The following is a 72,089-nucleotide window of genomic DNA, read 5'->3' as shown; positions in this document are numbered from 1 at the left end:
GGATGGACGAGAGCCAAATGTGATTAACAAAGGCGAAGATGATGTCGACGAATAATTTGAAGGTGAAGATGATGTCGACGAACACCAATTTGAAGGTTGTAAATAATCAGATGAAAGCAAATTTGATTTAAAGTGTAGAAATGGTTACATATTTAACAATTATGTCAAACATGCATAAAAGTGTAATATGTCACCATTTTAATGGTTGCAAAATTTATACCAATGTTGTTTAAATGACGACATACTGGACAACTATACATACATGTAATGATTGTATATATGTAATCATTTGTGGATTATATGTTACTTGAATGTATTTTAATCATTGTATTCCTTTAATGGTTACATATTGAACAATTCTTTCAACAAGTTCAAAAATGTAATTTCCTACCATTTTAATGAGTGTAAAATTGATAAAAATGTTGTTTAAACGGTAACATATTGGACAACTATACATACATTTAATGAATGTATATATGTAACTATTTGTGAATACAAGTTACTTGAGTGATGCTATTGATTATGTTGCTTAAATGGTTACATAGTGAACAGTTCTGTCAACAAGTACAAAAAAAGTAATATGTTACAAATTTATAACTATACATATTTACAAGTAAAAATCTTATAAACAGAGCAACTAAGATTGACAAAACTATGTAAAGATTACAATATGAAATGGTTACATATTAAGTATAACTTGCATATAATCAAAAAATCACTGTATTGCTAGAATAAGGGACGTGAAACTGATTCAAATAAGAGAAATATATTTACAAATTTATTCCCAACAAAATCAATCCTAGAACAAGTCATGCAAAATAAAATTAAAATATCAATCAAAAACTGTAAGTTATAAAGATAATAAAATATCCGATTATCCGATGAGAGCCCGCTTGAACAACGTCTTCAAGTTCATTCTCTACGGGGATAATCTCACCCAAATTATCTCCAGCGGCATTATGTGAGTTTGATCTCTTTTTTTTTTCAGTTATAAATTAAATTAATGGAAAAGGAAACTATGACGGTTTTTTGAAGACGGAGATCGTCATATATGAAGAACAAGAAAGTGGAACATGAACAATAAGAAGATGAAAAATTGAACTGAGTGTTAGAAGAATTGAGTGTTTGATGAAAATAAAATGGTGAAGTCAGCGTATGTAATAGAGAAAGAAATGAGTGTTTGATGTGAGTTTGTAAAGAAGCAATTAATGAGAGTGTACTAAGTATTATTATAATATTAGACAAAATGGCAAAGAAAATACGATTCATTAAATGCATTGTCTACCCCACTTGTCAAGTTGTTTGATTTGTTTGTAGTAATACGGGTTGGTTTGACCCGTCTTATTATTTCAGACGGATTGTAAGGTCTGAAATAAGAATTTGTGATGCCCAATCCATTATAAAACCCGAGGTTTAATCTCAAATCCGACATTAAATCTCGCCTGTGAGTCTGTGACGGTATTTTCTAAAAGACCTCTCACATCCTTTATTGTGAGTTGGGTAAGACATTGGGCCAGGTCAATGCGGGCTGGGCTAGGTTGGCTGTCGATTTGCGACTCAAGCCCGACATTAAAAAAGAGGGGTGTTAGGCTCCATATTGTCCGGCACGGACCCGAATTCGACCCATATAGTGTTTTTTTTTCTATTTTTAACGAACTGACTGGCTTAGCCCGGTTAGAAGGGCGTGTTGGGATGGGCTAGCCTACAAGCTGACCGGGTTAGAAAACACTAGCCCACGGGGCCAATGCGGCTCGCACCATTTAATAACTCTAATTGTGAACAATCTTTTTGAAAATACGGTCTATAATGAGAAATTGTATAATTCTAATTTTGTTTTTTTTTTTACACCGGTAAATAAAGGGTTTTTATACATATGACATTTGACTCGTTTGGTCAAATGGACTTATTTTAGTAGTACCATAATCTAAAGCAACTAAGTAACTACATCGGGTAATATAAGTGTGTTGATGGTGAACGAACGGCTCAATATGGGAATCAACTCCAACATTTTTGTTCTTGAAGTGTCGATCATAGGTGGCCAAGAGATCAAACCAATCATTACTCATCTTAATCAATTGAGCTTCGGATAAATACCGGCCTGCAATAACACACAAAGATATGCCTCGGAGATTCATCCCCTTGGCTATGATACAGATTATTTCGAAACCCACAAGATCCTTGACCCATCAATAGTGAACAAAGTGCACTTACGCCACAAGGACGTAGAAAAGAAAGACAAAATGTAGACCGTGAAAGCCCACCTCTAGGGGAGATACACTTTGGAAAACAATCCCTACAACAAGAAACTTGTAGCCAAGAAAAATGAGTATGAAGATAGGGATCAAAAGAAAAAGCCACATGATTAGCCCCCAAACCAAAACCAACTCAGTAGTAGGGAGCGAGATGGACACAACACACACCGAATGTAAAGTTACGAACTTTCTTATTGACACAACTAAAGCTAAGAAGATAAAACTAGGGAAATCTTTTATTTGGAAAAACATTAAACACTGTAAACAAAAACCAAACATCGACTAGAAGCGGAAATCAACGCATCCGACCCAACCAACGACACTACCAAATAACCGATTCCTCCCCTACCAGCTACATCTAAAAAAGGAAGACCCATCAACATGACCTCACAGCAACCTAAGAAAGCAACACTCAACAAACACATACAAAAAGTCGACACAGTCTAGCACGCACCAAGAAAACCAACAAGGACATCGATTTCTCCAAGCGAATCCTCTCAAGACCACCGCCTTACATGCAAAAACCAACCTACACAGACACAAGAGACACACAGGACAAATGACCGATATGTGGGGGAAATAGAGGGATCACCAATTGGTCCCAAAACTGACACGATGAGCAATGCTAAATTGCTAATTGACAAACACAGCAAGAACTAAGGACCGATAGGAAATGGGGGATCACCAATCAGTCCCTAACCGATCCGATGAGCTACGCTCATTGACAAACACGACTAGAAACAACCCGACACCAATGGTACCAAACTGACCACTAGACCGTTGGCAAAACAAGTGAGAAATAAAACCAGACAATGATTAAACACTTTAGCAGCCAATTGCATGTAAGGTCTTCAGCGACAGGATGGGAATCGGAGGGATATGAGCCCCATGGTTGTAGAGGCGACCACGAACAGCCCGCTAAACAGCGGAACCCGACATGAGAATCGACAGAAAGACAGATAACCAAAAGGGTGAGATCAAAAACGGGTCAAACGAGGGGAGAGATGTGGAGGATCGTCGGAGAGGGGCCATGGAATGGACCCATCGTCGACGATCGGGTAGGGAAAGAAGGGGGAGTGTGTGGTTAGTGGAGGCGGCGTATCAACAATAAGCTAGGGTTTTTTTTGTGTTTTTAGAGAGAGAGAGGGGGGAGAAAGACTTCTTGGGTTCCTTAAACTTAATTTTAATCTTAACATTAGCTGTAACACCCCGGCCCAAACTGAGTCAGGTGCGGTTACCTATGATAGCTCAATAGGTTGTGTACATGGCCCACAAATCAACAAGGGTCCTTTATAGCATATTTTATCCTCACTCATGTGCATCCTGCGAACCTTCACAGGAGGTCACCCATCCTAAGACTACTCACAGTCAAGCACGCTTAACCGTGGAGTTCTTTTGCTTGGATGACCATAAAAGAAAGTGCACTTTGTTGATATGAGTACTGAGTAGTACTTCGAATCCCTTTAAGCACTATTCATGAAAAATATACTAAGAAGAAACGATGCACAAGCGACATGGCCATGTCACAATATGCTTTATTTACTAACGATAAAGACAATCATATCCAACAAATTTCATGAGCTACGTGAGTTGTGTAGCGGATTATTATCATAAGCTTACAATCATTAAAGCTAAATTTTATTCTAACTGAGCAATAGGCCTTCTATATAAATTAAAAAATTGAAATTCAAACTTGCTCAAGAAAAGGAGGTAATAACAAAACCAGCACCAAGAACATAGATGATGGTTAAAAACTCAACAAAGTCTGTAAGCATTGCTAAAAGCAGACAACCATTAAAAGGAGAGTTAAGGAGAATTTTAACACTTAGAAGTGTATAACCAAATCACCAGCTGCGCATTACAACCCGAAACGAAAGATTGTTCCCAACAAATGCTATAGAGAATGGAGAGGGAATATCCAACAAATGAAAAACAATGGTGGGATTTGGTACAACAAAACTTTCTCCCCAAAAAAGATCCATATTTGAAAATTTCACCTGGACCCAACTTCTTGGATAAGAAACGACTCGTGGGACACAATCAATACAGTACATCTCTTCTATGCAAAAAAAAAAATCACAGTAGAAGAAATGAGGCCAACAAATAGAGTATAACTCCCTTGGGAAACCATATATTACAATCTGAAGAACTCCAAGTAAAGCAAATGCATTACCAGGATGCATCCTTACAAAACCAAATTATAAATAAAACGTAATACAAAAGATACTTCTCTCCCTTGATATAGCCCAGGCTACTCCCCAAATAAATAGCCAATAGGAAATAGATAAAAAAGAGAGGCAAAATGCTAGACGTTTACAGACGGTTACTCTAGAAATCAGGTTCTTGTCGTTCAACCACGCAAAATAGTATACTATCATTAATAAATTTGAAAGGGAGAGACGAAAAAGACCGAAGTCATCAGGCCCTTGGGCGTTTAGAAGAAGTTGAAGCCGAGTCAACTTCCTCCGTATCTTCCATTTTTCTCTTGGACGACCCCAAGTCTTTGGATGAAGTAGTGCACTTGGCATTGTTCACATCAAGGTAACATGTTTTCTTGATAAAAGAACTGGATGACTTAATAGAGTTGAAGGAGCATTCAGCCAATGCATCCTCGTCATCAAGTAACTCATCATCGTCATACATATAATCTTCCAGAATACCAACAGGGGATACCACATCTGTAGCCAAGGCCTCACCAAGAAGAGAGAATGGGTTGGAACAAACGATATCCTTAGAAAAAGAAGTTGTAGCAAGTACTTGACTAGTGGCTGGAATCACGGCTAACACGAGTGGATTAGGACTTTTTTCACACACAGCCAATTCTTCACACACAACCACTTCATTTCTCTTTTCTAAAATTGATTCACTATTCCCCTTGCTCAAGATAGAGTTCTCAGGAATAAAGGGTAGAACAGAAACATGGATTAAAGCCGACTCATTAGTACACTTAAAAACCATTGGTGCATCACCCATTTCTTTCACCATTTTTCTTCGATTTTTTCGCATGGTACCCTCGAACTTTGTCACATTATACAAGGTACCCCTCAAATTAACTTTCTACATATGGTACCCCTGTGTTTACCTTTTTATTTCCCAAAATACTTTTGGCTGACATTCCGTCATCACTCCATTACTTTACTCTGACTATTGACCCTTTTTTTTGTTATTTAATACTCTAATCATCATCTTCATCTCTCATTCCGCACTCCTCCTTTCACCCACCACCATACCAGCCACCATCATCATCTTCTTAACTACGGTTACCTGCCCCGTTCTCGTCAACCACCACCACGCCGACGCCACCATGCCGACGTCGCCAAACCAGTCCACAACCCACCACTACCGCCTCTCTCCTCTTTCCCTCCTCTCTTATTCCGCACTCCTATTTCACCCACCACCATTCGGTACTCCTCTCTTTCACCCACCACCGTACCGCCTCTCTCCTCTTTCCCTCCTCTCTCATTCCGTACTCCTTCGACAACACCATGACCACCAAAACCCAGAAAAACACAAAAACCCCACTAACCTAATTCATCATAAATCAACAATTACTCGAATTTGAAGCTGGAAATTTACAGCGAAATCACGACCCATAAACCCCAATTAACCTAATCTATCATAAGTGAATAAACCCAAGAATATTCATTAAATTTGAAGCTGAAAATTTGCAACAAATCATGAAACCAAACCCAGAAAACGCAACAAATTCAGACAGAGGTCGTTGCGGGTTTGGTTAAGGAGAAGACGAAGGTGCGAGAAATAGTTCGTTGTCGTCGCCGTTGCCACGTCATATTCCGTCGACGGAGGTTCGAGGTAGGTGGTTTTCAATTGATCGATTTGGAATTCGATGGTGGGTTTCTCTCTGACAGCGCTAATCCCGCCAACGTCGGAGGATGATGCAGATTGCGGCGGCGGGATCAAGGATTGTTTTGGGTGATTAATTTGCTAAACCATGATGATGGTGGTTCATATGGTGGTGGGTGAAGAAGGAGGTATTTTGGGTAATTTTGAAGAAGATGATTATAATGTGATTGGGAATTTAGATTTTAAAGTTAGTTTATTGTATAAAATTAGAATTAGTGTATTGGATATGAGGATTAGTGTATTAAATAACAAAAAAAGGCCATTAGTCAAAGTATTAACGGAGTTATGACGGAAGTCTGCTAAAGGATATTTTGGGAAAGAAAAAGGTAAACACAGGGGTACCTTATGTAGAAACTTAAAATGAGAGGTACCATGTATAATCTGACAAAGTTCGAGGGTACCATGGGAAAAAACCGTTTTTTCTTTGCCTTTTTCCCTGATTCTTAGTCTGAGAAGCAGGGAGTTTAGTAGGCACATCAGAGGGTTCTTGAATAACAATACCTTTATTAAAAACATTATCTATTTTTCGTTATTTTTAGAACCGACATTCTGCTTGTTTTTTTTTTTTCTGTGAATTTGACTGAGATAGAGGTACTTTCTTGGTTGTAACTTTAGCTTTAAATTTAGGCACCTCCTCATTGGGACATGGATCACATCAGTCGTCTCGGCCGTGATACCATGGGATGCTACTGGGCTCGTAGAACCACACATGCAAGCATCATAATAGAAATGGATTTTCCGAACTACACAGACGTATATAAAACATGTCAGTAGAGTCATTCATGTGGCCGCTATTTGTAGGATAAATGTGTAACACTCTGACCCAAACGTAGGGTCGGGAGCGATCACTCAAGATAGCTTGTCAGGCTGTATACATGGCCTACAGATCAACACGGGTCTTTTCCAGCGCATTTTTTCCTTACTCATGCGCATCCTAGGATGTCACCAATCCTAAGACTACTCTTAGCTAGTGCTTAGCTGTGCAGTTCTTTCGCATAGATAACCAGAAAATAAAGTGCATTTTGTTGATATCAGTAGTACTTTCAATCACTTTAAGCACTAGTCATATTTTAAGGCAATCAATGGACCTCTTCAAGAGGTTACCCACCCGAATAACTCACTCGGTTCAGTGGAGTATTACAAAATGTCCATGTTCGGTTGAACCGTGTAAACGGTAAAGAAAGGTGTATGAAACATTTATTGTACTTGGGAGTTGTTCCGATTACTGGTTTCGCTAAACTGGCCTACGACATTTACAGCGTAATCGCCTGTCTCATTCCATTCCATCTTGCTTGGCCTTAAAATGCATATGACATGCTTTAGGGCAAGTGGTGAGAACATACAATTTGGCTGTGTGGTTGTCACACATAAAACAATATGCATTGCTTGATAGCCTTGACAAAGGCAAGCTGATACAGTCTGGAAAAAAATTTTAAAGAAAAGTTTGAGAAGCGTATATGTCGCAGTGAGGCTAGTTATGATCTAAGTCCAGTAATTAGCTGCCTATTTTATCTACTATTCGCTTAACGTGCTACTACTTGGGAGCGCTATCCCTAGAGCGTTGCTTTCTTGTACTGGCAAACCTCCACCGGTACAAAATGTGACCAAAAGCGACCAGCTTGCCCGAAATTTAAATTTAGATAGGAGATATTTGTTTGAGTAGCCACTGTTATTCGGGTAGAGCAGTAACAATGAAAAGAGATCAGAAATACCGAACGATTTTAGTAGTGACGTGGAAGTGGACCACTGCCTTGAAAACTATTTTCGGTACAACCGTGGTGGCGATCAGCAAATGACCGGTAGTTCTCAAGGATTACACTACTGCTGCCTTCCAGAAACGCCCACTCGAGACTGGGTTAGCCTGGAACGATTTAATCTTTACCCAGAAATTTTGAGAGAAAAAGAGAACAGAGAACAGAGGAGAGTATAGAATTGTTGTGTGTTTTATGTGCTGAGGAGGCTGCTATTTCGAGTTAGTGGGAGTAAGACTCTCCCCACTAACAGTCAGTTTGCCTGACTTATTCAACTCAGCTAACAAAAAACACAGCCCAAAACGTAACTCGGATCCGGCCCATAAAGATAGGCACAGCCCGCCGCAGAAGATTGCCAAATCCCGAATCACGAATCCGGATCCGGGCCTGGCAGAGCACGCGCGCGCGCGTGTGCGGGCTGAATTAAGCACCTCACAAAGCTTCCACAAAAGCCTCCCATGACCCACTAGTGATGTGGTAAGGAGTGTGGTCATATATAAACACAACAAACACTCTTTTCCTCACCAATGTGGGACAATTGGAAAAATATACTTGGCATAAAAAGCCCCTATTTCCAACAATCCCCCACTAGGGGCGCCAGAGACAAAGAAACAGAATTCCTGGGTAAAGGAAGGATTGGATACTTAGGTATCAATATCTTTCGATTTGAATTGACACTTTAGTGAAATGAGAAAACAACTTACTTACAGCGAGAGAATATCTTGCGATTTGAATTCCTAGCTGACCTTCGGTCGATACCCCGCACAACACATATCATACCTTCAGAATTAAGATCATCCCGCGATTTCAAAGTGCAACGAGCTCTTTTAGAGCTATGCATTTACCTTGGTTCTAATAAATGTGTTTATAAGACTTCTCATAGTCTTATGATCATCACACCTACATAGGTGGCTCAAGTGCTTCTCAATTGCACTTCTTGCATAAGCCATTAAAGACATATGTCCAACCTTATGTATGATTCATCAAGTGCGTCTCAAAAGCACCACCATTTAAGGCTATGAATCATACAACGCCATAGGAATAAAAACTATAGGCCTAGTCACTCTTGACTTAAGGACTTAAGCCTCATTCCCCTCGACGTTTCAACGACTAGTCTCCTAGTCAATCCCTTAGTAAAGGGATCAGCCAGATTGCTTTCGGACTTCATATAGTCCAAAGCGATCACTCCGTTATCAAGGAGTTGTCTAACTGCAGCGTGCTTGATTCGAATGTGTCATTTCTTCGCATTATAGACACTATTCTTAGCAGCACCAATAGCTGCTTGTTAGTCACAATGTATGGAGACCGGTGTTTGCCGACCTCTCCACATTGGTACATCTGCTAAAAGGGTTTTCAACCAATCAGCCTCTTGACCTGCCAACTCAAGAGCTATGAACTCCGGCTCCATGGTAGAGTGTGAAATACAAGTCTGTTTAGTAGACTTCCACGATATAGCACCTCCACCCATGGTGAAGACATAACCACTAGTAGAACAGATCTCATCGTTACCTGAAACCCAATTTGCATCACAAGATCCTTCTAACACAGCAGGAAATTTACTATAATGCAAGCAAAGGTTAACTGTTCCTTTTAGGTATTTTAGTAAACGACGAAGAGCATTCCAATGTTCACTACTAGGGTTATGTGTATAACGACTCAATCTACTAACTGCATATGCAATATCTGGTCGGGTACAGTTCATAAGAAACATCACACTACCTAGGATTTTAGCATACTCTTCTTGGGATACACTCTTACCCAAGTTTTTACATAAATGTATACTAGCATCGTAGGGTGTCCTAGCAGGCACAACATCAAAGCAGTTAAACTTTTTCAACACTTTTTCCACATAATGAGATTGACTTAAAGAAATTTCTTTAGAGTTTCGAATAATCTTGACTCCTAGGATTACATCAGCTTCTTCTAAGTCCTTCATCTCAAATTGTGATGACAAAAATTCTTTGGTTTTAATTATTACCTCCAAATTATTACCAAGTATTAACATGTCATCAACATAAAGGCATATAAGCACACAATCAGATTCTATTACTTTTGAATAAACACAAACCATATAGCCGTTACTTACCAAAGTGTTGTTATATTTCTCATACCACTGTTTAGGTGCTTGTTTTAGACCATATAGTGATTTATTCAGTTTACACACCTTATTCTTTTGACCCTTTACCACAAACCCTTCAGGTTGCGACATATAAATCTCTTACCTTAGCTCACCATTCAGAAAAGCTGTTTTAACATCCATCTAATGTATAAAAAGGTTATGAATAGCAGCTAAGGCGACAAGAGTTTTAATTGTCGAAATTTTGGTCACAGGTGAATAATATCGAAATAATCAATATCTTTCTTTTGTGTAAAACCTCTAACCATAAGTCTAGCTTTAAACCTTTCTATTATACCGTTAGGTCTCATTTTCTTTTTAAAGATCCTTTTACTCGTAATGGGTTTACTATCTTTAGGTAAATCAGTCAACTCCCAAGTCTGATTAGACACAATAGAATCAAGTTCACTTTTAATAGCATCTTTCCAAAGTTAGCATCAATGGATTTCATTGCCTCACTATACGTTTTTGGGTCATCTTCTATTAAAAAAGCTGAAACAAAATCATCACTAACACAAACAGTGTATCCATGTTCAGACAGCAAAGTTGAAACAAAATCAGCTCCAATGTTCTTTTGACATCTAGGTCCCTTAGTCCTTCTAGGTTCAACAACATGATCAATAGAAGTGCTACTATTAGCATGTGAAGAGATATCAATAGATGTAACAGGTAAACTAGGAGGTGAGTCAACATTCTTCTGTAATGGAAAAACATGCTCAAAAAACCCAACATCTCTAGCCTCAGATATAGAACGATCACTCAAAGACATGAATCTATAAGCAGAACTATTTTGAGCATAACCTATAAAAACACAATCATAGGTCTTTGGTCCAACAGTAGGTCTCCTAAAGTCAGGTAAACCCACTTTAGCCAAACACCCCCATACTCTAACGTAACTCAGGTTAGGAGGATAGCCCTTCCATATCTCGTAGGGTGTCTTGTCAATTTTCTTATGAGGTACACGATTAAGAATGTGACAAGCAGAAAGTATTGCTTCCCCCCCCCCCCACATATCGTCAGACAGGCCAGAACTTAAAAGCATAGCATTCATTATCTCTTTTAAAGTTCTATTTTTTTGTTCAGCTACACCGTTAGACTGAGGTAAGTAAGGTGGACTAGTCTCATGTATTAAACCGTTAGCAGCACAAAAGTCGGCTAGATAAATAGACTTATACTCACCACCTCTGTTAGACCTTACCCTTTTAATTTTTCTGTCGAGTTGATTTTCGACTTCATTTTTAAAGTTTATAAACGATTGTTCTGCTTCATCTTTAGTCTTAAGCAAATATACTCGGGTGTACCTTGAACAGTCGTCTATAAAGGTGACATAATAATTCTTTCCACCTCTACTTGCAACATTTTTGAAGTCAGCTAGGTCTGTGTGAATTAACTCAAGAAGACTCGTATTCATAGTGTTAACTGGTCTACAAGGTTTCTTTGTGAATTTAGCTTTTACGCAGCTAGCACATTTAGAGAATTCTTTACTCGTCAAACTTGGAATTAGACTCATAGTTCTAAGTTTTTTAATATAGTCAACATTCACATGAGCTAATCTACCATGCCAAACATCAATATACTCAACGATATAAGCAGAAGTAGATACAATATTATTAAAAACTGAATCAGTGTTCAATACAAAAAGACCCCCAGAAAGATAACTCTTGCCCACAAATTCCCCATTACGCGACATTACAACCTTGCCAGCCTTAAAAAAAAGTTTCAAACCAGTTTTGTTCAATAAGGCACCAGACACGAGGTTTCGACGCAATGAGGGTACAAATAAAACATTAGTGAGAGCAAGTGTTTTCCCCGAGGTGAGTTTGAGAAAGATCTTGCCTTTGCCTGTGATCATTGGAGATGAAGAATTACCCATTAGACACATTCTCCATCAGCTACTTCCTCGAACTCAGCAAATAAACCCTTGTCAGCACAAAGATGTCTGGAAGCGCCAATATCCAAGACCCATTCAGCAGCATTACCCACCAGATTAGCTTCCACAACCACATCAGCAATGACATTATCAGTCACAGCAACATTAGCTTCAGCAGTTTTCTTTTCAGTGCACTGGTAGGCTTTGTGACCAGTTTTCCCACAGACGTAGCAAACAATGGGACCCTTTGGTTACTGCTCTACCCGAATAACAATTTGAAAACTCAGCATAAGACGGACCACCAGACTCAACCAGATTAGCATTAACAGCAACAATAGAAGTATTCACAGATTGACTAACAGGTTTGTCTTTAAGGCGATTTGCCTCTTCGGTCCTCATGTGTCCTACTAGTTCTTGGAGAGACATGTCTTTTTTCTTATGCTTAAGGTGGTTCCTATAGTCAGACCAGGAGGGAGGGAACTTTTCTAACAGAACATTAACCACGAAAATGTCATCTAATTTCATACCCTCGTTAACCACATCAGCACATAAATTTTCGTAGACATGTACTTGATCCATAATAGGTTTCCCGTCAACCATCTGAAATTGCAGCCATTTACCCACAACATATTTCTTTTTACCCGCATCATCAGCCCATACTTAGCCCTTAAGGACTCCCATATCAGTTTGGAGGACTTATGAACCATAAACAGGTCAAAAAGGGTGTCAGTCATGTTGTTTAAAAGTTGGCATCTAACAAGTTTATTGTCCTTATCAAATTTCTTAATATCCTCTTCATTTGACTTAACAACTGAAATAACAGGTGGGGTTTCCTCTACAGACGTAGCAGCAGCTGCCTCCTTGAATGGAGCAGGAGGGTCACTAAACAGCACGTAATCAATTTCCAGGTTTTCAAAGAACATCAACAGTTTCTGTGACCAACGCTTATAGTTATGACCGTCTAGTTTTTCCAGTTTAGTCAAATCAGGAAGAGTTTTGGACAGAACAGACGACATTGTTACAGCAAGACAAATAGTTTTCAAATTGTTATTCGGGTAGAGCAGTAACAAAGAAAAGAGATCAGAAATACCGAACGAGTTTAGTAGTGACGTGGAAGCGGACCACTGCCTTGAAAACTATTTCCGGTACGACCGTGGTGGCGATCAGCAAATGACCGGTAGTTTCCCAAGGATTACACTACTGCTGCCTTCCAGAAATGCCCACTCGAGACTGGAGAAGCCTGGAACGATTTAATCTTTACCCAAAATTTTTGAGAAAGAAGAGAAGAGAGAACGGAGAAGAGCATAGAATTATTGTGTGTTTTATGTGCTGAGGAGGCTGCTATCTATAGCAGAATAGACCGACTCCTGAAACCCTGCCACAATCCGAGTTAGTGGGAGTAAGACTCTCCCCAGGCCACTAACAGTCAGTTTGGCTGACTTATTCAACTCAGCTAACAAAAAACACAGCCCAAAACGTAACTTTTTACCCGCATCATCAGCCCCATACTTAGCCTCTAAGGACTCCCATATCAGTTTGGAGGACTTATGAACCATAAACAGGTCAAAAAGGGTGTCAGTCATGTTGTTTAAAAGCTGGCATCTAACAAGTTTATTGTCCTTATCAAATTTCTTAATATCCTCTTCATTTGACTTAACAACTGAAATAACATGCGGGGTTTCCTATACAGACGTAGCAGCAGCTGCCTCCTTGAATGAAGCAGGAGGGTCACTAAACAGCACGTAATCAATTTCCAGGTTTTCAAATAACATCAACAGTTTCTGTGACCAATGCTTATAGTTATGACCGTCTAGTTTTTCCAATTTAGTCAAATCAGGTAGAGTTTTGGACAGAACAGACGACATTGTTACAACACGACAAATAGTTTTCAAATTGTTATTCAGGTAGAGCAGTAACAAAGAAAAGAGATCAGAAACCGAACGAGTTTAATTAGTAGTGACGTGGAAGGGGACCACTGCCTTGAAAACTATTTCCGATACGACCGTGGTGACGATCAACAAATCACCGGTAGTTCCTCAAGGATTACACTACTGATGCCTTCCAGAAACGCCCACTCGAGACTGGAGAAGTCTGGAACGATTTAATCTTTACCCAGAAATTTTGAGAGAAGAAGAGAAGAGAGAAGAAGAGAAGAGAGAACGGAGGAGAGTATAGAATTGTTGTGTATTTTATGTGCTGAGGAGGCTGCTATTTATAGCAGAATAGACCGACTCCTGAAACCTTGCCACAATCCGAGTTAGTGGGAGTAAGACTCTCCCCACTAACAGTACTTATTCAACTCAGCTAACAAAAAACACAGCCCAAAACGTAACTCGGATCCGGCCCAAAAAGATGGGCACAACCCGCCGCAAGCGATTGCCTAACCCGAATTCGGGCCAGGCTCGGGCACGTGTGCAAGCTCAATTAAGCACCTCGCAAAGCGTCCACAAAAACCTCTCATGACCCACTAGTGATATGGTAAGGAATGTGGTTATATATAAACACAACAAGCACTATTTTCCTCGCCAATGTGGGACAATTGGAAAAATAAACTTGGCATAAAAAGCCCCTATTTCCAACACCCACCTCAGCACCTGAATTCAGAAAAGAGACGTGGTCAGTACGACCTGAATGTAGAACGGAGTAGCCCGTATTTTCGTTACAATGTGGACAAGGCAGACCTCCCTTTCCTACATAAAAGTTGTCAAATACCGGGTTATAACTGAAACGCATAGACGGTTTGTATACTGTAAATAAACAGATCAATCGGCTATGGAAGACGGTTATGGCAAGTGTAAAATACAGACTGCGCATTATATACAATCCATACCCAGATTTGATTACAAAAAGGCTACGCTGGAACGGCCTTTTCTTTATGTTCCTGGTACGCAATTTGGTTGGTCGAAACAAAGTGTTTAGCTTAAATTTTGATCACGTTAATTGGCCACATATATGCATTGATCACATGTTTAATTAAAGTGTAAGCAAATATGTAGGTGGGGTAAACACTGTGGTCCGGGTTGTGCAACGGTCTACATTCAGAGCTGCTGTCTAATAATCAGCTTGGCTCATTATCGATTTAACTACCGCTCAAGCAAACCCATCATATTCCTATTTGAAGAATGTAGTTATTAGCTATCCATCCATACTCGGCTCAATAGAGCCGTTGCAAAGAGAGTTGTTTGCTCTCCTATAATCTTACCCCTTTGTTATTTGTTTCCTTATAAACTTTATAGATGTTGAGGTAATATGTTTCCGTAAGTACGAAGATCTCCTGCATGTATATATATCAACAAAGCAATGTATTTCAAACACAATATACATCAATACAATTATCTTTGATCTTATCAATCTCTAAAGTTAATATGGTATCAGGCTAGGGTTTATTTCCTCTGCCTCCATTGTTTTTCAATATCATGTTTACTGTCAGTGGCGGAGCCAGGATTTAAACTTAGAGGGAGCGAAAAATTTTAAGGGGGGCGAACGACTAATTTCATAAGGCACCCTTGAAAAAATTTCGAAAAAATTTAACTAAAAACTTCGAAAATTTCATCTGCCGGGGGGCTCTGCTAGCCCCCTCTAGCTCAACCACTGTTTACTGTCATAATTTCATATGACGAACTCCGGGGAAATTCAAACCTCCGAGTTCGCAACACCTCAATCCTATTCTCTGATTCACGTTGAAAACCCGGGTAACAACATTACCCAAGTCGCCTTTAACGGGAACAATTACGATGAATGGTCTCGTTCTTTTCATCTAGCACTTCTCGCTAAAGGGAAAGATGGTTACATCGACGGGACTGTCTCCAAACCCGCGGATTCCGCAGCAAATTATCCAACATGGCGCTCCACAAATGCTTTGGTGACGGCATGGATTTTTAACTCCATTGAACCAAGCCTTCGCAGGACAATTTCATATCGTCCTGAGGCTAAATTGGTATGGGTCGATATAAAAAATCGATTCTGCCAAGGAAACGATCCTCGCATCTATCGATTACAAGCAGATCTTATTGCTTGTCGCCAAGGGCCAACTGAGTCCTTAATGTCGTATTATGGCCAGTTGACGAAATTATGGGATGACATTCTCGAGTACGATCCTTTACCTCCATGCTCGTGCAACCCGTGTCACTGTGATTGGGTCACGATTATGGACTCAAGAAGAGACAAGAAACGGGTTCGAGATTTTCTGATGGGTCTCGACACACGCTTTGATAATATTCGATCTCAAATCCTTGGTATCAATCCTCTTCCTAATTTAAATCTTATTTATAATCGTATTTTACAGGATGAAGGTGTCCGTAATTTAACTCACAATAAAACTGAAAACAACCCCGATGTTATAACCTTTGCAACTCGTACTTACAATAACTCGCGTCAGTCGGGGGGAGGGTGTGATTCCCGTGTCAGTCGTGGTTCAAACACCTCGTTTTCGAATGACCATACTCGTCCGTTCTGCATTGCTTGTAAAAGGACTGGTCACACGTATAAAGTATGTCACCGGGTCACGGGTAATTTTCCCGAATGGTGGGGAGACCGTCCTCGTGATTGAATTTATGTGGATGACTCATACCATAGTAATATTATTGTTCGCCCCGAAGTGCGTCCTCGCACCCAGCATGACCGAAATAAACAGACCAGTAATACTCCACGAGTCAACATGGCTGCCGGACAGACGACAAACACAGTCCGCCTGCCTCGTCTTCTTCATCTTTACCTGCCATAGATAATGTGGACTTAAATTCTCTTAATCCCACGAAGCTTACGGAACTATCGCGTCTCTGGCAAGCCCACAAATCAGGCACATACGACCGTGTTCATGGTAAGGTTTCTCAAATGCCTTTATCGTCTTGGATTATTGATACGGGCGCGTCTCATCACATGTCAGGTTCTTTGTCACATTTTTCCAATATTCGTTCCATTAAACCTTTATCAGTCGAACTCCCAAATGGTGATCTTACTCTTGCAACCCAAGGTGGTAACATAATCTTATCTAAACGGCTAATTTTAAAAGACGTTCTTTACGCTGCTAATTTAAATTGTCATCTTATATCTATGTCTAGCTTACTCTTGGATACCACACTTACCATTCAATTTTCGCACCAACTTTGTCTAATACAGGACCGTTCCTCGAAGATGCTGATTGGTGCGGGTGAGCAGCGTAAGGGGCTATATATTTTACGGGTGTCCAAGAAGAATTGGCCAGGGCGTGTTCGGTGGGTTCACCCGACTCCACCGAGTTATGGCACAGAAGGTTGGGTCACCCATCCTCCCATATTTTTCGTTTTTTATCATTTCTCAATAAAAATTCTAGTAAACATTTTCATAGTAAGACGTGTGATGTTTGTCTTCGCGCGAAACAAACGCGTGAACATTTTTCTTTGAGTTCGAACAAGGCTGATTCAATTTTTGATTTGATACATTGCGATTTATGGGGCCCACACTCGGAAAACGGATCGTGTGGGTCTCAATATTTTGTAACCATCGTTGAAGATTTTTCGCATTACACTTGGGTTTACTTTTTACGTCACAAAAGTGACACACAACAAACTTTACTAAATTTTTTTGCAATGGTCGAAAGACAATTTAATAAGAAAATCAAAATGTTTCGCAGTGATAATGGCAACGAGTTTAAATGCCACATAAATTTTTTTAACAAAAATGGTATTTTGTTCCAAACTTCCAATGTTGGCACACCTCAACAAAATGGTCGGGTCGAACGAAAACATCGACACATTTTAAACGTTGCCCGAGCCCTTTTATTTCAAGCAAGTTTACCTTTATTTTTTGGGGTGAATGCGTCTTAACTGCCTTGCATTTGATAAATCGTACTCCTACACCTCTTCTTCATGGTAAAACTCCTTATGAGATGCTTTTCAATAAACCTCCACCAATGGAAAACATTCGGGTATTCGGTTGTCTTTGTCACACCAAGAGTTTAAATCGCAATCGCGACAAGTTTGCTTCTCGGAGTAAAAAATGCATATTCATTGGATACCCATTTGGTAAGAAGGGATGACGTCTTTATAATTTAGACACCGGATCTTACTTCGAGTCACGAGATGTCATCTTTCTTGAAAACGAATTTCCATACAAAACTCTTACTCTTCATGACACCGACACAACCTCTACATCCTTTTTACATGACACTCTCACACCTATAGACCAAGTCATCCTTGAGCACCCATCACCCGACAAAACCACACCCACTCCAATGGTCCCCTCCTCAACCGTATCCTCCACTGAACCACCCATAGACAACACAACCCACCACTCATCCGACACCACACCTGGCCAGGTTGAGACCGAGACAACCATACCCAACGACCCACCCGTTTTGGGTCGCGGCCATCGTTTGAAGTTCGCAAATTCTAATCTTAAGAACTTCGTGCAACCATCACCTAGCCCCTCATCTCACTATCTCACCGCATCATCATCATCTTCAGGTACAAAATTTCTGATTTCTCATTATGTTAGCTATAATAAGATTTCCCCTAATCATAAATTCTTCTTGTCGGTCGTGACTAATAATTACGAGCCTAGTTGTTTTAAAGAGGTCGTGCGGGTTAATGAATGGAAGCAAGCTATGCAACTCGAACTCGACGCTCTTGAAAAGAATAATACATGGACTCTCGAGCATCTTCCTCCCAACAAGAAAGCAATTGGCTCTAAATGGGTGTAAAGGATAAAATATAATGCCAATGGGACGATCGAACGCTACAAAGCCCGTTTAATGGTCATGGGAAATCGCCAATATTGAGGGGGTCGACTACAATGAAACATTTGCTCCCACAGTAAAACTTGTCATCGTTCGCACTTTACTTGCAATCGCAGCCGCAAAGAATTGGACGTTCACAATGCTTTCTTCCAAGGTAACCTCGGCGAGGACGTTTACATGAAACCACCCCCAGGTCTCAATATCTCTAAAGATGGGAAGGTCTGACATTTGAGAAAATCCTTCTGCGGCCTCCGTCAAGCCCCTCGTTGTTGGTATGCTAAACTCGCTTCTGCCTTACTTAAATACGGTTTTAAATAATGCCCATATGACCACTCATCATTATTCTTTATGACGACTAAGGACACGGAGATTCATGTCCTTGTCTACGTTGATGACCTTGTCATTTGTGGCAACAATATCGAGATAATTACCCAATTCAAGAATTATCTTAGTCAACGTTTTTATATGAAAGACCTCGGAGCACTAACATATTTCCTCGGTCTCGAAGTTGCAAGAAACAGCCCGGGTATCTTTGTATCTTAAAGGAAATATGCCTTTGGACATCCTCACCGAAACCGGGCTCCTTGGACCAAAACCCGCATCCATTCCCATGGACCCAAATCATGACCTCGCCTTATCCACATCCGCGCTCTTAAACGACCCTAAACCATATAGACGGCTTGTGGGTCGCCTTATTTATCTCTCAATTACGCGGCTCGAACTCATTTATTTTGTTCATATTTTGGCCAATTCATGCATGCCCTAAGGAAAGATCACTGGAATGTTGCCCGACAAGTGGTCATGTATCTTAAAAGCTCACCGGGACAAGGTATCCTCCTTCGCTCCGATAGCAATCTTCGTCTTCACGCATATTATGATTAAGACTATGGAAGTTGTCCCACTAGTAGGCGCTCCCTATCCGCCGACATTGTCTATCTCGGCTCATCACCTATTTCATGGAAAACAAAGAAGCAAACAACGGTATCACGTTCTTCCGCTGAAGCCGAATACCGCGCTATGGCTGATACGTGCATTTTATATAGTCCTTTTTGGCCTTTTTATGCACGCATTTCTATGCTATTATTGTAGTTTTATGCTACGAAATGCCCCGAATATACTACTTTGGTTTGTTTAGTCTTATTTGTAGGAATGGACCATAAAGTAGTGAAACCAAGCCTTTTACCGTCCGTTTTGCATGCATTTGGAGGAAGAGTGAATTTGGAGTGGAAATATAGCTGTCTTGGGATGCGTGAAGCCATTTGGGGAGCTAAAAGACAAGTCAAAGCTGAAACTAACGAAGATATGAGCTGCTGAAGTTAGATATCACTCGATCGAGTACTTTACTAGTCGATCGAACACTTTCCTTAGTCGATCGAACAGTGTCTATTTAGTGTTTACTCGATCGAGTAGATTTTTCAGTCGATCGAATGGTTTGAGTTCAGGTTTACTCGATCGAGTAGTTTTAAACAACTCGATCGAGTGGAATCGCTTATGGGCTTGGGCTTTTTAGTTTTATTTCGTCATTAGGTCAAATAAATCCTATTTTCTTATAAATAGGAAGGTAGGTCGTCATTTTGTAGCTCTCTCTTTTTCTCTCCCGGACGACATACACCATTTTTCTGCTGCTTTCCTTCTATTACTTTCTTCTCTTTATTTCCGGATCCTTATTTCTGTAATTTATTCTTTCCCTTTACTTTTATTTTATGCTTATTTCTTCTTTATCTCTCGCTCTTATTTCCTTTATCACTATGTCTAGCTAATTTTCCTGCTAGGATTAGGTGATTCGATAGACTGTTGTTAATTGCTGATTAGGTTTATAGATTTGTCGTTGTTGTTGTAATCTATGTTGTTAATCACTGCTATAATTGTATCCTGCTAGTTGAGTCGACACAATTAGCCTTTTAACATTGGTAAGCCTTGACCTAGACTGGAAGGTTGGAAGGGGTGAGACCTGAAGTGAACAATAGGATGCTTTAGTGAGGACGGAAGTTAAGCTAATAGCATTTTAGGGCGAATTGAGACCGGAAGGAGATATTCGTTGCCCCATAGACCGACACATCGACTAATCTATGACCTTGACTGCAATTGATTGACGTTCATTGATGACCCGATATCCTAGTTCCCTCTTTCTTCTGTTAATTTATTTTATTAATTTTTCTCTTTCCTTAATCTTATTAGTTTAGTTCAAATATTTAAAACCCCCACACTGTGACATTAGACATACCGAGTAGACAAGTGAATAGTGACCGCCTCCCTATGGAGATCGACCCTACTTACTGCTAGCTTCTGTTAGTGTAACTAGGTATTTTATTTTTGGTACCTGACGACGGTATCAAATTTTGGCGCCGTTGCCGGGGAGGCAATTATTTTATTTACTTGTTTAATTTTGTCTGTTTTTAGCTTCAAGGGAATTTTTCCCTTGAGGCAGTTCTTATCTTTTCCCTTGAGTGCTGTTTTGATAGGTCCTACAGGTCCTACCTAGACAGTTCTAGGTAAAAGATCGTCAAAGGGAAGGCTTGAGTACCTTTGACCCGTCACCTATGTCCCATTATATGGCGCGGTGATTTATCATGCGGAGATGTGGTGTTTGCTTGAGCACAATGCAGCCTTTTGCATGGCAGAAAATGACGCGGTCTAAGAGTTCAGGCTTCGTGGACGAGCTAGCCATTCCTCTGTAGTTGTGCCGCCGCATCTACCCTATCAACGAGGCTACCAACAACCTCCATTTATCTGGCCACCGCAACAAGAAGCTCCTCCCCCTGATAAGCAGAAAGAAGAGATCGCGGAGCTGATATCTTTGATGAAGGCACTTGCACTCAAAAGGCAAGAATATGATAGACAGGTTTGTGCGCAAATTGCTGAGCTCGAGTCTGAGATAGCTCAGTTAGCTGCTGAGTCGAAAATTAGGCAACTAGAGGAAGCCTGCGTTACCTACGCAGAGAGCGGTTTTTCCCATGAAGAAACCGTGTTGCCTAATGCTGATGATGATTCCTATGACTCGGATTACGAAGTTCTATCATATAGTGACGCTTGCATTTAATATTCATGCATCGATCAAGCATTTTCACTCGATCGAATGGATTTTAGTGGTCGATCGAGTGAAATTCTTGAAGAAACGTTCGATCGAGTAGTTTGCATCACTCGATCGAACAGCTGTTTAGAGGGAATACTCGATCGAGCAGTTCAATGTACTCGATCGAGTGAAAATCAGGAAGAAAGCCTTCGATCGAGTAATAATTATACTCGATCGAGTAGATTGGCCAATGAGAGCATTGATTCGTTACTTGGGTTCGTTTTAGATGACAATTTTGATGATGACAACGGTTATGGTGAGTCTTCCCTTTTCAAAGCCGAGCTAGATGCGCTTGAGGCTACGATTTACGAGACGGTTTCCACAGAGGAGGCAGCTGAGTCAGTGATTGCTCCTAACACGGATGAGGTAATATATTCTTTTGTCAATGATTCCGACATTGAGAGCAACCAACCCGAGGTAGTAGACGATAATTCTATTATTGTTTGTTTAAATAGTACTTTGCCTCATTTGACTCATGCTTTGTATTTTAATACTATACCCCTTCCTAGCTGGACGAGTAATTTAATAGTTTTTCACCGTACTTATCGTCACAAACTTGTTAATCAGAAATGGAGCCCTAAATCATTATTAATTGCTCCTGAGCTCCTTTATTTTGTGGACAAATTTAGGAGCTCTCATAGGAAATGTGTTAGACTTAAACGGTTGTACATTTTTATTTCCTATATCTTTATTCCACGGTGGTGCTACTTACATTTTTGTGTAGCACATGCGCAGCTGTTTGATCGGTTGCTGCGCGCTTTGAGCTGTTTTGATTGTGTCTGATTAGAGAGGCTCGAAGAAAAGAAGGTCGAGCTGGGACCTGTCTGAAGCTAGCGCTACCCGGGAGGCAACCCGGAGATTTTAATTTTTAGTTGCTTTTCAAACATTTCTTTTCAATTGCGTTGTAATAATTGGTTTTCATACCATAAACTATATCGGTTTTGCTTGCTTTATTAGTTTTGCGGGCTGTTCTTGTTGCGTCTTTGCAGGTATATATTAAGGAGACTCGATCGAGTACTTTTGTAACTCGATCGAACACTATTGCTGATGAATTTAGTCGATCGAGCATATATTCCATTCGATCGAGAACCTGCTAAAAGATGACCACTCGATCGACCATTGTTCTTCCTCGATCGAGCAGTTTAAGACGCCCTTTGCTTGGATTTGCTTCTTGTGACGATATTTGGCAGCTGTTTGCGACCTCCCATGTTGCTGGCTGGTTTGGGGAGGTCCCTTACTCGCGTATTCTTGTAAGCTTTCCGCTTTTACTCTCTTTCTCTTTTAGTTTGCATTTCCTTTCCATGTTTTGGTACAATGGGGGCATTGTACGGTTTGGTTTGGGGGAGGTTATGCATCCATATCTGTGTCTGCATATTATTTTTATTGCATTTATGTTATCACATTTAATTTATGTATGCATTGTCTTTTATTCTTATAAATATTCAAAAATCTCATAAAAAATTGAAAAAATGATAAAATTTCAAAAATTTCACGTTTATTTTAGCATGTAGGTTGAGTCGGAACAGTAGATTTCGATGATGAAATTGTACTGCATTTGTCTTTTTACTTAAGCCTTGCATTGAACTATTATCTTTTTAGCATTGTCTTATTGCATACCTACGAGTTAATGTTGAAATTTAGCCGAACGAATAGACTTGACCTGAAATTTTGGCAACCTACTTATAATTTCTAAGGAATTAGAGCCGTATAAACTGGTGTCATTTATGACCAGTTTCATGTAGGATTGTGAGTAGTTACTCCTTGCATATCATGTATCATTAATTTGCACGTATATGAAATTCAATTGCTTTTTGTCTACATACATTCGGGTTAGTGGTTGGTGTCACATACAGGGAGGTGCTTACAATTTCCTTTTTCTTTCATTTTTACCCATTGAACTCCACATTAGCCAAATTTGCCTGTTGACCCTTAGCTACATCCCAAATTTAGCCTGCCTTGTCAAGCTAGTATAATGTATGCTTTTGCGGTATATAATTTATTGTTCCAAGTTTGGTCTGTATTGCATTATTTGGAGTTGGTATTTATGAAGAAAAGGAGGATGAGAATGAAAAAAAGAAAAAATGACGTGAAATTGAAGAATGGAAAAAAAGAAACGTGAAAAAGAAAAAAAATTCAAAAGAAAAAGAAACCGAAAAAAAAGAAGGAATTCGAATTCGAAAAAAGAAGAAGAAAAAAAGAGAATTTGTTTGTTGGAGACGGTTTCACTCCTATGCTTTATTTTTATCTATTGAGGAGTATTTTCAGTTCGGTTTGGTGAGTTTTGTGCCAAATGAAGGGCATATGTGCTTAATTCTATAATTGAGTTGGAAACGGATGTTGTCATATGGTTTTGTTTAGGTACTAGCTTGGCCGCCTATACCTCCACATTCCCATAAATGTTTTGCCTTTTCTTACCCATTGCCTCACTTTACCATATCTTTTGTAAGCCCTCGGCTGTGACGGACCTTTTTTGGTTGGAATGTATGTATGGTAGCTAGAATTGTTTATCATATTAGCTGCATGCATGTTTATGTGGGTCGTAGTCTAGGTGAGCGACTTTATTTCTTTCTCTCTTATATATATATGCTTACCCTTTGCTTCATGAGAGAAGAGTGACCCGTGAGAGTCCATCATTAAAGGTCTTGCAAGGTCGACGGTTCAGCTTTATTATAAACATCTTACAACTCGTTTGCATTTGACTGCTTTGCTATAAGTGTTAGTTTGCTTGCATTAAATTGGTTTAAGTGGGCATTTGTAGCTAGTTCTGAGTTATCTTTTCCGTTCCATTAGTTTGCATTTAGTTTACTCGAGGACGAGTAAAGGTTTGGTTTGGGGAGATTTGATACGTGCATTTTATATAGTCCTTTTTGGCCTTTTTATGCACGCATTTCTATGCTATTATTGTAGTTTTATGCTACGAAATGCCCCGAATATGCTACTTTGGTTTGTTTTGTCTTATTTGCAGGAATGGCCATAAAGTAGTGAAACCAAGCCTTTTACCGTCCGTTTTGCATGCATTTGGAGGAAGAGTGAATTTGGAGTGGAAATATAGCTGTCTTGAGATGCGTGAAGCCATTTCGGGAGCTAAAAGACAAGTCAAAGCTGAAACTAACGAAGATATGAGCTGCTGAAGTTAGATATCACTCGATCGAGTACTTTACTAGTCGATCGAGTGGTTTTAGATCAAATAATAGGTCGATCGAACACTTTCCTTAGTCGATCGAACAGTGTCTATTTAGTGTTTACTCGATCGAGTAGATTTTTCAGTCGATCGAATGGTTTGAGTTCAGGTTTACTCGATCGAGTAGTTTTAAACCACTCGATCGAGTGGAATCGCTTATGGGCTTGGGCTTTTTAGTTTTATTTCGTCATTAGGTCAAATAAATCCTATTTTCTTATAAATAGGAAGGTAGGTCGTCATTTTGTAGCTCTCTCTTTTTCTCTCCCGGACGACATACACCATTTTTCTGCTGCTTTCCTTCTATTACTTTCTTCTCTTTATTTCTGGATCCTTATTTCTGTAATTTATTCTTTCCCTTTACTTTTATTTTATGCTTATTTCTTCTTTATCTCTCGCTCTTATTTCCTTTATCACTATGTCTAGCTAATTTTCCTGCTAGGATTAGGTGATTCGATGGACTGTTGTTAATTTATACGGGATGCAATACAAGACGACACCATTGCCACAAAATATGTTTATACAAAACGTCAACTTGCCGACATATTTACAAAATCTCTTGGGCGACCATCCTTCAACGAGCTCTTATCCAAGTTGCGCTTGTCGAATCTCCACGCTCCAACTTGAGGGGGGATATTAGCTATCCATACTCGGCTCAATAGAGCCGTTGCAAAGAGAGTTGTTTGCTCTCCTATAATCTTACCCCTTTGTTATTTGTTTCCTTATAAACTTTATAGTTGTTGAGGTAATATGTTTCCGTAAATATGAAGATCACCTACATGTGTATATATATATATATATATATATATATATATATATATATATATATATATATACATGTATATATATCAACAAAGCAATGTATTTCAAACACAATATACATCAATACAATTATCTTTGATCTTATCAATCTCTAAAGTTAATATTAGTCGATTCAATATTCCCTTTAGATCTAATTTAACATGCAGTAGCTATCATTAAATTATCTTTATTCAATTATCGCAGCCTATATTGATTCTAACCTGGTCGGTGAAATTCTCAATTTCTTATACTAGTCAATTAACTTTGGTCAGTAATTAACTAACTAGATGAAGAACAATAAACTGAACAACAACGAATAAGCAATCCCTTACTACTAAGAGAATAAAAATTCTCTTAGTTTTCCCTCCAAAAGGCATCTAGCTAAATAAGGTAACAAATAATTTTTTTTTCATTACATTATTATCTTTTCAATTAATATATTGTTATAATTAAACTCTAATCTTTTAATTAAAAATCATATTTATGACTTTTTCATTAAAATGCATAATTTATTATGCAATCATCTCCATTTCCATAGATATTATTTTTCATCAGTTACACTCTAAAATTACGCAAACTTCTTCTTATGCAGTCTTTAACATAATTATTTGTTGGAATATGTGTCCTCCGATAATAATGCGATCACAACTGTTGATCATGATGATCACATGTTTAAGTCTCATTTTAAGAATACATGTGGGAAGTAATATTTTACAGTCAACTGGTCCACACATATCGGTAATGATTGGCTGACTAGAGTTTGACATTACTGTCGTGCGACGGTGGTGATCAGTTGATCCCCTTAGGTCATACCTAAAGGGTAACACTCTTAATTGATTATTTAATTGATCGTATGATGATATGGGTTAATTAAATTACTTAAAATTGACGGACGATTTTGGAAGTAATATTTACGTGTCTCATTGTAATTTGATTAAATAAGATACGGTCTAAGTGATCGAATTGTTTTATTACTTAGATGAAGTTATTGTTTACGGAAACAATTAGAACGGAATGAATTGATTATTATAAATACAGAATGTTGTAATTTATGACTCGGGAACCCATTACGGTACAAGTAATTATGAATTACTAGGTTAACTTTATAAGTGACATATTTTATTAATGTGTTGATTTTTAATTGTTAAAAATACATTTTACATACATTATGTCATGGAACATGTTACATGTGACAAATTGACAAAATAATGTGTAAAATGGATTTTCCATTTTACACAATGTGTACCGAAATTATGGGGTGGGTTGGGGTTTATATTATGTTTTATAATTTATAAAAGGAACATAATCATTAACCTAAATTCTAGCCATGCACACCTAGTTGCTTTTGTGAAGAGCATCTTGGTCATGCATTGGCCATAACCACCCCCCCCCCCCCCCTACCCGGTTTTTCATAGAGAAATGCCAAGGGTTTTTCTCTATAATTTGACTAATATACACTACTTGAAAGCTAGTGTATTATTCATTCTTTCATACATCTAAAACTTAAAGAAATTTTAGAGAGAAAATTACTCTCCTTCTTTCCTCCTCTATTGACCGAAAAAGCAAGAGACCAAAATAATTTTGGGGTCAATTTTAGTAAGATTAATATTCTTCTAGTTCAAATAATATTAGTCTTTAAGAGGTTATCTTGGGTATATATCTTTGGGAGGGATTCTATCTTTGAATCCTTGTTCTTCCATTTAAGAGGAAAGCTCAAGAACGAGTGAGTAGGAGAACTCATTTGTGCCCATATATCCGAAATCTCAAAGTAAGGAAAACGATTTCTTCTTTATTCTTATTTATGTTTGCATGCATAAGATCAAAATTTATTTTATGACTAAATAGATTATCACATATATGTATATGTCGAAATAATGAGATATAGATTTCTAACAAGCGGTATCATGAGCCTTAGGTTGTTTGCATGCAAATCGGTTATTGTTTTTCCGAGTTATATGATTAACAAACAAAACTTATAAATTTGTGTTTATTATGATATATCACGAAATTAATTATGCATGTTAAAGTTTCTGATCCTAAAATGTTTTTAGGATATTTTGGTTTATTTATGGATTTTATTGTTCATTTTAATTAATAATGGCATTAAAATGTGATTTTTATGACTAAAATGTCATTTTTGAACGAAAAATAGCTAAACTTCGATTTTTCTGGTAATTTTTGGATATGTTTTCACATATATTATCTACTGATGGCCTGTATATTTTCATAATAATATGAGTTGTTATGCACGAAATATGGATTTTTCAAGTTAAAATCGTATTTAAATGAGAAAATAGGTTAATATGAGTTATATTTCGAATCTGGTCATAGAAATTTAGTATGTTGTCACATGTAATTTTACAAGATGTGTGTAAAATATTTGGCTATAATGAAGTCTTTATGCATGATTTATGATTTTTTGATGAAAAATCAAATAAATGGTGACTTTAATTAGTAAAAATTGCTAAAACATACTTCATGACTAAGGAAAAACGTCACATGTTGCATTTTATCACATATTTCAGATCTAAAAGTGAAAAGTTAAGAAAAATAATTTTTCTCATATTTTTTATGGTAATAAATTGTTAAATCGGATAAACCGCAACATTGTTTTTCTCGAACCTAAGTTTTGAACATTATGAGTGTCATGGTATTTTTTCCAGAATGTTCATGAGTTTAAATTTCAAATTTTGAATTTATTTGCAAATTTTTATAATTTATTTGAAGTTTATGACATAATATTGTATTTTTGAGTCCATTTATGAACAATTTTAAGGAATATAAGTTAATTATTTTCAATTTGTTAGTGGAGACTAATTTTGAGTCCTAAGTTGGTTAGGGTAATTAACTTGTACATAAATATGAATTTATGTAATTATTGTGATTATAAAAGGTTAAATCACGCAAATCCGTAAAAACCGATTAATATACGATATTGGCTCCTTAAAGGCGATTTAGCATAAAATTGGGCATGTTCATACATATTAGAATGCTGCATTTTATTTATGATAGTCATCATTTTATTTTTATATAATTTTGAATTATGTAATTTTACTTAGTATGGCCTTAGTTTTAATTGGTATTACCCGAAATGTATGGGAATATCGATTCGGTTGTAATTTATTGTGATCTCGTATCACCGTTTTGTAATTTAATAGATTTATTTTATTTTAATTACAAATGTATAATAGGAAATTATGTAATTTATCATGTAATTTATTTATTCCGGAGTTCCTTGAAGACGGTGCCACTCGAGAAAGCGATCCATTAAAGACGGTGTTACCTCGAGATACGTGCTTAGACCGAAGTTCAAGGGACCAATGGAGTTGGTTTCCGAATTTGTAATAGTTTATTAGATTTACTATTTTTAGGAAGGCCATACTAGGATTTATTTATGCTTTGCATTTTATTTATATGTTGCATGCATCGCTAAATCGCCATAACTAAAACATGCATTGTTTTTTTATCGAGTTTATCGACCGTGTCAATTACAATTATCGTAGTTCACCGCTTTAGTTCACTTAAAACGTGATAGATAATAAATTGACATGACCTCTCGCTAAAACAAACAATTGAGACTTAGCCTTACCAAAAAGTAGAAACCATGAAAACCTATTTTGTGAGGGAGTGCACTCGGCCACACCGGGGTACAAACCTTGTTACGTAGGGGAAGTGGGTGATAAATGTCTATCCACCGAATTCATGTTGATGAGGGTTTCATCGACCACACCGTGCCCAAGTTAATGTGGGTTTGGATCATGGACACATTTATTCGAAATTTGGATTGAGCTCAACGGAAGTATTCGTGACCGTAGTCGCATGTGTTCCGGGCTATAGATAAATATTTGAGTAATTTTATCGACCCAGAGTTCTAAAAGTAGAATCGATTAAAGCGTTAATCTACCGAGTTATATTGATAAGGGATTCATCGGCCACACCGTGCCCAAGTTAATATGAATTTGGGTCTTGGAATAATTTATCAAGTTGGGTAGAGGTCACTAGATAAATGCAATAAAACTTGTTTAAATTAAAATTTACGAGTATTATTATTATTTTGAAAACGACAAATGTTTTATTCCTTCTATTTTGTTTTGTAGACCACTTTATTTCTCATAACAAATGGCCACACCAAACACCAACGCCACACCTCTCACTAATGCTTCATGGCTCCGATTCTTCATGGATCGTTGTAAACTTGAAAAGAATGGGTCAAATTTCTCCGATTGGGATGCCCAACTCAAATTAGCCGCCCAAGGTGACGACAAGCTTCGTTACCTCACCGAGGCCTCTCCACCAGAACCTAATACTAGGTCGGCCGCCGCCACTAGGGAAGCATATGAGGCTTACCACAAAGAGTCCGCCGCAATGAAAAATGTGTTGATTTTTGCGATGGAGGCGGATCTCCAAAGGAGAGCCTTTAAAATGGGCACCGCTAATGAAATCTATTCCAAACTTGTGACAATGTTTTCACAAACTCCGAGGATCGTCCAATATGAGGCGGCCTCGGCATTTTTTGATCTCGATTTTATGGAGGGCCAAAAGGTTAGCCCTCACGTGCTCAAATTGATGGAGCTAGTCGAGACATTGAAAATTCAAAAGGTTGAAATTCCCAAAGAACTCATTGTAGATAGGATTCTACACTCCTTATCCAAGGTCAAAGCGTATGTTCAATTCCGGGTGAATTTTAACATGCAAGACAAGGACGTGTCTCTTGAAGAGTTGCACAAGTTACTTGTGCAAGCCGAAAGAGACATGGGGTTAAATGTTAACCCACCTAAGGATGTGCTTAACATAAGCACCAAGAGCAAGGGGAAATTCAAGAAGAATGGGAAAAAGGGTAAGAGGCAAGCTCCCATGTCTACCAAGGCTAAGACTTTTGAAGCTAGCACTTCCAAGACCAAGAAGGGTCCTCTTGACAAATGCCATTATTGTAATGGTGTAGGACATTGGAAGAGGAATTGTTCCAAGTATCTTGGTGACATCAAAGCTGGAAAGATCACTCCAGTAGGTAAATGACTATCCTTTCTTTTATGTTTCTAATTCAACTATGGTATTTTGATACAAAGTTGTGATAATGTATCCCCTTTTTATTGTAAATAGGGCCTCCTCCAAGCAAAGACAAGGGAAAGGAAAAGCAAGCTTAAGAAATCATCAAGGAGCTAGGAGTAGCTTCCAAATGAAGCTTGGCTTTTTATTATTGTCTTATTTTAAGTAATGTTTCGGATTTTTAGAACTATTTTAATTTCCGTGTTCGACATGGAAATGGTTGATCCTTTCTAAACAATTGTTGTATTTTGGATTATGGTGGCTTGGTTTGTAACCCAAGTCACCCCTTTTATCGTATTTTCTTTGTTCTAAAAATTCGTCTTTATATGCTTGCACATAGAAACATATGATCATCTACTTAAAGAGATCTAATAGACAACTATAATGATGGGATTCCTTATATGACCACAAGCTTAAGGCTTGTGTATGATCAATTATAAAGTGATGATGAGTTGATGAACTCTCCTAAAGGAATGTCAATTACCAAGTACACTCACCAAATCTAAAACTATTAGTCAATCCATGAGATAGTCCTCTTTATACTTCAAAATCATTATTTGTGTCTCATAAGCTATCTTTGAATATTTAGTGTATTTATTCTAAAGATAGAGTGGGAGATAATTTGGAAGACACAAAGAATACAAAGATAATTTGTATACTTGAGTAAATGTGATCTACAAAAGGAAGAATGATTTGTATACCAATATAGGGAGTATACTTAAATAGATGAGATCTATGGTCTCGAATAGATGATATCTACATGACAAAAGAAACCAAATGAAGTAAGATAATTTGGAAGACACAAAGAATACAAAGATAATTTGTATACTTGAGTAAATGTGAACTACAAAAGGAAGAATGATTTGTATACCAATATAGGGAGTATACTTAAATAGATGAGATCTATGGTCTCGAATAGATGAGATCTACATGACAAAAGAAACCAAATGAAGTAATCGGAAGAACATGTTCTTAAGATAACTACATGAGGACACCAAAAGAAAGTTTTGGAAGAAAATGACTAATGAAAAGTGTCAACAAGAGATTTGGCTAGTTTATGAACAACACTTGACCATGAGTTTCAATATTGATTTTACTTAAGAGCCTAAATGAAACAAAGTTGCATCCTTGAAAAATAAATGAGATTTATGACTAAAAGTTGCAAAAGAAAATATGCCGATATCTACAAAAGCTAAGTTAATTGTTAACCACGCTAGTGTCATTACTTAACCTCATTATGAAAATGAAATGGTTAAACCTCCTTCCGAAAAAGGGTATTTTGAGAAGGACGTGTATTAAATGAAATTCGCATTTAAATAATGACATTGTTACGCATCATTATTAAAATGAATGAGCTAGAGATTAAAATCTCTTTCCATAAGTTTAAGACTGAAACCATTTCAAAATAAGTATTTTGAAAGGATATGCTGGGAACATATATGTTTTAATCTTAATAACTTGGCAAAGCAAAATGTATTTCAATTCTTGAAATGTTTCGATTGAGTAGTCAATTGCGAAACATGTGGAATTGAGTGGGAGTTTGAAATTATCATGTGCAGACATGGAATTTAGTGGGAGCAATCATCTTGTAAAATTGATAACTCATTACTCATTGAGAATGACGAGCTAACACTATCTTTCACAAAGATATGTTTGAGTTTTCAATTCTGGATAAAAATGGACTATGATGAATCGAATCACATCATGAGATGTTGGATAGGTATTGAGATATACACATCGAATCAACGAGAAACGTAGGTTATTCATATCGATGAAAATGGAATTACCATAAGCAGTCATGGTTATTCATTGAACCTAAGAATGGTTGATCACATGATTAAAGATTGCTAATGTTTCCGCCATTAGAATAATCATGCACATGTCCAATAATGAATCATATGCTTAAGAGCATGATGACTCATTGGTAAGCCATAAAAGAATCGTCATGAATTCTCGAGGAGAACTAATGAGCTGTGCTAGTGTTTGACAGAACACTCTGTTATGTGACAAGAAGTTGCACATATTGAAGTTCGAAAACGCGAAAGGATTTATGAAAATCATAAGCTATTCAAGCTAAAAGGAGAAATAAGAAGTTGGAAAGATACTTAGTTAAAGTAAGAAGTTACTCAAAACTAATATTTTCTAATATGCTAGGACTTATGAGAAGTGCTAGGCTAATCATCTTGACAATTGTTGCAAGACCCTACAAAACGTATACCTAGTGCATTACGAGCTGGTAGAACGCTTGACCAGTGCAAGTTATATCATCCACCACAATTCGTTGGTTATGTGATAAACAACAAGAAAGTTCTTTCAAGATAAAGAACCTAAACCTAGGTTTGGAACCTATATGTGTTCTTGGTAAAGTTCATGATATGAGAGATAACATGAATATAAAGGAAAATGCAATACAAGAAGTACGAACACATGGACACATGGTATGTTAAACTTCTATTGCAATCAAATAGTGTGTACACACTTACGATATACATCACAAGGTTGAAATATGGTATTGACTACCCGGGTGTGATGTCGACATTCGTCGTTTGAGTTATTATTAACTCACCCTATACTTTGTTACATCCAAACGGGTTGTAGAGACAATTGAACCCCGTTAAAGTGAACACGGATTAACATAGTATTCGCCCATAGTCGCTTGTATGAGGTGACGTCTCGAAGTGACTAGAGTGTGATGCGATTGATGGAAAGTTCAAGTGCCATGAAGTCATGTGAGATGACTAGTCGATCACATAGGCAGACTGTTAGGAACACCTTGTCGGGCCTTATGACCGCTTATAGAGTTCTGGCAAATTTATATAGCCTGGTCGTAGCGAGAGCTACTATAGTATTCTAATGAGTCGATTCTTTTGACTAAAGACTGTTCGCCTAAGATGGCACAGTTTCAGATTAACTTTGATTTGTGTTACTACGACCTTCGTAAATGGGGTCAAATGGGCATATTTTGGGTTATGATGGCTGTGGCTAGTCGAAGGGAATAAGTGCGATAGGAATTGTCCACCTCTTCTCAGGGTTATAACAATATCTCAGGGCCACTCGAGGAGTAATTAACTGGAAATGCGTGGCCACGCTCGGAAGATATCTATGGTAGATAAATCCGGTCAATCAGTTATTCTCCAGATCGAGGAAACCACTCTCGATATGATCACTTGCAAGTACGACCTGGAAGACACCTTACATTGAGTGAGAGATAGTAATAGGACAAGAGAATTGGTGACGCACACTTGTCGAGGACAAGTGGGAGATTGTTGGAATATGTGTCCTCCGACAATAATGCGATCACAACTGTTGATCATGATGATCACATGTTTAAGTCTCATTTTAAGAATACATGTGGGAAGTAATATTTTACAGTCAACTGGTCCACACATATCGGTAATGATTGGCTGACTAGAGTTTGACATTACTGTCGTGCGACGGTGGTGATCAGTTGATCCCCTTAGGTCATACCTAAAGGGTAACACTCTTAATTGATTATTTAATTGATCGTATGGTGATACGGGTTAATTAAATTACTTAAAATTGACGGACGATTTTGGAAGTAATATTTACGTGTCTCATTGTAATTTGATTAAATAAGATACGGTCTAAGTGATCGAATTGTTTTATTACTTAGATGAAGTTATTGTTTACGGAAACAATTAAAACGGAATGAAATGATTATTATAAATACAGAATGTTGTAATTTATGATTCGGGAACCCATTACGGTACAAGTAATTATGAATTACTAGGTTAACTTTATAAGTGACATATTTTATTAATGTGTTGATTTTTAATTGTTAAAAATACATTTTACATACATTATGTCATGGAACATGTTACATGTGACAAATTGACAAAATAATGTGTAAAATGGATTTTCCATTTTACACAATGTGTACCGAAATTATGGGGTGGGTTGGGGTTTATATTATGTTTTATAATTTATAAAAGGAACATAATCATTAACCTAAATTCTAGCCATGCACACCTAGTTGCTTTTGTGAAGAGCATCTTGGTCATGCATTGGCCATAACCCCCCTACCCGGTTTTTCATAGAGAAATGCCAAGGGTTTTTCTCTATAATTTGACTAATATACACTACTTGAAAGCTAGTGTATTATCTATAAATACTATTAAAAGGGTAACCTTAAAAGTCCACGTAGACAATGCCACCTCATACTACTAAATGCCACCTTGCATTACCAAAATTCCACGTCATCAATCCTCCATGTAATATGACATGTTTAATTAAGAGGGTAATTTATATTCGTATAACGATCCATTTAAAACAATACACAAATTAAAAATTAGTTACATAAAAAATAAATTAGCATAACAAACATTAAATTTTGGCTTTTTTAATTTCTAGATAAACTAAAAAACAATTAAGAATCAAAATTCATACTAAATTTTCAATTTCTACATTTATTCTTAGAATATTTTAAGTAACAAATAAATATCACATTATTCTAATTTTACGCCGTTTATGAAATAATAAAGAATTTGTAAATATTAAGGGCAAATAATAACATACTTAACATTAAAAATTGACATTTTAATTTTTAAAACTACAATTGGTTAAAAGAAAAATAAAAATTTACATCACTCTAATTTTAAATTATTTATATTTGCAACTCCTACTTAAATATTATTGTAATAAACTTGCTCAAATTCATTAAATTGAATACATATGTAAATCTATAAATATGATTTTTAAATAAAAGGGAAGACAAAATATCTACCATTTTTTAGTTGGGAAGATAACTCCCTAAACAATTCTCATGCAATATGTATTTTGTAAAATCATAAAAAAAAAAAGTTAGACCTTTTATAGTTCATTTCTCATTACTCTATATTTATGTCTATATTAAATTTTCCTAATAATGAAAATATATACAATATAGTTAAAAACATACTTAAAGCATTTAATTTTTAATCCACGTGTAATTTTTCTATTGGTTAATAATAATTCAATTATATTAATTACTTGATTATCTAACTAAAAGTAATCTCTAAATATCATGTGTTACATACTTATAAAATACAAACAAAATAAAAAATATTAGTTGCAAACACAAAAATAAATTAATACAAACTCTTTATTTTCCTCTCATAAATTTGTATCAATCTACCTATTCGTTTAATTTTTATTTCTTTTATTTAATAAATGGTCTTTTGGTTTTTCCTCACAATTATTATACTTTGTATTTATTTCACCATAATTTTATTTATCTCCCCCTTAGTTCACAAAACATTCTTCTTCTCTCAAATAAATTCTTGAAATTAATTAGATAAGTAGTTATATAATTTTTCTTACATAAATATTACAACAATCCTCTTTTTTATTTTTATCCAAAAAGTTGGTAGGTAAAGTATGCATATATAACCAATTGAATTATTTAAATTTTTTATCCTTATTATGTTTTGAATTAATTAAGAGTTAGAATCATATTTAGTTATTATTTTTGTGTAATTTTTCTATTGGTTAATAATAATTCAATTATATTAATTACTTGATTATCTAACTAAAAGTAATCTCTAAATACCATGTGTTACATACTTATAAAATACAAACAAAATAACAAATATTAGTTGCAAACACACAAAAAAAATTAATACAAACTCTTTATTTTCCTCTCATAAATTTGGTATTAATCTACATATTAATTAAATTTTTATTTCTTCTATTTAATAGATGGTCTTTTGGTTTTTTCTCACAATTATTATACTTTGTATTTATTTCACCATACTTTTTTATCTCCCCCTTAGTTCACAAAACATTTTTCTTCTCTCAAATAAATTCTTGAAATTAATGAGATAATTAATTACAAAAAATTTCTTATATAAATATTACAACAATCCTATTTCTCATTTTCATCCAAAAAGTTGATGGGTAAAGTATGCATATATAACCAATTGAATTATTTAACTTTTTTATTCTTATTATATTTTGAATTAATTATTAGTTACAATCATATTTAATTATTATTGTTGTGTTTGTATTAAAATTGCAGGGGGATGACATACTCGCATATCAAAACATTGCACGAAATCTGGAAATAATGGTTATGTAATTTCTTTGCAATTATCTTTTGACTTGAATATAATTTTCATATTTATTGAGTTTTCATTTTTTTAATTATTATAGTGTATGCGCAATATCAAATTTTAGTATGAATATCTAATTATTGGTGACATGTTACATTATATATTTCAACTCTTGGAATATTAATTGACAAATTTAATAAATTGTACAAATTGTCTTACACCCTTTCGTGCGCTTCATTAGTTTTCCGTGTACTCTTCAACTTGTATTTTGTCAATCAGGTTATAAATCAAATATCTTAGTCAATAACAGATTATAAATCAAATGTCTTAATGGAAGTGTTGAAGTTATATGCTCCAAGGATATAAATTGGATCTTTTAATGTGGATCAAGGTAAATATTTTGCATGGTTTTTGATTGGAATCCGATAATCATTCTCCAATTCATTGTTTCAACTTTGAATGCTTTCAAACCTTTAAATTATTTTTTGTTTTCCATCAAATATAATCTTCTAGCACTCCCAATATTTCTTCGAGAATTGTTTATTTTTTTGTAATGATTTGTATATATTTTTCTTTTCTCATAATCAATTGTTAAGAATATTTTTTAATTATAACCCCACTTCTCTTTTTTGTCTATTTTTATATTATCACTCTTTTTTCTTTAATTTGTACTTTGGGATGTGCTTTTTACCAAATGCTTCTTATAATTTTTTTAAAAATTACAAAATAAATGTCATCGTTTAAGGTTTAAATTCTCATATTACTCCACCAATTGCAAACTTTTTCCTAATCTTAATTATTGCGCAGATAATTAAAAAAATGAAAGTATAATAATACAAATTGTGCATCCTTATTTCTTTAGAATTTTTTGGGATAGGTGTTAAAACTTCTCAGATAAAAATTCACCAACAACAAGAGATATAGAGATGACTCTAATTGACAAGATAGAAATGAAATTAGATGATGTCATTGTTGAACAGATACATTTTCTCGTGTATCCTCCCAAAAATTGCTCACATAAAATTTATTTTAAAAAATATTGAATGCGTATTTATTCTAAAATTTTATTTGTATAAGTCACATGTCATCAACTCCTTGCTAATAATTTAAGTATATCACTTAGGTCTTTCGTTATACAAAAATCATTTCAATAATATTTTTCCCAATACGTTGGAAATCAATTGAATTTACAAGGACGATGTTGCAAGACCGACAAATCGACAAGAATTATAAATGTATTATTTGCTGAAAAAGTTTAACAAACTCCTTTGCATTTAAGAAAATAAACTTGTAATGTTAGCCTAATTAGTAAGATAAACATAAGTTGTATTTTAACAGAACGCTTAATACGCATTATTCATATCGTCTCTAATTGACTAAAGACATATGTAAAATTCAGTTATAAAAGATCATTATTATCCATTCATTTATTTATATTACATTTTTACTTTCTTTTACATTTCTTTTTTCATTAGAATACACTAGGTAATACGGAATAAAAGATGTTTAAGTGTCCAACCTTTTGTTTCTTTGCCGGATAAAAATGGGGCCAAGATTCTTAGAACGCACCAAAACAAGACTAAAGACAATATATCAAGTACTAGAATACCAAAAGTCGTCAATGTTGAGTGAACTGAATAACCACCGTGACAAAGTCAAGCGCCCTCGAAATCCAGAGACAATCTAAACATCGTAAAAAAAAGAAGGGAACAAAAATAGAAAGGGGACCGATAATGATTAATACAACAAGACAACAATCATAAAAAAGACAAAGACAATGAGGGCCTTAGCAAAATAAGAGTAGATTGCAAACTTAATATTCCACTGTTTGAATGCAATTTTACGTTTTTCCATAATTTGTGTTGACTTTTACTTCTAGGCTTTGTGAATAAATTGTTTAAAGTGCTCTGATGAAACACAAGACAAAAATAATAAAACCCGTGAATTTCACGGGTCACGAAACTAGTTCATTCTTTCATACATCTAAAACTTAAAGAAATTTTAGAGAGAAAATTACTCTCCTTCTTTCCTACTCTCTTGACCGAAAAAGCAAGAGACCAAAATAATTTTGGGGTCAATTTTAGTAAGATTAATATTCTTCTAGTTCAAATAATATTAGTCTTTAAGAGGTTATCTTGGGTATATATCTTTGGGAGGGATTCTATCTTTGAATCCTTTTTCTTCCATTTAAGAGGAAAGCTCAAGAACAAGTGAGTAGGAGAACTCATTTGTGCCCATATATCCGAAATCTCAAAGTAAGGAAAACGATTTCTTCTTTATTCTTATTTATGTTTTCATGCATAAGATCACAATTTATTTTATGACTAAATAGATTATCACATATATGTATATGTCGAAATAATGAGATATAGATTTCTAACATTATTGTCATCACTTACACACTAAAATTACGTAAATCTGTTTCTTATATTATCCTTCATCAATATGGTGTATATTTTAAAGGACGTAACAATTTTTATGTATTTTTTTAATTAAAAAAAAATATTAGTCTAATTATTCGTAAATCGTCTTTTTAAGTGCGCGGTATACTGTTTTTATCTGTTTTTGTTATAAGGTTTATACGCATTTTAATTAAATTTTGCATTTTTACATCACTTAATTGTAATTTAATGTCATAAATTAGTTTCATGCAATGATATATCATTATAGAGTTAATTTTTATAGTAAAGTAAAAATGGTTTAAGACAAAAATAACTTATCTTAAAGTGTCTTTTGATTGTAATAAACTTTCATTTTCTACCTCTTACTAAGATTATATTAGTACACTATAACATTAAAGATACAGTTAATTTATGCAATTAATTTAATGAGAATGTCTCTTTATAAAACAAAACTAAAAAATATCGTGCTGTAGCACGGGGATCTACACTAGTTTAACTATCAATTCATTAATTAATCCCCCTTCTAACAACCTAGATTCCCATTCGCCCTAGATGAATAAATTAGCTACGCATGATAGAAAGAACAACAACAACAACAACAACAACAACAATAATAATAGAAGACGTGATTAAAGACATGCAATATGAACAATAACAATTGAATAACTATTGAAGAAGGATTAATAATACCGTAGCAAATTAAGGTAGAACGAGTTGTAGATCCGAAAACAATAATAAAAGAACTAACCTAGGAGTTTCTAGAGAGTTTCTAGGGTAAATTATACGTAGCTAGGTAAAATAAAGCGTAAATATAACATATGGTACGAATTGGGTATTTATAGTAAAACATAACCGACTTAAGGAAATTGCGGAAAAACCCTCAAAATAGTGTGTACTCGATCAAGCATGGGTGCACTCGATCGAGTACATTCCCAGTTGATCGAGTTCACTTGGGCTTGATTGAGTATCTTTCCTGTTTAAGCTCTTTTCTTCGTGTTGTATTCTTCACTTCTCTTCCTTTATTCTTCTAGATTCCCGTGCCATGCTCCGTGTATTCCTTCATGTCCACTCCGCGGTGCTCATTTCATTCCTTTGATCCATTAATGCATCATTCCTGCATTAAATACCAAATAGCGGAAGTCTCGACATTCTAGCATAAAAGGCATGTAATTAATATAAACTAGCACGAAAACCGTATCAAAAGTAACTAAGGGGAGACATAAATATGTATATGATTATGACTTATCAAGGAGACAAGGACCACCAAGAACGGGTTCTCTCAGGATCCAAGAAGTATCCCTCTTCGACCTCCTCGACCTATCCGTGCTAGAGGACGTCTCTCTAACACTCGAATAGTGTCCTCTATGATCGCGGCCCAACCTCTGAGTCAACAATCTCTGGGATGACGGGTTCTCTTGGACCCGATACTCTCAAACATCCTCGTCCTCCGATCCCTCATCCGACGGCTCCTCCTCTCCAACATGTCGATAACTACCGGCAACCTCCCGTGACCTCGCCTCCTTCGAATCACTACGGACGTGACTGGGAGTAGACATCATAACCATGCGAGTCGGCTATCGAAGTGGCGTGGTTGTGGGTTGGCCTTCTTAACACACAAACGACGCTTCGACATCGTAACAATCCGGCCAACGGTACGGTCGTGTCCGGGTGGCGGAGGCGGAGGTTGCATGATGGCCTTTCCTCTCTCATTACGATCTCCCATCTGCAATAATAAAATAAAATTTGTTAGAAAACACACTAATCGACTAGAAAACTTATATAAAAAAAATCGGCAAATATTAGCAAAAACATGGTTTTTTAAAAAAAAAAATTGAACGTACCATGGTCAAAAGTTGACATTCAACAATCGACCATGGACGAATGTTGAATCTCAACGTTTGACCATGGACAAAAGTTGAATCTCAACGTTTGACCATGGATCAAACGAAGAGATCCAACGTTTGACCATGGCCCAACGTTCACCATGGATGAAACGGCCAGTTTCCACGTTCACCATGGTTGAAACTTGAAACTTTGGAATCTGACGTTTCTCCATGGATGAAGCGGCCAATTCCATTGTTCACCATGGTTGAAACGTTGGGATCCCACGTTTCACCATGGTTTCCCCTTCCCCAATTGCTTCGACTCAAATTCGACACCAACAACAACATTAATCGACATATAATTCAACCTATTTTCGCAAACAACAATACAATTACATCTAATTAACAAGAAATTAACACTAAACAACTAATCAATTCAATAATAATTCAACCAATTGGATACATCCTAAAACATAAACTAAATACACCTAAATCAATTACATAACCCAATCCAAGTAATTAAATCGATTAGCAACAACAATAAGGGAAAAAAACAATTATAAACCATTTAACTTCAAACTTTAACTTCAGTTATCAACAATTAAATTCAATTCCTAAACTAATTAACAAAAACAAAAACAAAGGAAAACTCACTTACCTTGTTTGGTGTTGGACGGCGGTTAGTGGCAGTGGTGGTGGCATAGTGTCGGCGGCATGGTGGTAGCAGCGGCGGCGGCGTGGCAATGGTTGTGGCCGAAAGTACGGAAGTTGGTGGAAGGTGATGAGTTAATTTTTGAGTTTTTTGAATTATAGAGGATTGTGTTTGTTTTGTGAGATACTAGGGGCAATTATCATCTTTTTTTTTAAACGTCGTCGATAGTTATTAAAGCGTCGTCGATGTTTATAAACCGGACCCAAAAAAGTGATGTAAAATTAAAAATTAAAGATAATATATGCAATATTCAGATCACATGCATTCCTTGTTGGACAAAGACATTTAACTTTATTAATTTATTTTTATTTTTATTTAACTTGTTGCCTTGCTCATTAAGTATATGAGTGTAGTAGTGCTCTAAAGGTTGGTATTTTATTCATTTGCTTGCAAGTCTTTCTCCCCTTTTTTATTTTACTTAAATCCACAACTAAAAAAATACTGTGTAATCTAATGGATAATCCGCAAGCACAATTTGCACCTGAGCCACAACCTCCACCTTAGAGAAATATCCCAGTGCAAGCACCACTTGCATTCCAAGGAGATCTCAAATATTTCTATGATTCATTCAAACCTTACATTTGGAGATTGTATGTTGAAGAAGCCAATGATCGGAACCAAAATGCGAACATGACGACATTCGCAGTTGGGCTGGGTTGCTTATGACGTGTGCGCACGGTGATTAGCTAAACTACAATCGGCTCAAAATCACCGCAAAATGTCTTCACTTGCATTCCAAGGAGATCTCAAAGATTTCTATGATTCATTCAAACCTTACATTTGGAGATTGTGTGTTAAAGAAGCCAATGATCGGGACCAAAATGCAAACATGACGACATTCGCAGTTGGGCTGAGTTGCTTATGACGTGTGCGCACGGTGATTAGCTAAACTACAATCGGCTCAAAATCACCGCAAAATGTCTTACAGGAGATGATATTTTCAGTCTTTCAAAGGACATGTTGTGGCTATAAAGCTGGATTGTGATTTGGCTATGGTAAAGATTGAGAGTGAGGGTGTGGAAGAGATTGAAGTTAGAAGGTTCGACTCTGGGAAATTGGAGGTTGGGGAGAGAATCATGGCGTTTGGTCACCTTTGACATTTTTTTTGCTCCGGGGATTGGTTGGACATACCGTATATCCGTGTGTAGAGGATCTGGAATTCGACTTCAATAATGACCATACTTGTGAAACCTATTTGAATGATTCTTTACCAGATCCAGCTAGCTGTAGAATTATGGGCCATTTGTGGAATAAAGACATTTTTAAATGGGCTACAGATGACCCGGATGATAAAAAAAAGATTTAACATTTGAGGAAAATCTCTTAGCCTATTGTCCTATTATTCATCCAGCCGGAATAATTTGTGGAACGGATCGTCGGGAGCACCGGTTTTTAACATTAGAGAAGAAATTATCGACATGCACGTGTATGATGTCAAACAGTTTGAGTTCTGCATTCACGTCGCCGCACTCCTGGAAAATTATTTTGTAACGGGTGTTGGCGGCGGCGGCTTAGGAGGTTGCAAGGCAGTGGGTCAATCAAGCAAGGGGAGAGTAGGCAAGGGGAGAGTTTCCCAAAAGAAGCAAAGTCGTCACCATTGAAGAGGTAAATTATTAAGCATTGATCTTAAAAGGAAAAATTTAATAAAAACAGATTAAATTTAAATAGTAATTTGATTATAAGATTTCCTCTTGAATCTAATGTATTAGTCGATAATTCTGCATTAAACGGCGAATAGTTGTGTAAATCTGTATGTTTATGCCTTTTTCTTTGTCACTAGTTTTATTACCCGTGAAATTCACGGGAATATCTATGTTGTCATGGTGGTGATATTATAAAAGACTAGATTTGCGATCGCACTGGATGATAAAGACAAAAGGAGCTCGTAAGAAAAAAAAGTATTAATCAATACATATATTGTCATAATATATCATCAAAATATATTTATTGGAACGTAATATGACCACAATTTACTAAATTTTGCCACGGTTTATTATTATTTTGTGACGAATATAGTTATGTTTGTTAGTGTTTTGCAAAGAATTTAGTTATTATTGTTTTCTATTTTTTTCCCATTTTTTATATTATGCTCCCTCCGTCTCTGTCATTTATATATCTTTTATTTTTATTTCAATAAAAACAATTGATCGATGTAATTAATTCAACTTAAAAAAAAATTTCAAAATAGAAATTTCTATATTTTTATTTGCGAACTATAATTTAAGGTAGATTGAAAGGTTAACATTATTTTGAAAGAATATGGTGATAACTATAAACGCTGAAAAAATAAATGATGATTTTGTCCATAAAGTGTTGAAAATGCGGGAAGGATGCAAGCAGGAAAATTTGGTGACGAAAAGTTGGAGGTGGGTGAGGGTATTATGGTATTTGGTCATCCACACGATTTTATTGCTTCCGGTTGTTCCGACCGAAATTTCTATCCTTGTGTGACTACGCCAACCAACTTTGATTTTAACGATACCCTGATCTGCAATAATTATGAAGTTACTCCTTTCACAAATCCACCCCGTCATAGGATTATGGGGCATGTGTGGAATGAAGGGGTTTTCAACAACGAGCTTAAAAAAAACCGGATGATCGTCGGGATCTCAACTTGGAGAAAAAACTTTTAGCACGCCTCCCAATTATCCAAGCTGCTGGAATGGTTTGTGGCCCAGGTTCTTCGGGCGCCCCGCTCTTCAACTTTAAACAAGAAATCATGGGGATGCATGTTTACGGTATCAAAGGATACGAGATCGGCATTCATGTTACGGCTCTCAACATATTTCTGCAAAATTACCTTATCAATGGGAATTATTCATATCCAACCCAATTATACCTGCTTATTCCCAGGCGAACAGCTTCCTCATAAACAACCATTTTATTTAGGGTTATTATTTGAATTGATTTTGGGGATTTGTGTGGATTAAACAAAGGTAGTTTGGTTATCTTGGTTAACTTTAAGTCGTAAATTCGTAAATACATCGGGTTTAATAAAAATCGTTTTAATTTTTTTTTTTTGAGGGAAATAAAAATCGTCAACTTATTCAATATTAGGTGGTTAAATTTATGAATTAAGTTAGGATTGAGGGTTTTATTAGTAAACTAGGACATATAATAAGGTGATTATTTGTAAAATTTGGTACATAAAAGGGGCTTTTTTTTACAATAAAACACATTAATTTATTATAAGATCACTGAAATTTGAATGTATAAGTCGGTAATTAAACGGCGAATGTAATCATGTTTGTTTATGTCACTATACTCGTATGTGGTTTAATTTAAGTATAATATTAAATTTTAGTGAATTTTTATCGTGTATTTCTATGTTTTTTTCAATTTTACCATGTACCCTTGGTTTTTAAAAAATATTTAATATATCCCTAAATTCCTAGGTTATTTCCATAGGGCATCTACAATAGATGAACTCTAAAGAGGCTTGACACTTGACACATCACTAAATTAACATACCTCTCCAATAACAAACCTATACATGACAATAGACAAACCTTTTTAAGGTTCATGTTATAGGACCCACTTCCAATTATCCATTTTTTTCTCTCATATGTTGGGTACATTTTAGGGACCACCACTTGCCATGTCATCCGACAAACCTGTATACAAATATGTAACCATTCTCATATATGAACTTCAAACCTCATTCCCAATAATAGAGAAGTTTGTCAACAAATCTCTAAAAAGTACACAAACCTTTATTGACAAACCTCTATTGTTGATGCCCTTAGATATCAAAAGTATCCAAATTTGAGTTTCTTATTTCATGAATACTCCCTCCATACCAAACCAATGGTAACACTTACCTAATACGGTCGTACCGCACTAATAATAACATTCTTTATTTGACCCACAACATTACCAAGTTATCCTTATACACATTTGATATTTACACAAAATGCCATTACATATCTCATCTACCAACCCACAATTACATACCCCACCTATTTTTTCCCTCTTTACCCCTGCTTTTACCCCCTTTTTTTAAAAATCTCATTTTTTACCATGTTACCATTGCTCTGGTATTGAGAGAGAGTATTAGTTTTTATTTTATTATCCAAATGAAGTTTATTTGAATGAAAGGTAAATAAATGATGAAAATGAATGGACTATTTGGTTTCTTTCCTAAAAATCCTTCTTTTATTTTGTATTTAGGGTTAGGACTCAGGAGTATGAAGCTGGTCCTCTGGAGCATTCTGAGTGTTTGGCATAGCTGGTTGATGCTACTTGGTGATTATGGTGAAACTCCAATTTTGTTTGCATTGTAAGAGGGACAAGTTGATGCTCTTGATTCTTTAATCTATTTTTAATGATTTGTAACTAATTAAGTGGTGAACTTTGGACCACAAAATTTGGGTGTTTTAGGTTTCTGGTATGTTCTTAAGTAGTATGGCTCTTGAAGGATTTTTGTCCTAAGTATTTAGTAAACCGGATTTCATCACTTCTGAGACGATTCATGATTATCTTTTGTGGCATGAAACTTGGGTTAAGTTCAAATCTTTTGCGTATGAATGCTAGTTATTATTGAGTAATCTATGAAAAGAGTAGTGTTAAAGGATTAGAGTATTATTCTTGTTTGTTATCCGTCTCAAGATTGTCATACTCGATGAACTGGACTTGTTCGCATGCCTCTCAATACCGCTGACTAGTCCCGGTCCAGAACCGGGTCAACATGGTTAGACCCGGGAAGACCGATGGTGCATGTCTCTTAGTTTCCTTGGGAAATAATTATCAGTTGTCTACTGTTCTACTCTACTCTTCTAAAAGTTACACTAGGAACTATGAGTACTTATTTGGAGGATTATCTTGGAGTTTACTGGAAAAAAGATTGGAATCAATTCAAAGAATATTAAAGGCATATTCTGTAAAAACTACTTGTATAATTTGGCATGTCCACTGTCCACTGCTTGTAACCATAATTATCATACTTCAAATATGGAATGAATTACAACGCTATAAATCTAGGAATAAGTGATTACATATTTAGAGATATTCTTCTGAAACATAGGGAAGTTGAATCCCCGGACTCCGGGTTTGGACCGAACTTAAGGATGGGTCCAGTCCGATTTCATTAAGCTCTGGTCAGGTCTCCGGGTTGAGTTATAGGAACTAACCAGTCTCCGCTCCAAACCCGGTTTGGTCCGGTCCGGATTTGGACCCTTAAACAACCCTACTCATAGACTATGTGCATGAAAAATTAATGATTAGTGAATTAATTAGTTGTATAAATAGCTTCAATTTTCGCTTTTCGTAGGTTTTGGTTTTGAATGTATTAAACTATGTGATTTGTCCAATTGAATGAATTTCTTTTTAGGAAATGGAGAGAAACTCTCCTCAATGTTAAATACACCTCTTAGGACAATTAATAACAATACTCCGTATTAAATATTAATTTCCGCTATTAGACTATAGTATAGTTAGTTATACTACAAGACAAAATAGTAGTTTGTTATCAGTTGGTTACAAGTTAGTTATAAGCTACATAGGTCGGTGTAACAACCAATATATATACTTGAGGTCATAAGCTGTATAATTCAAGTTTTCGTTTTGATCAATTCAATAATATGAAGTTTAATCTCAATACAATTTACATGGTATCAGTTACCAAGTTTTATTGATTTTGTTATACAATACGCTTCCGCATACATTCATACATTCAATCAAATTTTCTTTGTATCTTCAACATCTTCTTTGTATCTTCATACTCTTCTTTCATATCTTCATACTCCGTCTTCTTCATACATTCAAACAAAACACTTTACAAACACATCTCTTCAAACAAATTTCAATAATAATGCCAGAAGTTGATAACTCTGTTGTTTCGTCCTATGAATTCTATGATGATCCATTGTTTCTTTCACAGTCTGATCATCCATCTGCCAAGTTAAGTCCAACCTTGTTTAATGGACATGATTTCTTATCTTGGAAGCAAGATGTTTACATGGCTCTTGCATCCAAGAATAAGGAAGGGTTTCTGGATGGTTCTTGTACAGCACCTGCTCAAACTGATAAGAAGTATAGGCAGTGGGCAAAGTGTAATCTGATGGTTCTGAACTGGATCTTGGATTCATTGGAGAAGTCTTTGAGGGATAATTTCAAGTATGTGTGTTCTACTAAAGTTCTTTGGGCAGAACTGAACGAACGTTATGGGTTGGCCAATGCCATAGAAATCTATCAGATTAAGAAGGATATGGATGGAGTTAGTCAAGGGAATGCCTCTCTGGTAGAGTATTACAGTAATTTCAAAAAATTTTGGGAGACCCTTGATAATCTTGATCCTCTTCCTCTTTGTACTTGTGGTAAAATGGATTCTTGCACATGTTCTGTGGTTAAAAGGATATTTGAAAGAGAGAAAAATGCTAAACTTATTCAGTTCTTGATGGGTTTAACAAATGCTTATGATCACATTAGAACTCAGATTCTTTCAATTGATCCTTTGCCAACAATAAGCAAAGCCTTGGGTTTGTTACAAAAGATTGAGAGACAAAAGCAGGTTGCTGAAATGGTTGATAACATTCCTGAGACTAATGCTTATGCTGTTTCTGGTAAGTGTGGTTACAATCAGGGTTCTTGGAAGAATTCGCAGTCTGTTGATGCACCTTCTGCACCAAAATTTTGTACCTCTTGTAAGATTAAGAGGCATGATCTGTCTGAGTGTTATAGACATACCACTTGTGCACATTGTAAGAAACCAGGGCATAACATCACTGTGTGTTATGATATTCATGGGTTTCCTGGTAAAGACAAGGGTAAGGTTTCTGCAAAGAACAAGTTCAATGGGCAAACGAAGGGCTAATAATGTTGATGTGGTGGAATCAGAAGATTCTCCTCTAGAAGATTACATGCCAGTGTCTGCTTCACATGGTTCTGCTGCTCAGGTTGACACAAATGTAGCCTCCTATTCTTCTTCACTTGATCCAGCTGTAATTGATGGTCTGGTTACTTTTGTTGTGGATCAAGTTATGAAGAGGATAGTTGATTCTCATTCTAATGCTACTGCTCATTTTGCAGGTATGATTCCTGATTCTTTAGTGCATTCTGTTAATAGAAATAATCTTTTGCCAAATTGGATCATAGATACAGGTGCATCTGACCACATGACTTCAGATTCACTACTACAAATACAGGCAACTACAACGGCCCTTTAACAACGCTTATTCACGAAAATCATCAAAACACGTTGTAGAATTGATGCCGCGAATTTTACCAAACTTAATTACAACGGTTCTGTGTCGTTAACCGTTGTTATTTGTTTTAACAACGGGTCATACTTTAAAAACCGTTGTTAATATAAAAACTAATAACAACGGTTACATTTTAACCGTTGTTAATAATTTGGCGCAAAATTAGTGAAAAGTAATTAAAACGGTTTGTTTAGAACCCGTTTTTAATACGTTTTAACAACGGTTGTAGACTCAATAACCGTTGTTATTAATGTTATGAAGATCTTAAAAACAACAGATTGCTTTATTCTGCTATACGCTACAAAACACAAACAGAAGCATATACTGCTACTATATCATCCTCCATTCCTCCCTGATCGTCTCTCTGTCTTCATCTCCGTCACTGTTGTCACCGTCTTCTCTCCCTCATCGTTTTTATCAATCAGGTATATATATGTTTCTTAGCAACGCTTATAGATATAGGATTTTTTGGGTTATTATTTAATTTGTTGATAATTTAGCTTAATTGCTTTCCTGAATTTCGTTTATTTGTTTGCTTATTATTGTATTTTCTGAATTAGTTGCCTATTATTACGAATGTAGTATAATGACTCGAACTTGGATGGTTTAGTTGAATTTTATGAATTCGTTTCGAACAATTTGAAAGGTTCTTCTAGTATTGCATGTCCTTGTGAAAGATGTGGTAATATTAGCTATATGGCTTTTCCGGACGTTAAAATACACCTAGAAAAGTGGAGATTTAGTCGATCCTATACACGTTGGATTTTTCATGGGGAATCATTAGAGGAAGAGAATAATTCTGAAGAAGATGATGTTGAGGTACACGAAAGGCTAACTGATGATCTTGAGTTTGCCGAGTTTTTTGAGTTGGAAGAGTTAGAAGTAGAGAAGTTGAATGTTGGGTCTATAGATAATGAAGAGAATGATGATGAGTCGATTGCTTTTGAAGATGTAGGTGATGACACTAGTAATTGGGATGACCTTAACAACATGTATGAGAAGTTGTGTGAGTCTCGAAGCACCTCTCAGTATCCTGGTTGTAAGTTCACAAAAATGTCGTTTGTGGTGAAGTTGTATAATATCAAGGGGGCAAATGGGGTGAGTGACACGTGTTTCACTAGTTTTTTAGCCTTGATAAAGGAGTTGCTTCCTGATGGTAATGTTCTACCTGTTAAGACATATGAGGCGAAAAAACTAATAAGAGGAGTGGGCATGAAATATGAGAAAATACATGCATGTCCAAATGATTGCATATTGTATCGGAAATTATATCAAAACTTAACCAATTGCCCTAAATGTTTGTTGTGGCGTTATAAGGATAAGGAAGGGATCCCGGCTAAGGTGTTGTGGTATTTTCCATTGATACCAAGAGTCATAAGGATTTATGCGAATCCCGATGATTCAAAAATGTTAACTTGGCATGAAACAGGAAGAATAAATGATGGAAAGCTAAGACACCCAGCAGATGGTATGCAATGGAAATCGTTCGACGCTAAGTATCCCGAGTTCGGCAATGAACCTAGAAACTTACGTCTAGCGTTGTCCACTGATGGAATGAACCCACACGGAAACATGAGTATCCAACATAGTACTTGGCCAGTAGTGTTGGCTATTTATAACTTACCTCCATATGTGTGCATGAAAAGAAAGTATTTGATGTTGTCGTTGTTAATTTCCGGCCCTAAACAACCTGGAAATGATATAGATGTATATTTGGAACCTCTTCTAGATGATTTGCGATTGTTGTGGGATAGTGGGATAGAAGTATTTGATGCATATAAGAACGAAACTTTCAATTTGAGAGCGATGTTATTGTGTACAATATCTGACTATCCGGCTTATGGCGACCTTTCTGGGCACACAGTTCATGGGAAAGAGGCTTGTCCATTGTGTGGGGAGGATATCGACTCTGAATACTTGAAGTCTTCTCGTAAGAATGTGTATATGGGAAATAGGAGGTTCTTGTATCATGAACATTGTTATCGCAAGATGCAGAAAGCATTCAATGGAAGACAAGAACTTCGTCAACCTCCTAGAATTTTGAGTGGGCATGAAGTTTATCAGAAAGTAAAGCATATTGAGATAGATTATGGGAAGAAGAGCGGCTCTAAATTGTCTACTCGTGGGTATAAGAAAAGATCCATATTTTTTGATAAACTTCCATATTGGCCGACTGGAGGTCGCATTGCCTCGATTTCATGCACATTGAGAAAAATGTCCGTGATAATATTATCAATACCCTTCTGAATGTTCCTGGTAAAACAAAGGATAACGCCGCAGCTAGAGAAGATATGAAAATGCTGGGTATTAGGCTAGAGTTGGCACCACAGAAGAGAGGTAATCGTACATTTTTACCGCCAGCAGCTTATACCCTTTCACGGAATGAGAAAAAAGAGTTCTGTGCATGCTTGAATGGAATTAAAGTGCCACATGGTTATTCGTCGAACATCAAAAGCCTAGTGTCGATGCAAGACCTAAAACTCACCGGGTTAAAGTCACATGATTGTCATACTTTGATGCAACAATTACTACCTGTGGCTATTCGTTCCATTTTACCTGAAAAGGTAAGATATGCTATAACTAGATTTTGTCTCTTCTTCCAGATCCATATGCGAAAAGTCATCGATCCCGATGACGCGGATTCATTGCAGGACCTCGTTGTAACCTCTCTTTGTCAGTTGGAAATGTATTTTCCACCCTCTTTCTTCACTATCATGATTCATCTGACCATTCACTTGGTTAGGGAGATTTTGTACCTTGGACCCGTGTACTTGAGATACCAGTATCCTTTCGAAAGATTGATGAAAGTCTACAAGGACTATACATCTAATCGGTATCGTCCGGAAGGTTGTATTGCTGAACGCGCTATTTTAGACGAAGCTCTTTCATATTGTTACGCTCATCTCTCCCCTGAGGAGTTGATTGGCGTTCTAAGAATCGTCATAGTGACGGATGACCTAAAAGGTATTAGGGGCCGGCTTGAAAAAATTGTGACACGTGAAATGTTGCATTTAGCACACACGTATGTGCTAAACAACGAAGATGAGGTGCAACCTTATATTCAACAACACAAAGATGAGCTCAAATACGATAACCCAAACAAGACCGAGAAGTGGATTGCGAACGAGCATACGAAGACGTTTGCAGAGTGGTTTAGGAATATTGTCTTAGAGTGTACGGATCAAACTGGTGATGACATCTCTCCTAGGTTACTACGTCTTGGTTTAGGTCCAAATGACAGGGTCACCTTTTACAACAGTTTTGCCATTAATGGATATACTTTTTACACCCGCGAGCAAGATGAGTTGAGCACAATGCAAAATAGTGGTGTGAGTTCTGAATTTGAGGCAATGCACTTTGCTACTTCAAAAGATAAAAAGCCTATTTGGGGAAAATGCCTTTATTATGGTGTTATTCAAGAAATATTGGTACTAGATTACATTGATTTCACAATGCCTTTGTTTCGATGTAACTGGGTTGATAACAACATCCATTGTGTCCGAAAGGATAAGATGGGATTTACGTTGGTCAATCTGGGTAAGGTTGGCAATAATAAAGATGATCCTTTCATAATGGCATCCCAAGCTAAACAAGTGTTCTATGTCATCGATCCTATGGATAAGAAGTGGTCATTTCAGTAATGTCTATAAGGAGTAGAAGGAGTAGTCCATCCGATAATGGTGATGATCGGGATGTCGTTTTTGAGGGAATGGATCACTCTACCACTGTATCTTATTTCGACGATGTTGACACTGATCATGAGGACACTGAAAGCATCTATATGCGTGATGACCATGGTGAAGGTATTTGGGTTAACGAAGAAACTATGACATCCAAGAAACGTCCCCGATCCTGAGATAGTTCATCAGGACACAGTGATATGGACGACCAACACTTTGAGTCATTTTCAGACCAATAATTTGATGGTTTAATTTATTGGTAAATCAATAATAGTCATTGTTAAATAAAAATTCCCAAATTTGCTGTAGCTTAGATATGCTGGTGTTGGTGTTGAAATTGCTGAATAATGTTGATCTTATTATTAGATGTGGATGCTGGTGTTAAAATTGCTGAATAATGTTGCAGTATATGGTGCTTCTGCTGTTATAATATATATTGTTACAGGTTTGGACTGTAATGGAATTACAGTAATTTTAAAAAAAAAAAGAGGTTCAACAATAACAACGGTTATATTTAAATTACCCGTTGTTAATACTTTCAACAACGGTTATAGTTACATTACCCGTTGTTATTACAATCAACAACGGTTATTGTTACATTACTCGTTGTTATTACTTTCAAAAACGGGTGTAGTACCCCTACCCGTTGTCATTGATTTTTTTGACATATTTCATTTTGGCGCAAATTTGGTGAAAATATATTACAACGGGTATATTTTAACCGTTGTAATAAAGTTTTGACAACGGTTGACTTTTATTGACCCGTTGTTATTAACATATAACAACGGTTTTGCTTTGAGCACCCGTTGTCAATAGTTTGTCTTAATAAAAAACTAATTTACAAACACATACAACATACCATCACAAACACACACAACACCAGTTCAACCGTTGGTATTCTGAGTTTATTCTTCTCTCTTCCTCGCTTTCTACATTCTCGTTGCCGGCCGTCGCCCCGATTTAGACGCCCGATTCCGTTGCCTTCCCTTATCATCCTGCTCGTTCTCTTTATCATCATCATCATCAGGTATGTTCACTTTAATTTTGTGTTTCGTCATTAGGGTTTTAAGACGATCATCTTTTTTCTTTTTCATGCATCTGTTTGTTTTTCGTCTTCTTTGTTATCTTTATCATCCCGCATCATCTACTTCACTCCTCTTATTAGGGTTTAGGATTTTAGAAGCTCAATCTGTTGTTTTAAATTTTCATTCCTATTAGGGTTTAGGGTTTTAGATAATACTCTGCATGTACGTTGTTAAGTTGTTCATTTCCTATATCATTCATATTTGGGTTTTAGGATTATCATGGGTGAAAAACGGAAAAGAAGTCAAAAGAATAATAAGCCTGAGGATAATAAGCCTGGTGAGAGGGGTGCTACGAAGTCCCGGAAAGTCCTTGCAGCTATAGCCGCTAAAGAGCCGATGCAAATAACATGGAGCTCGAAGGGTTTCCCTACTGGTCCAAATGCGGGTTATTTCTCCAGTTGGATTGGATGTTGCACAAGACAATTTGTGCCTATCCATTTAGATGATGTTAGAAGTTTGAATCCAAAATTGGCGGAGTTATACTTGGCTCGTGTAAAGGAAGGCTTTATTATACCCGATGAAAGCCATGATACGTATTTAATGCATAAGGCAGCGGATGTCCACAGGCAATGGAGGTGTGACGTTGCTAGGGATTGGTTGTATGTGGACAAGGCAACGGGGGAGATGCGTAAGAGCCCACCGGAAAACAAGTGTCCCACCATCGATCAGAACAATGGGATCTTTTCAAAGAGATGAGAACTACTGAGAAGTTTCAGGTTAAATATCCTCGCCTTTTAACGATTTACCTATCATTTTTTTAATTAATGAGTCCTTTATATAATCTTTTTATTATCTCATCTACTTGCGCTTTTATATAATTATTTGAAGGCCGTTAGCAGAAGAAATCATGCTAACATTTCATGCAAGAAGGGGAAATGGTATGGTTCTCGAGGCGATTCTGAAAAGATAGAAGAGAACCTCGTAAGTAGCATGCATTATTCCCCTGTGAGACTTTATTTTTTTAATCACACTTGGACTTGCATTGATACACATTTACATGTATAAATGATACCATGTTAATGTGTAGGTGGCAAAGGGAGTGACCAACTTGGATCGGCATGTAACTTATAAAGAAGGGCACACGCCTAAAGGATCCCGGTCGTCGCGTGACAAATATGATGAGGAAGTGTTGGCCAACATAGTAAACATTATTTTATTAAGACGAGTTCATTACTAACTTTATTATTTTAGTCACAAATATAATTTGAAGTTTATTTAATATATTATAGGACAACGTATTGAAAGAGGTAGAAGAAGGGAAATTCACTCCCAGTGGTCGTAATGACGTTCTTGCTAGAGCGATCGGCCGACCCGAACATCCAGGTCGTTTGAGGGGCGTCCCGTTACAGGTTGGAGTAACGAAATATTATGGGACAACTGCCCCGATAAAGAAGAAAAGGAAGACTAAGTCTGAGAAGGCTGACATGGTACCATTTATTCTATTATTTTCATTTAAGTTCAATTCACATGTTATTGTTGGGATAAAAATTGCTGAAACATTACATTCTTAGCACGCGGCTTCAGTTAATGGCATCCGTACTACTAAAGTTGAATGCTGGAAGCAAGCTTTCCGAAGAAGAAGTGAAGATGATGGAGGATGTCATTAACAAAGGGGGTAATAAGGTACAACAGATTGGTCAAGAGGCCGCTACTACCTTGGCAATACATGAGAAGGAAGTATCGGTCAACGAGATTCAGAAAGATTAGGTACCTAATGCTTCTGAAGCTGTAACAACTAAAGCCGATCAGGTACCACTTAATACTTCCTTAATTTTCTTTTTTTTTTTTTTTGGGTAAGATCAGGGGGTGTGTTCCCTGCCAGCTCTAATGCTATAACTTCTGACATCGTGCCATTGGTTAATTTTATTAGGTAAATAATGGGTCTGAAAAGGAGATGCAACTTGAGAAGACAGTGGCCGAAAACAAAGATACATCCCTTCAAGTCGGTTCCTGTTTTTCGGTAAGGTATGCATACATGAAGTGTTTAATTAGTTAAATTTAAATGAATTCTATTAAATTTTGGGATATAATAATGTATGTGTATATTCTTCGTAAAGTAAACAAGAGGCTAGTAGTTATTCTTGCTGACCCTAAATTCGAAAATCCAAATGTGCGTGTTGGCGGGGTCTCGTAGAAATGCAAACCAAATCGGCGGCAGAATCGTAGTAGTTCATGGCGAAAAACTTTTGCCGAATCATAGAAAAGTAGAGATAACTACGTCTTTCCAGGCCATGAAGACTTTCAACTGCGCCTGTCCCGTTCGTGACGACATTACCATTCTCGGGAGATGCGGTTGGGAGTTTCATCCAATGGCTCAAACTCACCTCTACTTGGCTCGGTCGTCTCGCCTCGGAACCGAAAGCGATTGGGGTTAGAAGAAATACCTTTATATATATGTTACATTTTTAATTGTTGAATGTTTTTATATGTTAAATTTATATGTTATTTTTTTTTGTAGGGAACAAAAAAGCCGGCTTTGGCGGATAAGCCTAATGTCCGGGGACTTGATGAGGTATTTAATTAACTTCTCCATTTTTATGAAAACCTCCCTTTAATTTTTTTTGTTTCTGTATTTCTAAAAAGCATGGAAATTTTTTGTATGTAGGGAACAGAAAAGCTGGCTAAGGCGGATAAGCTTAAGTCCCCGGACATGCCAACTACCTCGTCCAGACAACAACTTGATGAGGTATTTAATTAACTTCTCCATTTTTTAAAAAACCTCGCTCCCTTATATTTTGTCTGTATTTCTAAAAAGCATGCATGGTAATTTTGTGTAGGGGACAAAAAAGACTGATAAGCCTAAGTCCCCAGTCATACCTGCTACTACTAGCTCATCATTGAAAGAGCAGGTTTACGAGGTATTTAGTTTACGCTTTTATTTTTATTACTCCAACTAGGATATGTTACCTTTGGATTTTTTATTATTTTAATTATCTACATGTGTAGGCTGGTGGTAGTAGCACAAAATCAAAGAATCATTATTTCCCCGACCTGAAAGAAGTTAGGAGTTTAAACGACACACAATATAGTGGGAAGGATTACATGCAAAAAGTAAGAACGACCACGATGAGGAAACCGCATGAGGAGGTGGTCGCGCAGAAACCGAGCAATTGATAATTATTCCGCTCGAGGAGGATATTCTAGGGGTTGAGCGCGAAGCACTTATGTCATGGAATATGCTAGCCATTTGGGCTGGCCTAGACCTGATTGATGTCCAACACCTATTTGTTTGGATGAAGTAAGTTTCTTAATAAATAATTTCATATTCTAATATTCTGACTACTAGATAGTGTTTTAATTAAATACCGGAATTAATACCGTAATAATGTAGGATATTGAAATTGATAGTGATCCCCGAGAGGAATATTCCAGTTGATCAATACGGATTCCTGTGCCCCTATGTTTTATCTTTATTTATTCTGCAATTCTCGTTCGAAGATCGGGTAGATTATATTGCTCAGCAATTGGCGACACCCAAGAAGCTGATTTTTGCCGCTTATAATGAAAAAGTGTAATAAACAAATTAATATTACGTTTCCCCCTACAATTGAATTTTCATAACTAATTTATGTACTTGTTAATAATGATGATGTCTCTTGATGTACGTAGGACTCATTGGGTGCTAGCAGCCATCATGCCGACGAAGAAGAAAGTTTTTTGGTTGGACTCTTTGCATAAACAACCAAGCGAGACTTTTAAGGGCTTGATTAATAAGTAAGTTTATAATAATGATTTATTTACAATAACATTAAGTTTTAATTTTTATTTATAGCAAAAAGCTCATTTTTGCCCCAAAAATATGTGTTTCTGCCTCCTTTTTTTTTTTTTAAAAAAAAGGGCCTTTGAGAAGAGAAGAGCTAACGAGCAGGATCAACCCACGAAAGATTCTGATGTTGGCCCTGATTTTATTACGATAACAGGGGTACGTGCTCAAATACAATACCTTAAGTGCAAAAATATGTGTTTAATACTAATACAATACCTAAAGTTCAAGATTCTGATGTGAGCCTTCTCTCGTCTGTTTGTTTTGATGTAATAATAGGCCCCTCGCCAGCCGGATAGCATACAATGTGGATACTACGTTTGCCGGTTCATGTTGGAGATTATTAGGCGAAGATATATCCTTATCCCAGAAAAGGTTAGTAATTTAATAATGTGTTTATTACTTTTTTTAAATTAGAGCTGATGTTGTCTTGTTTGCTGCTATACCATGATGTTGCTATGCAGTATTTGATGTTGTTACAATAATGTCTTGTCTTTGTTTTTTCCGCAGTATGTAATCAACGCGCCACAAGAGATTCAGCAATACTCAAGTGTAGATATAGACGAGGTAAGGGACATGTTGGGCAAATACCTCTTAGAAAATAGAAATGCATGATACTCAGAGTTTAGATCAGCTTATTAGTAAAATTTTTGTTGAAGTTAGGGAATGCTGATTAGTTCATGTAAATTTAACTCCTTGTAAGTATATATATATATATATATATATATATATATATATATGATACTGCTGTTGTGGTTGAATTGAATCTATTGAGTTCTGATGAACCCAATTGTGATTTATCTTTGGTCTTTGGTATATGGTGCTGCTGATATATGCAGGTTTTTGAATGACATGAAGCAAATTTATTTTTTCAAAACATTAGGAGTTCGTAATAAAAACGGTTACTAAAAAAAACCGTTGTGAAGACCTTTCACAACGGTTAATAAAAGAAACACTGTTGTGAATACCTTTCACAAATACCGCGCATAATATTCAACAACAGGTTTTAAACGAAGAACCGTTGTTAAAAGTCTTCACAATTTTGGAGGGAAAGTTACAACAACGGGTTTTAAACTAAGAACCGTTGTTACTAACAATTTCAACAACGGGTATGTAGCATAAACCCGTTGTTAAAAGACTTCACAATTTTGGAGGGAAAGTTACAACAACGGTTATACATATGACAACCGTTGTTATATTATTCCCTCCAAATTTTTGAAACACTTTCCACAACGGCGTACACGCAACAACAACGTCTTTTAACCGTGGTGAATACTTTCGACAACGGTTTCATTAAATAACCAAACCGTTGTAAATACCTTCTACAACGGCCGCTTTAACAACGTCCGCTTTTTGTTTTTACAACGGTTTTTACCCGTTGTTATAGCCTGTATCTGTATTAGTGATTATTCTTCTCTTTACAACATTAGGCATTTGACTAGGCATTTGACTACCCCTATACAAGTAGGTTTACCTGATGGTTCATCTAGATTTGTGCACACTGTTGGAGATATTCAGTTAACTGATCATATCACATTGTTCAATGTTTTTTATATTCCTGAGTTTAAGCAAAGTTTGTTATCTGTGGGTAGATTAATTGATGATAATGCTGTCAATGTTTTATTTTTATCAAACAAGTGCATTTTTCAGGCCCATTCAGGTAATCAAATAATTGGGATTGGACGAAGGGAAGGAGATCTATACAGGATACAACAGTTTCATAAGAATTTGTTGATGGACACAGTAACTAGTCTAGTTAAAGAAACTTTACATAAAAAGTTGTTGATTAATAATTACAGTTCTTCTAGTCTTAGCAAGAGTGAACAAGTTCAGTTAATGCATATTAGAAGTGGTCATATGTCTTTGGATAAACTTAAACTTGTAATGCCTATTTCAAATGATGATAGAAAGACCTTTTATTGTGAGTCTTGTATCTTGGCAAAGCATCATAAGCTTCCTTTTCCTCTGAGTTCATCTAGAGCAAGTTTACCATTTTCTTTGCTTTATATGGATGAATGTTGCCCTTATAAGGTTCCCACATTATCTGGTGCTAAATACTTTTTGACCTTACATGATGATCATACCAGGACTACCTGGGTGTTTCTTTTCCATCACAAAGATCAGGTTGCAGGACTTATCAAAGATTTTTTAGTACATATCAAAACTCAATTTAATGCTATTGTTAAGATTGTTAGAACTGATAATGGCACTGAGTTTGTGCAACAGACATGTGGTAGATTATTTAAGGACAGAGGTATCATACATCAGACTAGCATTGTGGGTAGGCCACAGCAGAATGGACGAGTTGAAAGAAAGCATAGACATTTATTAGAAACAGCTAGGGCATTAAAGTTTTATGCTAACCTACCAATAAAGTTCCGGGGTGATTGCATACTCACAGCTGCTTATTTGATTAACATGATGCCTTCTAAGATTATAAACTGGAAGAAGCTTAGCGGCTTCATCTAAAAGCTGGAAAAAAAAATATACCGATGACGTGGACCCATTCACCCCAAATAGTTTAAAATCAACCCTAAAAATCTAATTAATTTACTAAATAACACTATTTAGCCAAAAAGTTTGAAAAACCATACCTGAAAACGCGACAAGCGAAACAACAAAAGAAGACGCTTTTATTGCGGACACTTTTGTGTTGCAATCCAAATCTCGAACCCCGTAAAATAAAGGTCGTTCTTCAGCTGCATCTTTTAGAGATTGAAGCTCCATTTCAGCTACAAAATTACAGCAAACATTACTCATTAGAGTTTCATGTAAAATAGAAAAGGCAAAAAGATTTACTGCAAAATCGATGGTACAAAACTTACAATAATCATAAATAGCTATGAGTGGATCCTCCATCATATCGTAACTTCGCTTTTCTCCCCTCTCCATCTTCTGCGAGCCAACCCAGTAGGTCAAATTGTGAACCAAGTGCTTTTTTTACTAAAAAAAAATTAAAACTTGAAAATTTTGCATCAAAGTAAGAAACTTTGGAATTAAAACTTGAAAATTATATTAGAAATAAGTGAAATTAAGGTAATAACAATTCTAGGTTTCAATCAATTCTAAGAGAAGAGAAATCATTAACCAAATTCAACTCTACAAAAATATATACAAAACAGAACACCCAAAAAAAAAAGAAAAAAAAGGGGGAAATATTCAAGTACATAGATTAAACTTGTTGTAGATAGGAAACTTGGTCTTCAGCTCAAATTAAGCGAACAAATTAAACATAAATAAATAAAATTAAGAAGTGGAGAAAGTTGAATTCTTTGCTATAATCAAAGTGCTTGATTATTTGTTGAAAAATAAAGGAATTTCAAGTTCCAAATAATGCTGATTTTAGAGGAAAAACAGCATACAGAAAGTTATAACCTTTCCAAAAGTTGTTGTTGGATCAAACTGGATGAGCAGATGGTAAAGTTAGGGTTTTGAGTCTTTATATAAGGTCTCCAATTTTAGGGTTCTGAAGGGGTTTACCGTTTGAGCTGTGTGTATAAATTTATTGGAAAGTAATTTTTATACTTAAGCTTTATACTGATTCAAATACGAGACACAATATTTCAACTCTTAAGTATCTTGACCATAATTTATTTCAAAACTAAGTACGGAGTAGAATAATTGATGTTGGCTAATTGATCCGGTAACCAGTGATGGAAATTATGTTGAATAGATCGTTACCCAGCAATAGACCGATGTAAATCATGTCGCCGGTAACCAGTGATGGAAATTATGTCGAATAGATCGTTACCCAGCAATAGACCGATGTAAATCATGTCGAATAGGCCGATGGAAATCATACCACAAATCCGTACAAACCTTTGTGTTTTTGTAAGTATATGAAGTACTTCTGTATTATATTATTGTGTACCTTATATTTAAAAACAATTAAATGACTTAGATTATTTTTATTAAAACGATCTAAATAATACTCAATAAAATATAAAATAAAATTATTGTGCAAATTCTTGTTTTACCCGGACAATTTTCTAAAATAAATAAGGCCCTGTTCTTTTGGATCAAATTGTCCGAATCAATCGAATCAACTTAATGGAGCTTTGTCAATCGAATCAACTTAATGGAGCTGAATCAATCAACTGATCTCAATCAATCAACTGATCCAATCGAATCAATCAATCAAATAATATTAAAAAGATTATAATAATAATAATAATAATAATAATAATAATAATAATAATAATAATAAATATTATAATAAAAATAATACCAATAATAATAATAAATATTATTATAATATTATTCATTAATAATAATAATATATTAATATAATCTAATAATAATAATAATCTAATAAGATATATAAAAAATAAAATATTAATATAATAATAAATATAGTAATAATAATAATAATATATTTGTAATATAAATGATAACATTATTAATAATAATATAATATATTAATAATAATAACTAAAAAATAAATAATAATAATAATAATAATAATAATAATAGGTCTAATATAATAACTTATTAACATAATAATATTAAATATAATAATAATAATAATAAATATGTGATTAATAATATTAATAATAATGAGTATATTAATAAAATAATAAATACGGAGTATTAAATAATAACTTATTAATATAATAATATTAAATATAATAATAATAAATATGTTATGAATAATTTTAATAATAATAAATATATTAATAAAATAATAAATATAATATAATTATAATAATAATTATAATAACAATAAATGTATTAAATATAAATATAATAATATAAATAATACGAATTAATTATTAATAAATATAATAATAATATAATAATAATATAATAATAATAATAATAATCATAATAACATTAACAATAGTAAATACATTAATATAAAAATAATAATGATATCAATAAGAATAATAATAGTAATGTTGAAATAAACTAATATGAACTGAACTGAACTGAACTGAACTGAACTGAACTAATCTGAACTGAACTGAACTGAACTGAATTGAGCTGAACTGAACTGAACTGAACTGAATGGAGCTGAACTGAACTGAACTGAACTTATTAGAACTGAAATTAAGTCCAAAAGAACAGGGCCTAAGAGTAAATTATTTATGACATTTGATTGAAAAAAAGGTCAAAATCCGTTTCATTGTTTTAAATCAGAATGGGATGGGACATCTAAGAGTAGAATCCTTGCTCAATAATATTGTGTGTCATGGGACAGTAGATAAACGTTGAAAAATTATAAGTGGAGACGGGCGACACCACAAGGAAAGGTGGTGGGACCCCATAAACTTCCACTTGTCCTTTAGTGACTTTATTTGTTTTTTATATTTTAACTTTTAAGAAAGAAATAAAAAATTTAATTGTTTTCTCTTTGTGAGTAAACAAACTATACAGGTGGCATTCTATTAGCCTATACATGTGTCACATTTAATAATTACCATTCCCTCAATATCGATTAATAGTTTACAATTACCATTCCCTCGGTATCGATTAATAGTTTACAAATCGGTTGAGTTCTCGACTCAAAAAACTGACCCAAATTATCACAGAAAGTTTACTCGGTCGAATACGGATTACTTGGCCGAATTCTCAAGTTACTCGGCCAAGAGCGGAAGGGGCATTAGAACTTTGGATAGGATCTTGAGGTGCATAGTGAAGAAGTTCTTGGGGGATTAGGATCTTTAGCTAGCTCAAGCAGAATTTACATTCAAACGAGCTCCCTCTTCTAGCACTAGCCATAGCCCCTTTGAGGTGGTATATGGAAGCAACCACCTTATGCCTCTTGACCTAACCAATGTCCCAAGGGAATCAGCCAACTATGATGCAAATAAGAGGTGGAGTAAATGATTAAGCTACATGAGCAAGTGAGGAAGCAGATTGAGAAGGCCAATGAGCAGGCCAAGAACAACAGCAAGAAGCCTAAGGGCAAAATAGAATTCCAGCTAGATGATCTAGTGTGGATTAACCTAAGGAATGAGAGGTTTCCTGACAAGAGGAAGAACAAGTTAATGCCAATAGCTGAAAGGGCCATTTGAAGTCACGGAAAAGGTTGAAGCGAATTCCTACAAGATTGATCTTCCAGGAGAGTATGGGGTTCATGGGACCTTCAACGTTGGACACCTCAGTCCCTACTATGAAAGCGATGAGAAATCCATTGAGGATTTGAGGGCAAAGCCTCTTCAACCAGGAGAGGATGATGCAGTAGCCAGAGGGGTCACTCAGTTGCTCAACAAACCACCAAAAGCCAGTTCTAACCAATCAAGAGAAATGACCAGAATTCTTAAGGAATATTCCAACCAAGGACTCCAACTTATTTTCCGTCTAAGCTACAAAAAAGTTTAGAAGATGTTTTCTAAATAAGGTTGAGAAAGTCCTCTAATCAGTCTTACAAATTCGGATACATTTCGAGGGGTTAACCGAGATGATCTTACATTGTTAATGATAAAACTCTTTGCTTTGTATGAGTTTACTCCAGGTTAAATAAGGATGTTGGAAAGTTCATAGTAGTGCATTTTAAGCCAGGGAACAAACATCTCTGAAGCCAAGCACAAGTCATAAGGAGCCTGAATTGCCTAACCATTTCAGGAAAGAAACAAAAGTACTTTGCTGCGTTTCTAATGTTGTACCAACTTGTTTGTATCAGTCTTGTATCCGTACTTAATAGGAGACTTTTATTATATTTTTAACCACTTTTTTAAGGCTTTTTGAGCCCTTAGATTTTAGTTAAATCAAGGGTAGAGATTAGATAGATGGCTCTAAAAAGGGAGCTCATATTTGAATGTAGTACTCCGATTCGAATGAATGAAAACACTAAGGGCACTAGCAATAGAAGGTTTGTCAAGGGTTTGTAAGATGACATGTCCTCTATTTTTGAGGTTTGTCTATAAACCTTCTATTGCTAGACATAGGTGCTGGTGTTTGTTGTTAAAAAGGGTTACTAGATTGTATGTTAGTTTGTAGAGAGAGAGAGTGTGAGGAGAGGAATAATAATGTGGGCCACATTATGAGCTTCGTAAAGGGTTATCTATTGTTGGGATGATTTTTGTAAGTAGATGGGTTTGTATATTAGCTTATGTGGCATGAGAACAAACCTCTTAGAGGTTCATCTATTGCTAATGCCCAATGTCTACTCTATTATCTTGTTAACTTGTGCTTTGCTTAGTTAACATTTCTCAACAGCGCTTTGCTTATTAGTTGTTGGCTTAAGTTTAGCTTAATCCCTTGTGATTTGCTTAGATGATTGAATTAGACATAAGATTCACTGCTCTTAAAGTTTTATATGCTTTGCTTGAGATTTTAAGTTCAGAGTTTATCTTTGTTTCTTTGTTAATTTTCAGTGAGTTCCATACAAAACAACATTGACTCCTAAGTTGGTATATCATACGGAGTATCCAATATACCACAACTACCCTTTCCTAATCGTTGTTAGAAGAAGCTCATAAACCAAAATTCCTTAATCCCAAGTTTATAATTTTACTTGTTTTATTTCAATTAAGAGAAGCTCATAAACCAACCAGAATTCATACTCCTATAATAATAATATCTATTAATTCAACAATTTACCAAATGTTTATGAACGAAAGAGGAAATATATAATGTTATATCAAACATAAATTTGGTGTAATCAATCTAGCTAGCGATGCCATCTTAGTTACCCTACGATAAACAACATTGTAGACCCGTACTTTATTTTGAAAGGAATACTCTGAATTTTTTAAACAAAATAGCTTTTTTTTTTCTCCAAAATCATGTATATTCTATATAATTTACATATTAAAAAAATACGGTTAAAAGTTGCTCGTAAGATATTTCATAAAATAAATGTTATTAATAATTTAGATTGGAGGGATTTTATCCGAGTCAGGATTTCACTATCCCATCTTCGTATTTCATCTTGTGTTCTAAATAAGCCTTAAAATATTAAAAATAATTATTTAGATTATATAAAACGATGAAGTGTTAGACGATTAAGGCACTGAGAAATAATATGAGATACAAAAGTGGAACATAGGATTCCACCTTATACGGAGTCATCATCCTTTCCTTGTTTTACAAAAGTTTGTAATTAGCTGGTACTTGTACTTTCGGAAGGTGGTAATTAGCTGTTTTGCAACTAAGAATTCTGCCGTTTGGACATTATGTCTCGTCTGTGAAATCTGAATACCTAGAGTCTAGAGATCGAAGTACCATTTGCTTTTTTTTTTCTTTTCTTTTTTTTCATGGTTCAACTTTATTTATTTAAATCTTATGATGTAGGGAGTAATGTAAAGTTTTGTGCATTTTGTAGACGACATTACATAGTGTTAATGAAAATTGAGTGTAGGTAAAAAAATAAATCAATTGTTTTTTTTTAAACGTAATTATAGATATTTAAATTAAAAAGGAGAAATTTGTCGTAACCTATCGAAAAAATGAAAGTTTATTCTTAAATTTTACATACATTCTTCAATTTATCTCATAGATTTCGTCTGATTAGTTAACGGTTTGGTTCATATTAGAAAAAGCGTAAAATAATACGGAGTAAAGGTTAATCATCTTATTTTAGTTAATTGGGCTAGACAAAATCCTTTTATTCTTTTGCAATGATTGTTCAGCATGGATAACTATGACATTTACCTGTTAGTCTGTTACCCATAGAGCCTTTGTGTCCACTGTCCACACTCCACATACATCCAATTGATCCAATCTTAAATTGAATACTAATGTTTTTTTAATTTGTTTTTTATTCCGTATAAAACACAATTTTGAAATAAAATCTTAAATTGAATACTATAATAATTTCACCTATCCTTACTCCTTAGGTAAGTTTGAAAATCGAAAATATGAACGGAGTTATTTATATCTCGTCCTTTTTTTCCAATTTACTTCCATGTCTATAAAAATATGAAATAATCTTATCTATATTAATGCAAAAGAAAATACTCAATCCTCAGCGCGCCACGTCACTAATGCAACCTCCTTTTTTTTTTTTTGGAAACTCATGTTATGGTGGGACCCGTTAGTGTGCAATGTATTTATTTCTTCAGATTTCCGTCTTTTCAAACATGCGATAAATTCCGTCTTGCAAAAAATTCTATGAAAAAATTCTATGAATTAATATTATGAAATAATTTTATAGATTCCGTGTAAATAAAATTAATAACATATACGCAGAATGAATTACAAATGGGAGTAAATAAAATTGAATTACATAATTTTTAAAACAAAATTAAACAATAATAAAATTACATAATTACGAGAAAGAATTACATTTATATACGGGATAGAACATAAAACGCAAATGAATTACATACATAATTTTTTAAAACTACATGCTACAATAATTTTTGTTTAAAAAATAAATTTTCACGGAGTATTTACTTGGAGTATAAAATATTCATGTATTTTGGTTAATATTATTGTACCATGCAGCAACAACATCACAACATAATTTTTTAAAACTACATGGTACAAAAATATTTGTTTAAAAAATCAATCATGACGGAGTATTTACTTGGAGTATAAAACTCGGCAAATTAACTATCAGCCGCGCACACCGAAAATGGTAGGCGACAATGATAGGCAACCGAGTTAATTTAGTCTTCAACTAGCATTTAAAGCAAATTTTAAATTTTTTTTTACTCTAAAAAAACAAATAAATTTTAATTTAATTTACAAGTCATTATGCACTACTAATGTAGTGTATCATGAAATTTTTCAATTTTTAGAATAACTTGCATATGTTAAACTTGATTATTAGATTATATTTCTTTTATCCGATGTAAAGTTTTTTATGTATGCAATTTTTATTTACAAGAGTATATTACTTTATTTCCTCATAAACCAGTGCATGTCAACACGTGTTTGTAACAAATTTAAACATTAATTATGTAGATCGTTGATTTAGACCAACTAGATAAGTACAATAGAAATGCAAAAACAAATATACATCCAAAAACATTAATACCGGTCCAAATGCATACCCGTGCAATTTTGCACGGTTTTAAAACTAGTGTTTTCTTGAAAAGGAATTGTTTTGCTAAAACAACACATTCTAGAATAAGATAGTCTTATCTTGCGACACAACACATTTTTATAAAAACAGTTAGGGGTCGTTTGGTTCAACAAGTTGAAGTGGAATGGAATGGAGTTTGATAGTGTAGTAGTATGAGGTTCTTAATCCCTACTTGCCTAATCTTGTTTGGTTCACCATAAATTATAAAAGAGAGGAATGGAGTTTGAATCCAAGATAGGAGGGTGGGTATGTGATTCCAAGGGGTTGGGGTGGAGTTAGAATCCATTGGGTATCTAACTCCATTCTAAATCACCCCAACCAAACACTAGAATGGATTGAATCAATTCCAATTCATTCCAAAAGCTCCAACTAAACACCCTCTTATTTATTGACTAGTCTTTTTATATAATGGAATCATCTTATAGTGTGAAAAATAATGTATACATTGAAATCAAGACCTTAATGTATACATCCGAACACCAGGTAATTATAGATATTCAAAAGATTTATAAAGACCTATCGAAAACAAAAGAAAAGGGTTTCAACTTTCACATTTTTTCCAGTTAAGGGACTGTACTTTTAAAGTTTCCAGGTAAGAACCTCTAAACTAACTCCGTTAACAATCTCCGTTAAAAATGCTTAGTTATCCTACAGGAAAGCATTCCAAAGAGGACAGAAAGAACGTGAGAAAGAAAGGAGAGAGAGAACGATGACAATCGAAACATATGCGTGACAAATCCTTCTCTAGTTCACCATAGAAAGATTAGAAACTAGGAAGTTCTCCTGTGCCATATACTCGTCACCGTTTAATTATCCATCTTCATCACCGTCGTTACTCAAACCCATTGAAACAAGCGTCGGTAATTTTAATAAAATGATCCAAGGATGAGTCCACTGATGTTTTGGAAGTTATAACTTCTTCGTGGGTTAACATGTCTCAAAGTCAATAACTCGGCTCCGCCATAAATATACCCTTGGCAGTAGCCAGTAGGCCAAGTAAAACTAGGATTACGGCTTAAACACATCCAAAATCAACGCGTTTTTAAAATAACAATCTTTAAGCAATACATGCGCTGATGGGAAACAACAGTGTCGGGATTCTTCAAAAATCTTTAAACTGGAAATATCATATAAGGGATAAGTTAATTGACTTCAATGTAGCTGTAGATGAACAAGGAAGGGAGTGGTGTGATGAATAAAGCTGTTAATTTGCTTTCAATTAAAGTGGGACCCATATAAATTGTGCACAAATCATGCATCTCTCATCATTCACGCTAAAGTTAACGGAATGACACTACGAGGTCCTTAACGGGATAATTTAATAGTACAGTCCATTAGCCGGAAAAAATTGTATAGTTCGGGTCCTTGTCTTTCCCTTAACTCGAAAACAAAATGTTTATTCTTAAATAAATACAAATTCTCTTACTTTATCTTGCCACAAAATGTGATAGAGCTGGTTAACGAAATCATTACTTGACCCGTGAGTCGTGACCCGTCAACCGTCGCCGCTATTACTTCTGTTTCCCTATTTAAGTATAATTCCATTTTGTATTTTATTGCACACAGACCTAAAACCTTACAACTAACAACACCACACTCCGTATTCTTTTACAATGGAAGATCAGCCTGGATCTTCATCCGGAGCACAAAATCTGCCTCTAGCAAAACCTGCACCTACACCTACTCCTACTCCTACTCCTACTCCTACTCCTACTCTTGAGGGAGATCTTAAGAAGTTAAATGATGATGTGAAACCTTTTGTTTGGAAGTTGTATTTAAAAGGTATAAACCAGAACCGTGAAAATGATAATGGGATTCTGACGGCATTCTGCCTAAAGAATAATTTGTTTATGACGTGTGCCCACGGAGGTTGGACCAACTGGGTTAAACTCGACATCAAGGCAAAACCACTCACTGGAAATGTTACTTACACTGCAAATGTTGTTGATAGGAAGGTTAATTGTGACATGGTGTTGTTAAGTGTTGAAAATGCGGGAAGGATGCAAGCATGAAAATTTGGTGACGGAAAGTTGGAGGTGGGTGAGGGTATTATGGTATTTGGTCATCCACACGATTTTATTGCTTCCGGTTGTTCCGGCAGAAATTTCTATCCTTGTGTGACTACGCCAACCAACTTTGATTTTAACGATATCCTGATCTGCAATAATTATGAAGTTACTCTTTTCACAAATCCACTCCGTCATAGGATTATGGGGCATGTGTGGAATGAAGGGGTTTTCAACAACGAGCTTAAAAAAAACCGGATGATCGTCGGGATCTCAACTTGGAGAAAAATCTTTTAGCACGTCTCCCTATTATCCAAGCTGCTGGAATGGTTTGTGGCCCAGGTTCTTCGGGCGCCCCGGTCTTCAACTTTAAACGAGAAATCATGGGGATGCATGTTTACGGTATCAATGGATATGAGATCGGCATTCATGTTACGGCTCTCAACATATTTCTGCAAAATTACCTTGCCAAACAAAGTGGTGGTTCTAGTTCCGGTTCCAAGGAGAAGGAGGTGGTTCCCCCAAGCAAGGACAAGGGGAAGGGGATAGCTCCCCCCAAAAAACAAAGGTATCGTTGAAGGTAATTCAATTTTGAGATTAAATGCTCAACAGTTAATATTTCGAGTTCGGTTTAATGAAGCTTGTGTGTGCTTATCAATGGGAATTATTCATATCCAACCCAATTATACCTGCTTATTCCCAGGCGAACAGCTTCCTCATAAACAACCATTTTATTTAGGGTTATTATTTGAATTGATTTTGGGGATTTGTGTGGATTAAACAAAGGTAGTTTGGGTATCTTGGTTAACTTTAAGTCGTAAATTCGTAAATACATCGGGTTTAATAAAAATCGTTTTAACTTTTTTTTTTAGGGAAATAAAAATCGTCAACTTATTCAATATTAGGTGGTTAAATTTATGAATTAAGTTAGTATTGAGGGTTTTATTAGTAAACTAGGACATATAATAAGGTGATTATTTGTAAAATTTGGTACATAAAAGGGGCTTTTTTTACAATAAAACACATTAATTTATTATAAGATCACTGAAATTTGAATGTATAAGTCGGTAATTAAACGGCGAATGTAATCATGTTTGTTTATGTCACTATACTCGTATGTGGTTTAATTTAAATATAATATTAAATTTTAGTGAATTTTTATCGTGTATTTCTATGTTTTTTTCAATTTTACCATGTACCCTTGGTTTTTAAAAAATATTTAATATACCCCTAAATTCCTAGGTTAGTTCCTTAGGGCATCTACAATAGATGAACTCTAAAGAGGTTTTTCACTTGACACATCACTAAATTAACAAACCTCTCCAATAACAAACCTATACATAACAATAGACAAACCTTTTTAAGGTTCATGTTATAGGACCCACTTCCAATTATCCATTTTTTTTCTCATATGTTGGGTACATTTTAGGGACCACCACTTGCCATGTCATCCGACAAACCTGTATACAAATATGTAACCATTCTCATCTATGAACTTCAAACCTCATTCCCAACAATAGAGAAATTTGTCAACAAATCTCTAAAAAGTACACAAACCTTTGTTGACAAACCTCTATTGTTGATGCCCTTAGATATCAAAGGTATCCAAATTTGAGTTTCTTATTTCATGAATAGTCCCTCCATACCAAACCAATGGTAACACTTACCTAATACGGTCGTACCGCACTAATAATAACATTCTTTATTTGACCCACAACATTACCAAGTTATCCTTATACACATTTGATATTTACACAAAATGCCATAACATATCCCATCTACTAACCCACAATTACATACCCCACCTATTGTTTCCCTCTTTACCCCTGCTTTTACCCTTTTTTTTAAAAAATCCCATTTTTTACCATGTTACCATTGCTCTGGTATTGAGAGAGTATTAGTTTTTATTTTATTATCCAAATGAAGTTTATTTGAATGAAAGGTAAATAAATGATGAAAATGAATGGACTATTTGGTTTCTTTCCTAAAAATCATTCTTTTATTTTGTATTTAGAGTTAGGACTCAGGAGTATGAAGCTGGTCCTCTGGAGCATTCTGAGTGTTTGGCATAGCTGGTTGATGCTACTTGGTGATTATGGTGAAGCTCCAATTTTGTTTGCATTGTAAGAGGGACAAGTTGATGCTCTTGATTCTTTAATCTATTTTTAATGATTTGTAACTAATTAAGTGGTGAACTTTGGACCACAAAATTTGGGTGTTTTAGGTTTTAGGTATGTTCTTAAGTAGTATGGCTCTTGAAGGATTTTTGTCCTAAGTATTTAGTTAACCGGATTTCATCACTTCTGAGACGATTTATGATTATCTTTTGTGGCATGAAACTTGGGTTAAGTTCAAATCTTTTGCGTATGAATGCTAGTTATTATTGAGTAATCTATGAAAAGAGTAGTGTTAAAGGATTAGAGTATTATTCTTGTTTGTTATCCGTCTCAAGCTTGTCATACTCGATGAACTGGACTTGTTCGCATGCCTCTCAATACCGCTGACTAGTCCCGGTCCAAAACCGGGTCAACATGGTTAGACCCGGGAAGACCGATGGTGCATGTCTCTTGGTTTCCTTGGGAAATAATTATCAGTTGTCTATTGTTCTATTCTACTCTTCTAAAAGTTACACTAGGAACTATGAGTACTTATTTGAAGGAGTATCTTGGAGTTTACTGGAAAAAAGATTGGAATCAATTCAAAGAATATTAAAGGCATATTCTGTAA

General features: G+C 35.7%; 2 protein-coding genes across 2 annotated transcripts; both read left to right on the top strand.

The window, feature by feature from the left end:
- The first annotated feature begins 15,466 nt into the window (after positions 1–15,466).
- On the top strand, positions 15,467–16,402 carry LOC141651052 (uncharacterized). Its single transcript, XM_074458779.1, has one exon. It carries the CDS (start codon positions 15,467–15,469, stop codon positions 16,400–16,402), a length of 936 nt encoding a protein of 311 aa, XP_074314880.1.
- Positions 16,403–47,462: 31,060 nt separating this feature from the next.
- On the top strand, positions 47,463–48,464 carry LOC141651051 (uncharacterized). Its single transcript, XM_074458778.1, has one exon. It carries the CDS (start codon positions 47,463–47,465, stop codon positions 48,462–48,464), a length of 1,002 nt encoding a protein of 333 aa, XP_074314879.1.
- Positions 48,465–72,089: the final 23,625 nt, after the last annotated feature.

Source organism: Silene latifolia, chromosome 4 (assembly GCF_048544455.1).
Source record: "Silene latifolia isolate original U9 population chromosome 4, ASM4854445v1, whole genome shotgun sequence".
NCBI lineage: Eukaryota > Viridiplantae > Streptophyta > Magnoliopsida > Caryophyllales > Caryophyllaceae > Silene > Silene latifolia.
Note: the sequence above shows the minus strand (reverse complement) of the source record. Positions and strands in the feature narration are given on the sequence as shown.

What these genes read in the sequence shown, in the direction of transcription:
- LOC141651051 (XM_074458778.1), top strand. Translation starts at nt 47,463, where the DNA reads ATGCCAGAAGTTGATAACTCTGTTGTTTCGTCCTATGAATTCTATGAT.
- LOC141651052 (XM_074458779.1), top strand. Translation starts at nt 15,467, where the DNA reads ATGACGAACTCCGGGGAAATTCAAACCTCCGAGTTCGCAACACCTCAA.